The following is a 55,245-nucleotide window of genomic DNA, read 5'->3' on the forward strand; positions in this document are numbered from 1 at the left end:
CGCTGAATCTGGCGGCAGGAGACGGTGGCAAGTGACACGCTGAATCTGGCGGCAGGAGACGGTGGCAAGTGACACGCTGAATCTGGCGGCAGGAGACGGTGGCAAGTGACACGCTGAATCTGGCGACAGGAGACGGTGGCAAGTGACACGCTGAATCTGGCGACAGGAGACGGTGGCAAGTGACACGCTGAATCTGGCGACAGGTGACAGTGGCAAGTGACACGCTGAATCTGGTGGCAGGGGACGGTGGCAAGTGACACGCTGAATCTGGTGGCAGGAGACGGTGGCAAGTGACACGCCGAATCTGGTGGCAGGAGACGGTGGCAAGTGACACGCCGAATCTGGTGGCAGGAGACAGTGGCAAGTGACACGCTGAATCTGGTGACAGGGGACGGTGGCAAGTGACACGCTGAATCTGGTGGCAGGTGAGGTTGGCAAGTGACACGCTGAATCTGGTGACAGGGGACGGTGGCAAGTGACACGCTGAATCTGGTGGCAGGAGACGGTGGCAAGTGACACGCCGAATCTGGTGGCAGGAGACGGTGGCAAGTGACACGCCGAATCTGGTGGCAGGAGACGGTGGCAAGTGACACGCTGAATCTGGTGGCAGGAGACAGTGGCAAGTGACACGCTGAATCTGGTGGCAGGAGACGTGGCAAGTGACACGCTGAATCTGGTGGCAGGAGACGTGGCAAGTGACACGCTGAATCTGGTGGCAGGAGACGTGGCAAGTGACACGCTGAATCTGGTGGCAGGAGACAGTGGCAAGTGACACGCTGAATCTGGTGGCAGGGGAGGGGTGGCAAGTGACACGCTGAATCTGGTGGCAGGAGACAGTGGCAAGTGACACGCTGAATCTGGTGACAGGGGACGGGTGGCAAGTGACACGCTGAATCTGGTGACAGGAGACGGTGGCAAGTGACACGCTGAATCTGGTGGCAGGGGACAGTGGCAAGTGACACGCTGAATCTGGTGGCAGGAGACAGTGGCAAGTGACACGCTGAATCTGGTGGCAGGAGACAGTGGCAAGTGACACGCTGAATCTGGTGGCAGGAGACAGTGGCAAGTGACACCCTGAATCTGGTGATAGGTGACGGTGGCAAGTGACACCCTGAATCTGGTGGCAGGAGACAGTGGCAAGTGACACGCTGAATCTGGTGGCAGGGGACGGTGGCAAGTGACACGCTGAATCTGGTGGCAGGGGACGGTGGCAAGTGACACACTGAATCTGGTGGCAGGGGAGGGGTGGCAAGTGACACGCTGAATCTGGAGACAGGAGACAGTGGCAAGTGACACGCTGAATCTAGTGGCAGGGGACGGTGGCAAGTGACACGCTGAATCTAGTGGCAGGGGACGGTGGCAAGTGACACGCTGAATCTGGTGATAGGTGACAGTGGCAAGTGACACGCTGAATCTGGTGGCAGGGGACGGTGGCAAGTGACACACTGAATCTGGTGGCAGGGGACAGTGGCAAGTGACACGCTGAATCTGGTGGCAGGGGACGGTGGCAAGTGACACGCTGAATCTGGTGGCAGGGGACAGTGGCAAGTGACACGCTGAATCTGGTGGCAGGGGACAGTGGCAAGTGACACGCTGAATATGGTGGCAGGAGACAGTGGCAAGTGACACGCTGAATCTGGTGGCAGGAGACGGTGGCAAGTGACACGCTGAATCTGGTGACAGGGGACGGTGGCAAGTGACACGCTGAATCTGGTGGCAGGGGACGGTGGCAAGTGACACGCTGAATCTGGTGGCAGGGGACAGTGGCAAGTGACACGCTGAATCTGGTGACAGGAGACAGTGGCAAGTGACACCCTGAATCTGGTGGCAGGAGACGGTGGCAAGTGACACGCTGAATCTGGTGGCAGGTGACAGTGGCAAGTGACACGCTGAATCTGGTGGCAGGAGACGGTGGCAAGTGACACGCTGAATCTGGTGACAGGAGACAGTGGCAAGTGACACGCTGAATCTGGTGGCAGGAGACGGTGGCAAGTGACACGCTGAATATGGTGGCAGGTGACGGTGGCAAGTGACACGCTGAATCTGGTGGCAGGAGACGGTGGCAAGTGACACGCTGAATCTGGTGACAGGTGACGGTGGCAAGTGACACGCTGAATCTGGTGGCAGGAGACGGTGACAAGTGACACGCTGAATCTGGTGGCAGGAGACGGTGGCAAGTGACACGCTGAATATGGTGGCAGGTGACGGTGCCAAGTGACACGCTGAATCTGGTGGCAGGAGACGGTGGCAAGTGACACGCTGAATATGGTGGCAGGGGACGGTGGCAAGTGACACGCTGAATCTGGTGGCAGGAGACAGTGGCAAGTGACACGCTGAATCTGGCGACAGGAGACGGTGGCAAGTGACACGCTGAATCTGGCGACAGGTGACAGTGGCAAGTGACACGCTGAATCTGGAGGCAGGAGACGGTGGCAAGTGACACGCTGAATCTGGTGGCAGGTGACGGTGGCAAGTGACACGCTGAATCTGGTGGCAGGAGACAGTGGCAAGTGACACGCTGAATCTGGCGACAGGAGACGGTGGCAAGTGACACGCTGAATCTGGCGACAGGTGACAGTGGCAAGTGACACGCTGAATATGGTGGCAGGAGACAGTGGCAAGTGACACGCTGAATCTGGTGGCAGGGGACGGTGGCAAGTGACACGCTGAATCTGGTGGCAGGTGACGGTGGCAAGTGACACGCTGAATCTGGTGGCAGGTGACGGTGGCAAGTGACACGCTGAATCTGGTGGCAGGAGACGGTGACAAGTGACACGCTGAATCTGGTGGCAGGAGACGGTGGCAAGTGACACGCTGAATCTGGTGGCAGTGGCAAGTGACACGCTGAATCTGGTGACAGGTGACGGTGGCAAGTGACACGCTGAATCTGGTGGCAGGAGACAGTGGCAAGTGACACGCTGAATCTGGTGGCAGGAGACGGTGGCAAGTGACACGCTGAATCTGGTGGCAAGTGACACGCTGAATCTGGTGGCAGGGGACAGTGGCAAGTGACACGCTGAATCTGGTGACAGGAGACGGTGGCAAGTGACACGCTGAATCTGGTGGCAGGAGACAGTGGCAAGTGACACGCTGAATCTGGTGGCAGGAGACAGTGGCAAGTGACACGCTGAATCTGGTGGCAGGGGACGGTGGCAAGTGACACGCTGAATCTGGTGACAGGGGACGGTGGCAAGTGACACGCTGAATCTGGTGGCAGGAGACGGTGACAAGTGACACGCTGAATCTGGTGGTAGGAGACGGTGGCAAGTGACACGCTGAATCTGGTGGCAGGAGACGGTGGCAAGTGACACGCTGAATCTAGTGGCAGGAGACGGTGGCAAGTGACACGCTGAATCTGGTGGCAGGGGACGGTGGCAAGTGACACGCTGAATCTGGTGGCAGGGGACGGTGGCAAGTGACACGCTGAATCTGGTGGCAGGTGGCAAGTGACACGCTGAATCTGGTGACAGAAGACGGTGGCAAGTGACACGCTGAATCTGGTGATAGGTGACGGTGGCAAGTGACACGCTGAATCTGGTGGCAGGAGACGGTGGCAAGTGACACGCTGAATCTGGGGGCAGTGGCAAGTGACACGCTGAATCTGGTGGCAGGTGACGGTGGCAAGTGACACGCTGAATCTGGTGGCAGGTGACGGTGGCAAGTGACACGCTGAATCTGGTGGCAGGAGACGGTGACAAGTGACACGCTGAATCTGGAGTCAGGAGACGGTGGCAAGTGACACGCTGAATCTGGTGGCAAGTGACACGCTGAATCTGGTGACAGGGGACAGTGGCAAGTGACACGCTGAATCTGGTGGCAGGAGACGGTGGCAAGTGACACGCTGAATCTGGTGATAGGTGACAGTGGCAAGTGACACGCTGAATCTGGTGGCAGGGGACGGTGGCAAGTGACACGCTGAATCTGGTGGCAGGTGACAGTGGCAAGTGACACGCTGAATCTGGTGGCAGGGGACGGTGGCAAGTGACACGCTGAATCTGGTGGCAGGGGACGGTGGCAAGTGACACGCTGAATCTGGTGGCAGGACACGGTGGCAAGTGACACGCTGAATCTGGTGGCAGGAGACGGTGGCAAGTGACACGCTGAATCTGGTGGCAGGAGACGGTGGCAAGTGACACGCTGAATCTGGTGGCAGGGGACGGTGGCAAGTGACACGCTGAATCTGGTGGCAGGAGACAGTGGCAAGTGACACGCTGAATCTGGTGGCAGGGGACGGTGGCAAGTGACACGCTGAATCTGGTGGCAGGAGACAGTGGCAAGTGACACGCTGAATCTGGTGGCAGGAGACGGTGGCAAGTGACACGCTGAATCTGGTGGCAGGAGACAGTGGCAAGTGACACGCTGAATCTGGTGGCAGGAGACGGTGGCAAGTGACACGCCGAATCTGGTGGCAGGAGACAGTGGCAAGTGACACGCTGAATCTGGTGGCAGGAGACAGTGGCAAGTGACACGCTGAATCTGGTGGCAGGTGACGGTGGCAAGTGACACGCTGAATCTGGTGACAGGAGACAGTGGCAAGTGACACGCTGAATCTGGTGACACTTTTATTTGCACTAAAATACAATTTTTCAAGACAAGAATTCGGGGTGTGCGCCCATTCTTTAAGGTCCCAGCATTATTACTATTCAAAGTTTTAGCAGAATGTTAAAAAAAAAGACAATCTCTGAGGGAAAGAAAGAAAGTGAAAACAAAGAGCTACAAGAAAATGGAGGACACCCCTCCCCCTTCCTTGAGCTACAACAAAATGGAGGACAAATTCTTCCCTTCCTGAGCTACAAGAAAATGGAGGACAAATTCTTCCCTTCCTGAGCTACAAAAAAAATGGAGGACACCCTCCCCCTTCCTTGAGCTACAACAAAATGGAGGACAAATACTTCCCTTCCTGAGCTACAAGAAAATGGAGGACAAATTCATCCTTTCCTGAACTACAAGACGTGATTGTAGCCGTATTAGTGCAAGTGTGAAAGAGAAAATTTAGTTCTGTTTGTGATATATTTTTTTATTTGCACTAACATACAATTTTTCAGGTCAAGGTTTCGGGGTGTGCGCCCCTTCTTCAGGGTTCATCGGTACTGCCTGGACCTTGAAGAAGGGGGGCACACCCCCCCAAAGCTTGTCCTAAAATATTGTATGTTAGTGCAAATAAAAAAAGTATCACGGACAGAACTCAATTTTCTCTGAACTACAAAAAAATGGAGGACACCCCTCCCCCTTCCTGAGCTACAAGAAAATGGAGGACAAATTCTTCCCTTTTGAGCTACAAGACAATGGAGTACACCCCTCCCCCTGTTTTTCACACATGGAGCTGAAGTCAGAGACAGACAAAAAGCTGAAGGAGAAACTTCCGGAGCGATCGGGTGAGATGGGGGGGCAATATACATTATATACCCCCACACAGCTGCAGATCGTACACTATATACTCGTATCTGTATACTGTCCTGTATAACCCCTCCCTCTTTATGACACTTTTTGTTTACATGTAACAACCCCCAAACATTCCATATATAAAGCAGAGACCCCGGAGAATAAACTGGAAATCTACTTTTTGGGGGGGGATTTTTAAAGCAACAAAATTGTATTTATAAAAGATGATGTCACGCGAAGCGACAAACAACATAAACGTTCCTCTCCATAGGGGGCGCAATAAAACCCTTTACAGGTCACCACATTAGATGTACGGAGGAGGTGATAGGAATGCTGCCCATCGTCTGACGTTTGCAGAGATTCGGGATGAGCACAGGCGTGATCACAACGCCACGCGCCCGCCAGGAAGCTGACACTTCACAGCGCTAATCACAGAACAATTCACAGCGCTAATCACAGACAGGGAGACATTTTGCGATCTGTGCGGCCGGGGATCAGGAAACGTCTCGCTGCCTGTGATTAGCGCTGCGAAGAGTCAGCTTCATGGCGGGTGCGGGGAGTTGTGAACACGCCTGAGCTCAATCTCACGTGTGGGACGATCGCTGTTTGTGTGTGTGAGGGGACCAATGAGTGCGTTCGCCTTTGTGCGCAGCCATTTTACCTTTTTTTATTTCATTTGTAAATCAGTTTTTTATGATCAGTTTTATTGCTGTGAGAAGGAATGCAAACATTTTCATCTGAGGGGTCTCTCTCTCTCTCTCTCTCTGTGGTGTGTGAGGCGTCTCCTCTCTCTCTCTCTCTCTCTGTGGTGTGTGAGGAGTCTCCTCTCTCTCTCTCTGTGGTGTGTGAGGCGTCTCCCCTCTCTCTCTCTCTCTCTGTGGTGTGTGAGGAGTCTCCTCTCTCTCTCTCTGTGGTGTGTGAGGCGTCTCCTCTCTCTCTCTCTCTCTCTGTGGTGTGTGAGGCGTCTCCTCTCTCTCTCTCTCTGTGGTGTGTGAGGCGTCTCCCCTCTCTCTCTCTGTGGTGTGTGAGGCGTCTCCTCTCTCTCTCTCTCTCTGTGGTGTGTGAGGAGTCTCCTCTCTCTCTCTCTGTGGTGTGTGAGGCGTCTCCTCTCTCTCTCTCTCTCTCTGTGGTGTGTGAGGCGTCTCCTCTCTCTCTCTCTCTCTGTGGTGTGTGAGGAGTCTCCTCTCTCTCTCTCTGTGGTGTGTGAGGCGTCTCCTCTCTCTCTCTCTCTCTCTGTGGTGTGTGAGGCGTCTCCTCTCTCTCTCTCTCTGTGGTGTGTGAGGCGTCTCCCCTCTCTCTCTCTGTGGTGTGTGAGGCGTCTCCTCTCTCTCTCTCTCTGTGGTGTGTGAGGCGTCTCCTCTCTCTCTGGTGTGTGAGGCGTCTCCTCTCTCTCTCTCTCTCTCTGTGGTGTGTGAGGCGTCTCCTCTCTCTCTCTCTGTGGTGTGTGAGGCGTCTCCTCTCTCTCTCTCTCTGTGGTGTGTGAGGCGTCTCCTCTCTCTCTCTCTCTCTGTGGTGTGTGAGGCGTCTCCCCTCTCTCTCTGTGGTGTGTGAGGCGTCTCCTCTCTCTGTGGTGTGTGAGGCGTCTCCTCTCTCTCTCTCTCTCTGTGGTGTGTGAGGCGTCTCCTCTCTCTCTCTCTCTCTGTGGTGTGTGAGGCGTCTCCTCTCTCTCTCTCTGTGGTGTGTGAGGCGTCTCCTCTCTCTCTCTCTCTCTGTGGTGTGTGAGGCGTCTCCTCTCTCTCTCTCTGTGGTGTGTGAGGCGTCTCCTCTCTCTCTCTGTGGTGTGTGAGGCGTCTCCTCTCTCTCTCTCTGTGGTGTGTGAGGCGTCTCCTCTCTCTCTCTGTGGTGTGAGGCGTCTCCTCTCTCTCTCTCTCTCTGTGGTGTGTGAGGCGTCTCCTCTCTCTCTCTCTGTGGTGTGTGAGGCGTCTCCTCTCTCTCTCTCTGTGGTGTGTGAGGCGTCTCCTCTCTCTCTCTCTCTCTCTCTCTCTCTGTGGTGTGTGAGGCGTCTCCTCTCTCTCTCTCTGTGGTGTGTGAGGCGTCTCCTCTCTCTCTCTCTCTGTGGTGTGTGAGGCGTCTCCTCTCTCTCTCTCTCTCTGTGGTGTGTGAGGCGTCTCCTCTCTCTCTCTCTGTGGTGTGTGAGGCGTCTCCTCTCTCTCTCTCTGTGGTGTGTGAGGCGTCTCCTCTCTCTCTCTCTGTGGTGTGTGAGGCGTCTCCTCTCTCTCTCTCTCTCTGTGGTGTGTGAGGCGTCTCCTCTCTCTCTCTCTGTGGTGTGTGAGACGTCTCCTCTCTCTCTCTGTGGTGTGTGTGAGGCGTCTCCTCTCTATCTCTCTGTGGTGTGTGAGGCGTCTCCTCTCTCTCTGTGGTGTGTGAGGCGTCTCCTCTCTCTCTCTCTCTGTGGTGTGTGAGGCGTCTCCTCTCTCTCTCTCTGTGGTGTGTGAGGCGTCTCCTCTCTCTCTGTGGTGTGTGAGGCGTCTCCTCTCTCTCTCTGTGGAGTGTGAGGCGTCTCCCCTCTCTCTCTGTGGTGTGTGTGGCGTCTCCTCTCTCTCTCTCTCTGTGGTGTGTGAGGCGTCTCCTCTCTCTCTCTCTCTCTGTGGTGTGTGAGGCGTCTCCTCTCTCTCTCTCTCTCTCTCTCTGTGGTGTGTGAGGCGTCTCCTCTCTCTCTCTGTGGTGTGTGAGGCGTCTCCTCTCTCTCCCTGTGGTGTGTGAGGCGTCTCCTCTCTCTCTCTGTGGTGTGTGAGGCGTCTCCTCTCTCTCTCTCTGTGGTGTGTGAGGCGTCTCCTCTCTCTCTCTGTGGTGTGTGAGTCGTCTCCTCTCTGTCTCTCTCTCTCTCTGTGGTGTGTGAGGCGTCTCCTCTCTGTCTCTCTCTCTCTCTGTGGTGTGTGAGGCGTCTCCTCTCTCTCTCTGTGGTGTGTGAGGCGTCTCTCCTCTCTGTGGTGTGTGAGGCGTCTCCTCTCTCTCTCTCTGTGGTGTGTGAGGCGTCTCCTCTCTCTCTCTGTGGAGTGTGAGGCGTCTCCTCTCTCTCTCTGTGGTGTGTGAGGCGTCTCCTCTCTCTCTCCCTGTGGTGTGTGAGGCGTCTCCTCTCTGTGGTGTGTGTGGCGTCTCCTCTCTCTCTCTCTGTGGAGTGTGAGGCGTCTCCTCTCTCTCTCTCTCTGTGGTGTGTGAGGCGTCTCCTCTCTCTCTCTCTCTGTGGTGTGTGAGGCGTCTCCTCTCTCTCTCTGTGGTGTGTGAGGCGTCTCCTCTCTCTCTCTGTGGTGTGTGAGGCGTCTCCTCTCTCTCTCTCTGTGGTGTGTGAGGCGTCTCCTCTCTCTCTCTGTGGTGTGTGAGGCGTCTCCTCTCTCTCTCTGTGGTGTGTGAGGCGTCTCCTCTCTCTCTGTGGTGTGTGAGGCGTCTCCTCTCTCTCTCTCTGTGGTGTGTGAGGCGTCTCTCCTCTCTCTCTCTGTGGTGTGTGAGGCGTCTCCTCTCTCTCTCTCTGTGGTGTGTGAGGCGTCTCCTCTCTCTCTCTCTGTGGTGTGTGAGGCGTCTCCTCTCTCTCTCTCTCTGTGGTGTGTGAGGCGTCTCCTCTCTCTCTCTGTGGTGTGTGAGGCGTCTCCTCTCTCTCTCTCTCTGTGGTGTGTGAGGCGTCTCCTCTCTCTCTCTCTCTGTGGTGTGTGAGGCGTCTCCTCTCTCTCTCTCTCTGTGGTGTGTGAGGCGTCTCCTCTCTCTCTCTCTCTGTGGTGTGTGAGGCGTCTCCTCTCTCTCTCTCTCTGTGGTGTGTGAGGCGTCTCCTCTCTCTCTCTCTCTCTGTGGTGTGTGAGGCGTCTCCTCTCTCTCTCTCTGTGGAGTGTGAGGTGTCTCCTCTCTCTCTCTCTCTGTGGTGTGTGAGGCGTCTCCTCTCTCTCTCTCTGTGGAGTGTGAGGTGTCTCCTCTCTCTTTCTCTCTCTGTGGTGTGTGAGGCGTCTCCCCTCTCTCTCTGTGGTGTGTGTGGCGTCTCCTCTCTCTCTCTCTCTGTGGAGTGTGAGGTGTCTCCTCTCTCTTTCTCTCTCTGTGGTGTGTGAGGCGTCTCCTCTCTCTCTCTCTCTCTGTGGTGTGTGAGGCGTCTCCTCTCTCTCTCTCTGGTGTGTGAGGCGTCTCCCCTCTCTCTCTGTGGTGTGTGTGGCGTCTCCTCTCTCTCTCTCTGTGGTGTGTGAGGTGTCTCCTCTTTCTCTATCTCTCTGTGGTGTGTGAGGCGTCTCCTCTCTCTCTCTCTCTCTGTGGTGTGTGTGAGGCGTCTCCTCTCTCTCTCTCTCTGTGGTGTGTGAGGCGTCTCCTCTCTCTCTCTCTCTCTGTGGTGTGTGAGGCGTCTCCTCTCTCTCTCTGTGGTGTGTGTGAGGCGTCTCCTCTCTCTCTCTGTGGTGTGTGTGAGGCGTCTCCTCTCTATCTCTCTGTGGTGTGTGAGGCGTCTCCTCTCTCTCTGTGGTGTGTGAGGGGTCTCCTCTCTCTCTGTGGTGTGTGAGGCGTCTCCTTTCTCTCTCTCTCTGTGGTGTGTGAGGCGTCTCCTCTCTCTCTCTCTGTGGTGTGTGAGGCGTCTCCTCTCTCTCTCTCTCTCTGTGGTGTGTGAGGCGTCTCCTCTCTCTCTCTGTGGTGTGTGAGGCGTCTCTCCTCTCTGTGGTGTGTGAGGCGTCTCCTCTCTCTCTCTGTGGAGTGTGAGGCGTCTCCCCTCTCTCTCTGTGGTGTGTGTGGCGTCTCCTCTCTCTCTCTCTCTCTGTGGTGTGTGAGGCGTCTCCTCTCTCTCTCTCTCTCTGTGGTGTGTGAGGCGTCTCCTCTCTCTCTCTCTCTCTGTGGTGTGTGAGGCGTCTCCTCTCTCTCTCTCTCTCTCTCTGTGGTGTGTGAGGCGTCTCCTCTCTCTCCCTGTGGTGTGTGAGGCGTCTCCTCTCTCTCTCTGTGGTGTGTGAGGCGTCTCCTCTCTCTCCCTGTGGTGTGTGAGGCGTCTCCTCTCTCTCTCTCTCTCTCTGTGGTGTGTGAGGCGTCTCCTCTCTCTCCCTGTGGTGTGTGAGGCGTCTCCTCTCTCTCTCTCTCTCTGTGGTGTGTGAGGCGTCTCCTCTCTCTCTCTCTCTCTGTGGTGTGTGAGGCGTCTCCTCTCTCTCTCTCTCTGTGGTGTGTGAGGCGTCTCCTCTCTCTCTCTCTGTGGTGTGTGAGGCGTCTCTCCTCTCTGTGGTGTGTGAGGCGTCTCCTCTCTCTCTCTCTCTCTGTGGTGTGTGAGGCGTCTCCTCTCTCTCTCTGTGGTGTGTGAGGCGTCTCCTCTCTCTCTCTGTGGTGTGTGAGGCGTCTCCTCTCTCTCTCTCTGTGGTGTGTGAGGCGTCTCCTCTCTCTCTGTGGTGTGTGAGGCGTCTCCTCTCTCTCTCTGTGGTGTGTGAGGCGTCTCCTCTCTCTCTCTGTGGTGTGTGAGGCGTCTCTCCTCTCTGTGGTGTGTGAGGCGTCTCCTCTCTCTCTCTGTGGTGTGTGAGGCGTCTCTCTCTCTGTGGTGTGTGAGGCGTCTCCCCTCTCTCTCTGTGGTGTGTGAGGCGTCTCCTCTCTCTCTCTCTGTGGTGTGTGAGGCGTCTCCTCTCTCTCTCTCTGTGGTGTGTGAGGCGTCTCCTCTCTCTCTCTCTGTGGTGTGTGAGGCGTCTCCTCTCTCTCTCTGTGGTGTGTGAGGCGTCTCCTCTCTCTCTCTCTCTGTGGTGTGTGAGGCGTCTCCTCTCTCTCTCTCTGTGGTGTGTGAGGCGTCTCCTCTCTCTCTCTCTGTGGTGTGTGAGGCGTCTCCTCTCTCTCTCTCTCTCTGTGGTGTGTGAGGCGTCTCCTCTCTCTCTCTGTGGTGTGTGAGGCGTCTCCTCTCTCTCTCTCTCTGTGGTGTGTGAGGCGTCTCCTCTCTCTCTCTCTGTGGAGTGTGAGGTGTCTCCTCTCTCTTTCTCTCTCTGTGGTGTGTGAGGCGTCTCCTCTCTCTCTCTCTCTGTGGTGTGTGAGGCGTCTCCTCTCTCTCTCTGTGGTGTGTGAGGCGTCTCCCCTCTCTCTCTGTGGTGTGTGTGGCGTCTCCTCTCTCTCTCTCTGTGGTGTGTGAGGCGTCTCCTCTCTCTCTCTCTCTGTGGTGTGTGAGGCGTCTCCTCTCTCTCTCTCTCTCTCTGTGGTGTGTGTGAGGCGTCTCCTCTCTCTCTCTCTCTCTCTCTGTGGTGTGTGAGGCGTCTCCTCTCTCTCTCTGTGGTGTGTGTGAGGCGTCTCCTCTCTATCTCTCTGTGGTGTGTGAGGCGTCTCCTCTCTCTCTGTGGTGTGTGAGGCGTCTCCTCTCTCTCTCTCTCTCTGTGGTGTGTGAGGCGTCTCCTCTCTCTCTCTCTGTGGTGTGTGAGGCGTCTCCTCTCTCTCTCTCTCTCTCTGTGGTGTGTGAGGCGTCTCCTCTCTCTCTCTGTGGTGTGTGAGGCGTCTCTCCTCTCTGTGGTGTGTGAGGCGTCTCCCCTCTCTCTCTGTGGAGTGTGAGGCGTCTCCCCTCTCTCTCTGTGGTGTGTGTGGCGTCTCCTCTCTCTCTCTCTGTGGTGTGTGAGGCGTCTCCTCTCTCTCTCTCTCTCTCTCTGTGGTGTGTGAGGCGTCTCCTCTCTCTCTCTCTGTGGTGTGTGAGGCGTCTCCTCTCTCTCTCTCTGTGGTGTGTGAGGCGTCTCCTCTCTCTCCCTGTGGTGTGTGAGGCGTCTCCTCTCTCTCTCTCTCTGTGGTGTGTGAGGCGTCTCCTCTCTCTCCCTGTGGTGTGTGAGGCGTCTCCTCTCTCTCTCTCTCTCTCTGTGGTGTGTGAGGCGTCTCCTCTCTCTCCCTGTGGTGTGTGAGACGTCTCCTCTCTCTCTCTCTGTGGTGTGTGAGGCGTCTCCTCTCTGTCTCTCTCTCTCTGTGGTGTGTGAGGCGTCTCCTCTCTCTCTCTCTCTCTCTCTGTGGTGTGTGAGGTGTCTCCTCTCTCTCTCTCTGTGGTGTGTGAGGCGTCTCTCCTCTCTGTGGTGTGTGAGGCGTCTCCTCTCTCTCTCTCTCTCTCTGTGGTGTGTGAGGCGTCTCCTCTCTCTCTCTGTGGAGTGTGAGGCGTCTCCTCTCTCTCTCTGTGGTGTGTGAGGCGTCTCCTCTCTCTCTCTCTGTGGTGTGTGAGGCGTCTCCTCTCTCTCTCTCTGTGGTGTGTGAGGCGTCTCCTCTCTCTCTCTGTGGTGTGTGTGGCGTCTCCTCTCTCTCTCTCTGTGGAGTGTGAGGCGTCTCCTCTCTCTCTCTCTGTGGTGTGTGAGGCGTCTCCTCTCTCTCTCTCTCTGTGGTGTGTGAGGCGTCTCCTCTCTCTCTCTGTGGTGTGTGAGGCGTCTCCTCTCTCTCTCTGTGGTGTGTGAGGCGTCTCCTCTCTCTCTGTGGTGTGTGAGGCGTCTCCTCTCTCTCTCTGTGGTGTGTGAGGCGTCTCCTCTCTCTCTCTCTGTGGTGTGTGAGGCGTCTCTCCTCTCTGTGGTGTGTGAGGCGTCTCCTCTCTCTCCCTGTGGTGTGTGAGGCGTCTCCTCTCTCTCTCTCTGTGGAGTGTGAGGCGTCTCCTCTCTCTCTCTCTGTGGTGTGTGAGGCGTCTCCTCCTCTCTGTGGTGTGTGAGGCGTCTCCTCTCTCTCTCTCTCTCTCTCTGTGGTGTGTGTGAGGCGTCTCCTCTCTCTCTCTCTGTGGTGTGTGAGGCGTCTCCTCTCTCTCTCTGTGGTGTGTGAGGCGTCTCCTCTCTCTCTCTCTCTCTGTGGTGTGTGAGGCGTCTCCTCTCTCTCTCTCTCTGTGGTGTGTGAGGCGTCTCCTCTCTCTCTCTGTGGTGTGTGAGGCGTCTCCTCTCTCTCTCTGTGGTGTGTGAGGCGTCTCCTCTCTCTCTCTCTCTCTCTCTCTGTGGTGTGTGAGGCGTCTCTCTCTCTGTGGTGTGTGAGGCGTCTCCTCTCTCTCTCTGTGGTGTGTGAGGCGTCTCTCTCTCTCTCTCTGTGGTGTGTGAGGCGTCTCCTCTCTCTCTGTGGTGTGTGAGGCGTCTTCTCTCTCTCTCTCTGTGGTGTGTGAGGCGTCTCCTCTCTCTCTCTGTGGTGTGTGAAGCGTCTCCTCTCTCTCTCTCTGTGGTGTGTGAGGCGTCTCCTCTCTCTCTCTGTGGTGTGTGAGGCGTCTCCTCTCTCTCTCTCTCTGTGGTGTGTGAGGCGTCTCCTCTCTCTCTCTCTCTCTGTGGTGTGTGAAGCGTCTCCTCTCTCTCTCTCTCTGTGGTGTGTGAGGCGTCTCCTCTCTCTCTCTCTCTGTGGTGTGTGAGGCGTCTCCTCTCTCTCTCTCTCTGTGGTGTGTGAGGCGTCTCCTCTCTCTCTCTCTGTGGTGTGTGAGGCGTCTCCTCTCTCTCTCTGTGGTGTGTGAGGCGTCTCCTCTCTCTCTCTCTGTGGTGTGTGAGGTGTCTCCTCTCTCTCTCTGTGGTGTGTGAGGCATCTCCTCTCTCTCTCTCTCTCTCTGTGGTGTGTGAGGCGTCTCCTCTCTCTCTCTCTGTGGTGTGTGAGGCGTCTCCTCTCTCTCCCTGTGGTGTGTGAGGCGTCTCCTCTCTCTCTCTCTCTGTGGTGTGTGAGGCGTCTCCCCTCTCTCTCTCTGTGGTGTGTGAGGCGTCTCCTCTCTCTCTCTCTGTGGTGTGTGAGGCGTCTCCTCTCTCTCTCTCTCTGTGGTGTGTGAGGCGTCTCCCCTCTCTCTCTCTCTCTCTGTGGTGTGTGAGGCGTCTCCTCTCTCTCTCTCTCTCTGTGGTGTGTGAGGAGTCTCCCCTCTCTCTCTCTGTGGTGTGTGAGGCGTCTCCTCTCTCTCTCTCTCTCTGTGGTGTGTGAGGCGTCTCCTCTCTCTCTCTCTCTCTCTGTGGTGTGTGAGGCGTCTCCTCTCTCTCTCTCTCTGTGGTGTGTGAGGCGTCTCCCCTCTCTCTCTCTCTGTGGTGTGTGAGGCGTCTCCTCTCTCTCTCTCTGTGGTGTGTGAGGCGTCTCCTCTCTCTCTGTGGTGTGTGAGGCGTCTCCTCTCTCTCTGTGGTGTGTGAGGCGTCTCCTCTCTTTCTGTGGTGTGTGAGGCGTCTCCTCTCTCTCTCTCTGTGGTGTGTGAGGCGTCTCCTCTCTCTCTGTGGTGTGTGAGGCGTCTCCTCTCTCTCTGTGGTGTGTGAGGCGTCTCCTCTCTCTCTCTCTGTGGTGTGTGAGGCGTCTCCTCTCTCTCTCTCTGTGGTGTGTGAGGCGTCTCCTCTCTCTCTGTGGTGTGTGAGGCGTCTCCTCTCTCTCTCTCTGTGGTGTGTGAGGCGTCTCTCCTCTCTGTGGTGTGTGAGGCGTCTCCTCTCTCTCTCTCTGTGGTGTGTGAGGCGTCTCCTCTCTCTCTCTCTCTCTGTGGTGTGTGAGGCGTCTCCTCTCTCTCTCTCTCTCTGTGGTGTGTGAGGCGTCTCCTCTCTCTCTGTGGTGTGTGAGGCGTCTCCTCTCTCTCTGTGGTGTGTGAGGCGTCTCCTCTCTCTCTCTCTCTCTGTGGTGTGTGAGGCATCTCCTCTCTCTCTCTGTGGTGTGTGAGGCGTCTCCTCTCTCTCTCTCTGTGGTGTGTGAGGAGTCTCCTCTCTCTCTCTCTCTCTGTGAGGCGTCTCCTCTCTCTCTCTCTCTCTGTGGTGTGTGAGGCGTCTCCTCTCTCTCTCTCTGTGGTGTGTGAGGCGTCTCCTCTCTCTCTGTGGTGTGTGAGGCGTCTCCTCTCTCTCTCTCTCTCTGTGGTGTGTGAGGCATCTCCTCTCTCTCTCTGTGGTGTGTGAGGCGTCTCCTCTCTCTCTCTCTGTGGTGTGTGAGGCGTCTCCTCTCTCTCTCTCTCTCTGTGAGGCGTCTCTCTTTCAGTACCGCCCCATCCCTGGGGGGGGGGGCAGACTTTTAACCAGTGATGGGTTCAGACTATAAGGCCACCCAACCCCCCTGCCATGCTTTCGGCAGTATGACAGCACTCTGCTCTCTCCCCCCCTCCTTACCTCCCCGTATTTCTCTGTTTCCATAGGCTGAATCTTCTGCTCACCATGAAGAAGACCGGCCTCCTCAGGAAGCACCCGGAGGATTCTTCGCTGATTGCGGGGTTCAGGAAATACCTGGAGGTCTCGTACTCCCACTCCTTCATCAGGCATCAGGTATGTGACCCCAACAATTAGATCCAACCCCCCGGACCCCACCAACCCAATGTCGGCCTCCCCCGGACCCCAACATCCCAATGTCGGCCTCCCCCGGACCCCAACATCCCAATGTCGGCCTCCCCCGGACCCCAACATCCCAATGTCGGCCTCCCCCGGACCCCAACAACCCAATGTCGGCCTCCCCCGGACCCCAACAATTAGATTCAACCCCCCTGGACCCCACCAACCCAATGTCGGCCTCCCCCGGACCCCAACAACCCAATGTCGGCCTCCCCCGGACCCCATCAACCCAATGTCGGCCTCCCCCGGACCCCAACATCCCAATATCGGCCTCCCCCGGACCCCAACATCCCAATGTCGGCCTCCCCCGGACCCCAACATCCCAATATCGGCCTCCCCCGGACCCCAACATCCCAATGTCGGCCTCCCCCGGACCCCAACAACCCAATGTCGGCCTCCCCCGGACCCCAACAATTAGATTCAACCCCCCTGGACCCCACCAACCCAATGTCGGCCTCCCCCGGACCCCAACAACCCAATGTCGGCCTCCCCCGGACCCCATCAACCCAATGTCGGCCTCCCCCGGACCCCACCAACCCAATGTCGGCCTCCCCCGGACCCCACCAACCCAATGTCGGCCTCCCCCGGACCCCAACAACCCAATGTCGGCCTCCCCCGGACCCCAACATCCCAATTTCGGCCTCCCCCGGACCCCAACATCCCAATATTGGCCTCCCCCGGACCCCAACATCCCAATGTCAGCCTCCCCCGGACCCCAACAACCCAATGTCGGCTTCCCCCCGGACCCCAACAACCCAATGTCAGCCTCCCCCGGACCCCAACATCCCAATGTCGGCCTCCCCCGGACCCCAACATCCCAATGTCGGCCTCCCCCGGACCCCAACATCCCAATGTCGGCCTCCCCCGGACCCCAACATCCCAATGTCGGCCTCCCCCGGACCCCAACAACCCAATGTCGGCCTCCCCCGGACCCCAACATCGGCCTCCCCCGGACCCCAACATCCCAATGTCGGCCTCCCCCGGACCCCAACATCCCAATGTCGGCCTCCCCCGGACCCCAACATCCCAATGTCGGCCTCCCCCGGACCCCAACGTCACCCCCTGAGATACAGTCATACTTACTATCCTGAAAGTGCACTGCCTGTGCCTAGGCACTGGTGAGATCGGTGCACTCCCCATGAGGAAGTAAAGCCCCGCCTCTACCAATATGGCCGCCTCCACAGAACAGGGCACAGTCAGTCAGTATTTAGGAAGTTCTTCTACATGGAGACCTCAGGCCACACGGGTGACCAGTCCTCCTCTTCCACAGGACAGGTCCTCTTTACTAAGCGCCTGATTGGACCGTTCTTCTTTCAGGTGCCCAGTGTGGCGCGGTACCTCTACTTCATGGACCCCGGGGAAGTGTCGGTGAAATGTATCCACAACATCCGGAAGACGGTGGAATTCTTCGTCCATCTGAACGCCCTGAACACCAGCAAGCCCACCGCCCGCAATTACCTGGAGAGCATCCGGAGCTTCGCGAGATACGTGGCCTCCGAGGAACGCCTCCTCAAAGAGGACCCGTCTATGCCACAGGCTGTGGAGAAGTTCCTCAATGCAGCAAAATACATTCTGATCGGAATCCGAAGAAGAAGAGTCCCGGCAAAGCCCGGAAAGGAGTAAGTCTGACCTCCCCGATGGTGACCTTCGTTGTCTGCAATGATACAACTCAGTCCGAGGGGCGGGCCCGGCTCCTAGGAGCTTACAGTTCAAAAGGGAGGGGCTAGTGCTACAAAACATAGGAACTGTGTCCACTATATGGATTGGTAGAGAGGGGTGGAGGACACTGAATGGAGATCAGTGTAGGGATTGGTAGAGAGGGGTGGAGGACACTGAATGGAGATCAGTGTAGGGATTGGTAGAGAGGGGTGGAGGACACTGAATGGAGATCAGTGGAGGGATTGGTAGAGAGGGGTGGAGGACACTGAATGGAGGTCAGTGGAGGGATTGGTAGAGAGGGGTGGAGGACACTGAATGGAGGTCAGTGGAGGGATTGGTAGAGAGGGGTGTGGGACACTGAATGGAGGTCAGTGGAGGGATTGGTAGAGAGGGGTGGAGGACACTGAATGGAGGTCAGTAGAGGGATTGGTAGAGAGGGGTGGAGGACACTGAATGGGGGCCAGTGGAGGTATTGGTAGAGAGGGGTGGAGGACACTGAATGGAGACCAGTGGAGGGATTGGTAGAGAGGGGTGGAGGACACTGAATGGAGATCAGTGTAGGGATTGGTAGAGAGGGGTGGAGGACACTGAATGGAGGTCAGTGGAGGGATTGGTAGAGAGGGGTGGAGGACACTGAATGGAGGTCAGTGGAGGGATTGGTAGAGAGGGGTGGAGGACACTGAATGGAGGTCAGTGGAGGGATTGGTAGAGAGGGGTGGAGGACACTGAATGGAGGTCAGTGGAGGGATTGGTAGAGAGGGGTGGAGGACACTGAATGGAGGTCAGTGGAGGGATTGGTAGAGAGGGGTGGAGGACACTGAATGGAGACCAGTGGAGGGATTGGTAGAGAGGGGTGGAGGACACTGAATGGAGGTCAGTGGAGGGATTGGTGGAGAGGAGTGGAGGACACTGAATGGAGACCAGTGGAGGGATTGGTAGAGAGGGGTGGAGGACACTGAATGGAGACCAGTGGAGGGATTGGTAGAGAGGGGTGGAGGACACGGAATCAGTGGAGGGGTTGGTAGAGAGGGGTGGAGGACACTGAATGGAGGTCAGTGGAGGGATTGGCGGAGAGGGGTGGAGGACACTGAATGGAGGTCAGTGAAGGGATCGGTAGAGAGGGGTGGAGGACACTGAATGGAGATCAGTGGAGGGATTGGTAGAGAGGGGTGGAGGACACTGAATGGAGGTCAGTAGAGGGATTGGTAGAGAGGGGTGGAGGACACTGAATGGAGACCAGTGGAGGGATTGGTGGAGAGGGGTGGAGGACACTGAATGGAGGTCAGTGGAGGGATTGGTAGAGAGGGTTGGAGGACACTGAATGGAGGTCAGTGGAGGGATTGGTAGAGAGGGGAGGAGGACACTGAATGGAGACCAGTGGAGGGATTAGCAGAGAGGGGTGGAGGACACTGAATGGAGGTCAGTGGAGGGATTGGTAGGGAGGGGTGGAGGACAGTGAATGGAGGTCAGTGGAGGGATTGTTAGAGAGGGGTGGAGGACACTGAATGGAGGACAGTGGAGGGATTGGTAGAGAGGGGTGGAGGACACTTAATGGAGGTCAGTGGAGGGATTGGTAGAGAGGAGTGGAGGACACTGAATGGAGACCAGTGGAGGGATTGGTAGAGAGGGGTGGAGGACGCTGAATGGAGGTCAGTGGAGGGATTGGTAGAGAGGGGTGGAGGACACTGAATGGAGGTCAGTGGAGGGATTGGTAGAGAGGGGTGGAGGACACTGAATGGAGACCAGTGGAGGGATTGGTAGAGAGGGGTGGAGGACACTGAATGGAGGTCAGTGGAGGGATTGGTAGAGAGGGGTGGAGGACACTGAATGGAGGTCAGTGGAGGGATTGGTAGAGAGGGGTGGAGGACACTGAATGGAGGTCAGTGGAGGGATTGGTAGAGAGGGTTGGAGGACACTGAATGGAGGTCAGTGGAGGGATTGGTAGAGAGGGGAGGAGGACACTGAATGGAGACCAGTGGAGGGATTAGCAGAGAGGGGTGGAGGACACTGAATGGAGGTCAGTGGAGGGATTGGTAGGGAGGGGTGGAGGACAGTGAATGGAGGTCAGTGGAGGGATTGTTAGAGAGGGGTGGAGGACACTGAATGGAGGACAGTGGAGGGATTGGTAGAGAGGGGTGGAGGACACTGAATGGAGGTCAGTGGAGGGATTGGTAGAGAGGAGTGGAGGACACTGAATGGAGACCAGTGGAGGGATTGGTAGGGAGGGGTGGAGGACAGTGAATGGAGGTCAGTGGAGGGATTGTTAGAGAGGGGTGGAGGACACTGAATGGAGGACAGTGGAGGGATTGGTAGAGAGGGGTGGAGGACACTTAATGGAGGTCAGTGGAGGGATTGGTAGAGAGGAGTGGAGGACACTGAATGGAGACCAGTGGAGGGATTGGTAGAGAGGGGTGGAGGACGCTGAATGGAGGTCAGTGGAGGGATTGGTAGAGAGGGGTGGAGGACACTGAATGGAGATCAGTGGAGGGATTGGTAGAGAGGGGTGGAGGACACTGAATGGAGGTCAGTGGAGGGATTGGTAGAGAGGGTTGGAGGACACTGAATGGAGGTCAGTGGAGGGATTGGTAGAGAGGGGAGGAGGACACTGAATGGAGACCAGTGGAGGGATTAGCAGAGAGGGGTGGAGGACACTGAATGGAGGTCAGTGGAGGGATTGGTAGGGAGGGGTGGAGGACACTGAATGGAGGTCAGTGGAGGGACCGGTAGAGAGGGGTGGAGGACACTGAATGGAGGTCAGTGGAGGGATCGGTAGAGAGGGGTGGAGGACACTGAATGGAGGTCAGTGGAGGGATTGGTAGAGAGGGGTGGAGGACACTGAATGGAGGTCAGTGGAAGGATTGGTAGAGAGGGGTGGAGGACACTGAATGGAGACCAGTGGAGGGATTGGTAGAGAGGGGTGGAGGACACTGAATGGAGGTCAGTGTAGGGATTGGTAGAGAGGGGTGGAGGACACTGAATGGAGGTCAGTGGAGGGATTGGTAGAGAGGGGTGGAGGACACTGAATGGAGACCAGTGGAGGGATTGGTAGAGAGGGGTGGAGGACACTGAATGGAGGTCAGTGGAGGGATTGGTAGAGAGGGGTGGAGGACACTGAATGGAGGTCAGTGGAGGGATTGGTAGAGAGGGGTGGAGGACACTGAATGGAGGTCAGTGGAGGGATTGGTAGAGAGGGGTGGAGGACACTGAATGGAGGTCAGTGGAGGGATTGGTAGAGAGGGGTGGAGGACACTGAATGGAGGTCAGTGGAGGGGTGGAGGACACTGAATGGAGGTCAGTGGAGGGATTGGTAGAGAGGGGTGGAGGACACTGAATGGAGGTCAGTGGAGGGATTGGTAGGGAGGGGTGGAGGACAGTGAATGGAGGTCAGTGGAGGGACCGGTAGAGAGGGGTGGAGGACACTGAATGGAGACCAGTGGAGGGATTGGTAGAGAGGGGTGGATGACACTGAATGGAGGCCAGTGGAGGGATTGGTAGAGAGGGGTGGATGACACTGAATGGAGGTCAGTGTAGGGATTGGTAGAGAGGGGTGGAGGACACTGAATGGAGATCAGTGGAGGGATTGGTAGAGAGGGATGGAGGACACTGAATGGAGGCCAGTGGAGGGATTGGTAGAGAGGGGTGGAGGACACTGAATGGAGGCCAGTGGAGGGATTGGTAGAGAGGGGTGGAGGACACTGAATGGAGGTCAGTGGAGGGATTGGTAGAGAGGGGTGGAGGACACTGAATGGAGGTCAGTGGAGGGATTGGTAGAGAGGGGTGGAGGACACTGAATGGAGGTCAGTGGAGGGGTGGAGGACACTGAATGGAGGTCAGTGGAGGGATTGGTAGAGAGGGGTGGAGGACACTGAATGGAGGTCAGTAGAGGAATTGGTAGAGAGGGGTGGAGGACACTGAATGGAGGTCAGTGGAGGGATTGGTAGAGAGGGGTGGAGGACACTGAATGGAGGTCAGTGGAGGGATTGGTAGAGAGGGGTGGAGGACACTGAATGGAGGTCAGTGGAGGGATTGGTAGAGAGGGGTGGAGGACACTGAATGGAGGTCAGTGGAGGGATTGGTAGAGAGGGGTGGAGGACACTGAATGGAGGTCAGTGGAGGGGTGGAGGACACTGAATGGAGGTCAGTGGAGGGATTGGTAGAGAGGGGTGGAGGACACTGAATGGAGGTCAGTGGAGGGATTGGTAGGGAGGGGTGGAGGACAGTGAATGGAGGTCAGTGGAGGGACCGGTAGAGAGGGGTGGAGGACACTGAATGGAGACCAGTGGAGGGATTGGTAGAGAGGGGTGGAGGACACTGAATGGAGACCAGTGGAGGGATTGGTAGAGAGGGGTGGAGGACACTGAATGGAGGCCAGTGGAGGGATTGGTAGAGAGGGGTGGAGGACACTGAATGGAGGTCAGTGGAGGGATTGGTAGAGAGGGGTGGAGGACACTGAATGGAGGTCAGTGGAGGGATTGGTAGAGAGGGGTGGAGGACACTGAATGGAGGTCAGTGGAGGGATTGGTAGAGAGGGGTGGATGACACTGAATGGAGGCCAGTGGAGGGATTGGTAGAGAGGGGTGGATGACACTGAATGGAGGTCAGTGTAGGGATTGGTAGAGAGGGGTGGAGGACACTGAATGGAGATCAGTGGAGGGATTGGTAGAGAGGGATGGAGGACACTGAATGGAGGCCAGTGGAGGGATTGGTAGAGAGGGGTGGAGGACACTGAATGGAGGCCAGTGGAGGGATTGGTAGAGAGGGGTGGAGGACACTGAATGGAGGTCAGTGGAGGGATTGGTAGAGAGGGGTGGAGGACACTGAATGGAGGTCAGTGGAGGGATTGGTAGAGAGGGGTGGAGGACACTGAATGGAGGTCAGTGGAGGGGTGGAGGACACTGAATGGAGGTCAGTGGAGGGATTGGTAGAGAGGGGTGGAGGACACTGAATGGAGGTCAGTAGAGGAATTGGTAGAGAGGGGTGGAGGACACTGAATGGAGGTCAGTGGAGGGATTGGTAGAGAGGGGTGGAGGACACTGAATGGAGGTCAGTGGAGGGATTGGTAGAGAGGGGTGGAGGACACTGAATGGAGGTCAGTGGAGGGATTGGTAGAGAGGGGTGGAGGACACTGAATGGAGGTCAGTGGAGGGGTGGAGGACACTGAATGGAGGTCAGTGGAGGGATTGGTAGAGAGGGGTGGAGGACACTGAATGGAGGTCAGTAGAGGAATTGGTAGAGAGGGGTGGAGGACACTGAGAGGTCGGTCAGGTGGATGAGGTATCAGTACTCATGGTAGAATGATGGAGGTCGGTCTTTCTAGAGGAAGGCTGACCAGGAAGACACCCAGGCGGTGAGGTCTTATCCTGGTGGTTTGGTGGGTTAGGATGAGGAAAGTTTTGAAACGGTTCTGGAGGTTCTTCTCTCTCTTCTGTAGGAATCAGATCTGTACTCCGGAGGGGTGTCAGAGGTTGCTGACCACCGTCAAGCCGTACTTTCTGAGTCTGATTAGTCGGGCGACATCGGGGAGCGAGCTGGAGGACCGGGACTACATTGCGGTGTGTAATTATCTGGTGGCCCTTCTTCTTCTCCAACACCTACAGAGACCCGGTGTGGTTCGGGATATGACGGTGAGTCTTCTACATCGTACTGAGGGATCTGACCCCACCCCCCTTCTATCCTATTCATGTCCCCCCCCCCCCCCCCATAACATTAACTTGGACCTCCGGATCAAGTGTTGTTCCTGATGTTTAGGCGGGGTGGCTAGGAAACGTACCTGCCAGGTATAGTTACCTTGATAGATCAATTCCACCCTAATTCTGGAATGGCGGCACTTCTGTCTTCTGCCACTAGGTGGCCGGGATCTGGTTGCATTAGATAAGACGAGGGTGTTGCACGGACAGATCAGAAATAGATGGGTTGTCTCAGCCAATAGGCAGGGATCTTCTTGGGTCCTTTGGCCTGCTGGGAGAGCCTATATATATTTGGGTGAGGTCAGGTGATCCGGGTTCTGTGCCACCTGAACGGCTGTCTGGGTGGATGTGTGTTGGGCTGCCGCGGGCTGCTAGGCCAGAGCCTGAGGCCTATCCCGGGACATCTGTCTGCTGGGCTGTCTGAGGGTCTATCCAGAAGTCCACCTTCCTTTTTATTCTTCCTTCCTCCGTCCTTCTTTTTCCTTCCTTCTTCCTCCTTCCTTCTTTTTCCTTCATCCTTCCTTCTTCCTCCTTCCTTCTTTTTCCTTCATCCTTCCTTCTTCCTTCTTTTTCATTCCTCCCTGTCTTCTTTTTCCTTTCACCTTCGTTCTTCCAACTTTCTCCTTCCTTCTTTTTCCTTCCTCTTTCCTTCTTCCTCCTTTTTCCTTCCTCCTTTTTCCTTCCTCCTTTTTCCTTCCTCCCTTTTCCTTCCTTCTTTTTCCTTCCTCCTTCCTTCTTTTTCCTTCCTCCTTTCTCCTTCCTCCTTTCTTCTTTTTCCTTCCTTCTTTTTCCTCCTTCCTTCCTTCCTTCCTTCCTTTTTCCTTTCACCTTCCACCTTTCTCCTTCCTTCTTCATCCTTTCTACTTCCTTCTTCATCCTTTCTACTTCCTTTTTCATACTTCCACCTTCCTTCTTCCTCATTCCTCCTGAGGCCTATGCTGGGGACGTCTGGCTGCCAGGCTCTCTGAGGGTCTATCCAGAAGTAAGAGAGCAGCGCATGGTTGGGATTGCGGTTTGCAGTCCAACCAGAAGTGACGGTTCTGCCGGCCGGAGAACCTGTCGTGGTCGGAGGTGGAGGGGAAGCTGTCGCCACTAAGGGACCATCCACCTTATTACCTGGGACCACAGTGAGTAGCTGAAGCGAGTACTGGAGCAGAATTCTCACCAACCGGGGAAGGTAAAGAATCTGGAAACTTTAGCGGGTGTCAAGCCAGGGATCCAACCAGCGGAGGTGACGCTCGCAGAGCAGCCTTGTGTGTCCAGCCAGGGACCGAGCCGGCCAGTGGGGTGACGCTTGAGGAGTATCTGTGAGTGCCACCTAGGGACCCAGCAGGGAAGCAGGGGTAAAACTTGAGGAGCATCTGTAGCACCTAGGGACCCAGCATAAGTATCTGTGGGTGCCAATCTAGGGACCGAGCAGGGAAGCAGGGGTGACGCTTGAGGAGTATCTGTGGGTGCCAAGCTAGGGACCCAGCAGGAACATGGGGGTGACGCAGGAGGAGTATCTCTGAGTGCTACCTAGGGACCCAGCAGGAACGCGGGGGTAAGGCTTGAGAAATATTTGTGAGTGCCAAGCTAGGGACCCACCAGGGAAGCGGTTGTGACGCGTGAGGAGAATCTGTGAGTGCCACCTAGGGACCCAGCAGGAACACAGGAGTAAGGCTTGAGGAGTATCTGTGAGTGCCACCTAGGGATCCAGCAGGAACACGGGTGACGCTTGAGGAGTATCTGTGAGTGCCACCTAGGGACCCAGCAGGGAAGTGGTTGTGACGCTTGAGGAGTATCTGTGAGTGCCACCTAGGGACCCAGCAGGAACACAGGAGTAAGGCTTGAGGAGTATCTGTGAGTGCCACCTAGGGATCCAGCAGGAACACGGGTGACGCTTGAGGAGTATCTGTGAGTGCCACCTAGGGACCCAGCAGGAACACGGGGGTGAGGCTTGAGGAGTATCTGTGAGTGCCACCTAGGGACCCAGCAGGGAAGTAGTTGTGACGCTTGAGGAGTATCTGTGAGTGCCACCTAGGGACCCAGCAGGGAAGTGGTTGTGACGCTTGAGGAGTATCTGTGAGTGCCACCTAGGGACCCAGCAGGGAAGTGGTTGTGACGCTTGAGGAGTATCTGTGAGTGCCACCTAGGGACCCAGCAGGAACACGGGGGTAAGGCTTGAGGAGTATCTGTGAGTGCCACCTAGGGACCCAGCAGGGAAGTGGTTGCGACGCTTGAGGAGTATCTGTGAGTGCCACCTAGGGACCCAGCAGGAACACGGGGGTGAGGCTTGAGGAGTATCTGTGAGTGCCACCTAGGGACCCAGCAGGGAAGTGGTTGTGACGCTTAAGGAGAATCTGTGAGTGCCACCTAGGGACCCAGCAGGAACACGGGGGTAAGGCTTGAGGAGTATCTGTGAGTGCCACCTAGGGACCCAGCAGAAACAGGGGGTGAGGCTTGAGGAGTATCTGTGAGTGCCACCTAGGGACCCAGCAGGAACACGGGTGTAAGGCTTGAGGAGTATCTGTGAGTGCCACCTAGGGACCCAGCAGGGAAGTAGTTGTGACGCTTGAGGAGTATCTGTGAGTGCCACCTAGGGACCCAGCAGGGAAGTGGTTGTGACGCTTGAGGAGTATCTGTGAGTGCCACCTAGGGACCCAGCAGGGAAGTGGTTGTGACGCTTGAGGAGTATCTGTGAGTGCCACCTAGGGACCCAGCAGGGAAGTGGTTGTGACGGTTGTGACGCTTGAGGAGTATCTGTGAGTGCCACCTAGGGACCCAGCAGGAACACGGGAGTAAGGCTTGAGGAGTATAAGGATAAGGCAGGAGGAAATAAGGATAGGTGGGGGAGTAATGAACTGGGGAAGTTGAGAGTGAACGGACCTGGGGGAAAGGATGAAGGTTGTGGAAGGGGTAGGCCCAGATGTCGGGGGATGAGGACAGCGGGATGAAAAAAAGATGGTGGGGGGGGCCAAGAGGGGCAGGCGCCTCCTTCAGGTGAGCACCAAGGAGTGATGTGAGAGATGAAGGGTCTCCATGTCTGAGGGCCTCACCTTCCTCCAAGAACCTTGAACTGATCCAATAGCAGCCTTCCATCTGGTCTCTCCTCAGGTCCACCAGTGGCTGCTGCGGTCCCACCTTACCGTCCAGGTTGACAAGGACACGGTTGAAGTTGCCATCATCAGGGTAGAGTACAGGACGGCGGAGATCACACAGACCGCTATAATCGCCTTAGAAAAAGAGGAGGAGATGTGGTTTGACACGTTCTTCAGAAAGATCCGACCCGTCTTCATGAAGAACATGAACAAAGGAGAACATCACTTCTTCGTATCTTCCAATGGCGGGAAAATGAAGAATCTGACTTACACCCACAAAAGATTCCAGGAAAGGTGAGGAAAGCTTCATGTCTCACCGATCTCACTGATCTATTCCATAATCAGCTAAAAACTTTGGATGAATGGAGTACGCCCTCATGGAAGTGCACCATTTCCCCTTCCTCCTTCCCAGCTGCCACTATGGAGTACATCCTCATGGAAGTACACCATTTCCCCTTCCTCCTTCCCAGCTACCACTATGGAGTACGCCCCCTGGAAGTGCACCATTTCCCCTTCCTCCTTCTCAGCTGCCACTATGGAGTACGCCCCCTGGAAGTGCACTGTACGCCCTCTTCCTCCTTCCCAGCTACCACTATGGAGTACGCCCCCTGGAAGTGCACTGTACGCCCTCTTCCTCCTTCCCAGCTACCACTATGGAGTACGCCCCCTGGAAGTGCACTGTACGCCCTCTTCCTCCTTCCCAGCTACCACTATGGAGTACGCCCCCTGGAAGTGCACTGTACGCCCTCTTCCTCCTTCCCAGCTACCACTATGGAGTACATCCTCATGGAAGTACACTGTACGTCCTCTTCCTCCTTCCCAGCTACCACTATGGAGTACATCCTCATGGAAGTACACTGTACGCCCTCTTCCTCCTTTCCAGCTGCCACTATGGAGTACATCCTCATGGAAGTACACCGTGCTTCTTCCTGCCTCTTTCTTCTTCCCTCCTCCCTTCTTTCCACCTTCCTTCTTATTCTTTATTCATTCTTCCTTCTTATTCTTTCTTCCTCCTTCCTTCTTTCTCCTTCCACCTTTCCCTTTTTCATTTTTCCCTTCCTCTTTTCTCCTCCTTCCTTCTTCCTCCTTCCTCCTTCCTTCTTCCTCCTTCCTCATTCTTCTTTTTTTTTTTTTTTTTTTTCTTTTATACATTGCCATAGATTCAGCTATGGTAGTTTTGGTTGCCACGGCAATGTATGTACCAGCCCTCAAAATTTCCACTCGCCTGCTTGCATTTGGCGAGTGGATTTGAGTTGAGGTCGAGCGTGGAGCAAGGTTGGCAAATGTCCGTTACGGGCGGCTGCTGCCTGTTAAAAATATGGCAGCAGGCAGGCTTAAGGACTGGCCAGGCACAGCTCCGAGGCCAGCCCGGGCTCAAACGGAGGGCGGGCAGCCGGGCGTTTGGATGGTGATGCCACGGCGGCGCCTGTTATGAACTATAGGCTACAGCAGGGGCAGCTGGGCCGGGGAAACAAATGCGGAGGTATAACATGAGTGCTGGCTGTCGCATCTTCCTTCCTTCCTTCCTTCCTTCTTATTCTTCCTTCCTTCCTTCCTTCCTTCCTTCTTATTCTTTCTTTATCTCCTTCTTTCATCTTTCTCCTTTTTCCTCCTTCCTTCCTCCTTTATTTCTTTCTCCCTTCTCTCTCCTTCCTTCTTCCTCTTTCACCTTCTTCCTCCTCCTTTCGCCTTCTTCCACCTTTCACCTTCTTTCTCTTTCACCTTCTTCCTCTTTCACCTTCATCCTCTTTCACCTTCTTCCTCTTTCACCTTCTTCCTCTTTCACCTTCTTCCTCCTCCTTTCGGCTTCTTCCTCCTTTCACCTTCTTTCTCTTTCACCTTCATCCTCTTTCACCTTCTTCCTCTTTCACCTTCTTCCTCCTCCTTTCGGCTTCTTCCTCCTTTCGGCTTCTTCCTCCTTTCGGCTTCTTCCTCCTTTCTCCTTCTTTCTCCTTCTTTCTCCTTCTTTCTCCTTCTTTCACCTTCTTTCACCTTCTTCCTCCTTCTTCCTCTTTCACCTTCTTCCTCCTTCTTCCTCTTTCACCTTCTTCCTCCTTCTTCCCCTTTCACCTTCTTTCTCCTTCCTCCTTCTTTCTCCTTTCACATTCCTCCTCCCTTCTTTCTTTCTCTTTCTTTCTTTCTTCTTTCTTTATCTCCTTGTTCCTCCTTTTTTTTTTTCCTCCTCCTTTCACCTTCCTTTCATCTTTCTTCCTCCTTCTTCCTTATTTCTTCCTCCCTTCTTCATTCTTTCTTCCTCCCTTCTTCCTTCTTTCTTCCTCCTTCATTCCTTCTTTCTTCCTCCTTTATTCCTTCTTTCTTCCTCCTTTATTCCTTCTTTCTTCCTCCTTTATTCCTTCTTTCTTCCTCCTTTATTCCTTCTTTCTTCCTCCTTTATTCCTTCTTTCTTCCTCATTTCTTCTTTCTTCCTCATTTCTTCTTTCTTCCTCATTTCTTCTTTCCTCCTCCTTTCTTCGTTCTTTCTTCCTCCTTTCTTCTTTCTTGCTTTCTTCTTTCTTCTTCCTTCTTTCTTCCTCCTCCTTCTTTCTTTCCTCTTCCCTTGTCCTTCTTCCTCCTTTCTCCTTCTTCCTCCTTTCTTCTTTCTTGCTCCCTTCTTTCTTCTTTCTTCTTCCTTCTTTCTTCCTCCTCCTTCTTTCTTTCCTCTTCCCTTGTCCTTCTTCCTCCTTTCTCCTTCTTCCTCCTTTCACCTTCCTCCTCCCTTCTTTTTCTTTCTTTCTACTTTCTTTATCTCCTTCTTCCTCCTTCTTTTTTCCTTCTCCTATCTCCTTTCACCTTCCTTCTTTCATCTTTCTTCCTCCTTCTTTCGTCCTCCTCCTCCTTCTCCTCCTCCCTTCTTCCTTCCTTCTTTCTTCCTCCCTTCTTCCTTCCTTCTTTCTTCCTCCCTTCTTCCTTCTTTCTTCCTCCCTTCTTCCTTCTTTCTTCCTCCCTTTTTCCTTCTTTCTTCCTCCCTTCTTCCTTCTTTCTTCCTTCCTTCTTTCTTCCTCCCTTCTTCCTTCTTTCTTCCTCCCTTCTTCCTTCTTTCTTCCTCCCTTCTTCCTTCTTTCTTCCTCCCTTCTTCCTTCTTTCTTCCTCCCTTCTTCCTTCTTTCTTTCTCCTTCTTTCTTCCTCTCTTTTTTATACATGGCTGAATCTATGGCAATGTGAGTTTTGGTTGGCACATCATTCTTCCCGCTCTGCACAGTCTCCTGTCCTGGTGGGTAGATGGGCCGTGGCAGAGTCAGTTGGCACATCAATATATAAAGTTGATCTTCAGTCCCGCTCTGCACAGTCTCCTGTCCCTCTGGTGATGGGTAGATGGGCCGTGGCAGAGTCAGTTGGCACATCAATATATAAAGTTGATCTTCAGTCCCGCTCTGCACAGCCTCCTGTCCCTCTGGTGATGGGTAGATGGGCCCGTGGCAGAGTCAGGTGGCACATCTCCCCACAACGAAAGGACCACTTTGTGGACTGTGATGTAAAGGGGAATTTTGGAGTCTGATGTTAAATGTTTTTTTGCAGAATTAAATTAAAAAAAACATTTAAAGGTGTCATTTTCATGAGAGAATTTTCAAGGACGTGTTTAGGGGGCGGACTTAGGGGTGGGGCAGGGCAGAGTGGGACAACTGGTGGCGAGTAACTCTTAAGGCCTGGCTAGTAGCTCAGGACTTGAAATTCTTAGTCCCGGTATAAACCATAACAATCTCCTGAGATCTGGCATTGCGGGTCCTACAAGGAAAGAGAACCTGTCCCCCGATGATGATGGGATGGATATACCAATGGGATTGGGGGAAATCCTGGTGTTGGCGGTTTCTAGGGGGGGAGGGGTGTTGTCTGTTTTATGGAAGGACAACATTTTCACTGTAGCAGAATTGGAGGGATTTCTCCATAGGGGGTCTACCGAAGGGGGAGGGGGGGGGGTTAAGCTGGTCCATTAAGGTGTGATGTCATATCCTCAGACCGGTACAGAAGAAAACAAAACCGGGACGTATTTGATTTTTGTAGGTTCCATCTTCCGGTGGTGAAACTTCAGCAGGCGAGGAAAGTCTTTGGCCAGTGCTGCTTGTCCGGGTGTAACGATGAAGATAAACAGCTGCTGAAAAGATACCTGAGACCCTCCGAACCGGGAGCGGCCGAAAACTCGGAGGCGGATCTGGCGCGGGCGACTGTCATGGTGAGCAGGATGCAGAAACATTGGAGCCCTTCGCCCTCCAGGTGGGTTGCTGGCGGAATAATAACGACTTTTTATATCCCCTTCATTGTTGGGAGTCGTGGGTTCCGTACACCGAGGATGGCCACGGAGCCCCAAACCGCTGTACGGCGTTTAGGATGATTGGCTCAGTAATATTCGGCTGTATTTCCAACACCCCTTCATGACCAGGCCATTTTTTTTACTATTCAGTAGACATGTGCACACCAAAATATTTTGTTTCGGGATTTTGTTTTCGTCCGAAAAATAAATTTTATTTAGTGTAACGGCACCCCGAGTATGAAAGGGGTCAAAGTCGTTTAGGACATTCCATTCCCGAACACAAAGGCAGCTACCGAACACTCCAATCAGCTGAACAAGAAACCCATACGAATAATTCTCCCCCAAATACGAGACGAAGCTCTGTCTTGAGGGTCAAACAGGAATGAATCTTTACTGAAAGCAATACAAGTTTTATACACAGTCAAAGGAGGAGGTGCCTATCTCCTGCTCATATTACTCTGGAAATACACCTGTGACCAGAAACCTAATTTAACATGAGCTCATTAACTAATCTCTTTAGACAGCCTAGATGACTCGGAGACGTGACCTTTAGGCCAGACGTGCCGTCTTGTAGCTCAGAGGACACAATCAACATTGTCACAAATCAACACAGAACTCCTTCACACAATAGCAGAGTTAATTACCACAAACAACGATGGGGATCTAATGACTACCTAATGGTTAAATAACCTATGGGGCCCACACACGATCGGTTTTGACCGATGAAAACGGTCCATCAGACCGTTGTCCTCTGGTTAACCTATCGTGTGACAGTACGAGGCCTAACATTGGACTTCCTGAAATGCCCATATAAGGAGTTCTACTTCCTGGTCATATTAGGAGTTATACTTCCTGGTCATATAAAGAGTTATACTTCCTGGTCATATTAGGAGTTATACTTCCTGGTCATATTAGGAGTTATACTTCCTGGGCAGAGCCCTCACAGTGTACAGGGGATAAAATCTTCATATTTCTTGAGAGATATTGTTAAAGCGGGGGTTCACCCTATAAAAAAAAATTCTAACACTACATCCAGCCCAGTTCTGCAAAAAAAATTACACTGACCGTTTTTTTTTTTTTTTTTTGCCGTAGATAGCGTTTTTCGTTAGAATTCACCGCGGCTTCCATGTAGGGAATCCCGCGGGAGTGGGCGTTCCTATTGACATGCCAATTGATTGACATGCTAAACGACGACACACACAGCGCGTCACGACTTCCCGAAAGAAGCTCGGGTCGGCTCGGCTCTATTCGGCGCCGGTGCGCAGACTTTCACACTGAAGACTGCAGAGCACAATTTTTTCAGGCGGTATAGCAGCGCTATTTTTAGCACTAAACCGCCTGAAAAACGCGTTGGTGTGAAAGGGGCCTAACTGCGGGAAGGTTGACTCGGCTGGGAGAAATCACGTTGTATAAAGTCGCTTCGCCCTGTTGCCACTGGGGGCACGCACGCTCCCCCCTGCTCGCCCCCGGTGCCGATGCGAGTGCCCGGCGGGAGTGATGACTGCCGGCCAAGCCTGTAGCTAGAACATGGTACGGGGTGCTCTGATTGGTCTTCAGCTATAACATGGTACGGAGTGATGTGATTGGCCTGCAGCTACACCATGGTATGGGGTGCTGTGATTTGCCTTCAGTTATAACATGGTACGGTGTGATGTGATTGATTTGCAGCTATAACATGGTACGGGGTGATGTGATTGGCCTGCAGCTACACCATGGTACGGGGTGCTGTGATTTGCCTTCAGTTATAACATGGTACGGTGTGATGTTATTGACTTGCAGCTATAACATGGTATGGGGTGCTGTGATTGGCCTTCAGCTATAACATGGTACGGGGGTGATGTGATTGGCCTGCAGCTATAGCATGGGGTGCTGTGATTGGCCCAGGTACCATGTGATAGCTGTGGGCCAATCAGAGCATAACTATAGGAATTACATTTATTGACATTGTGATCAAGTGATCCCCCAACCACTCAAAGCATCCGGGAGCCACAATCTGCCTCGGGTCTGTACAGAGCGAGGAGAGGGATCTCCGGAACACTGTGCCTAGTCCCTCTGCTGCGGTGGTGATTCCGCCACACACGGCCGTGGTTTGGGTTTTGGGGTGACCACGCCTCTTGTTCTACAATAAATACAACTTTACCATGAAATGACCGCTTTCCATTCCAGGGACGTGGACCTCAAGGGGCCGGGGGGTGAAGGTGAGGACAATAGTGCCGGCGTGGCCCTCATGGAGGAGAAGGAGATGTGTTTTAAGAGGACTGAAGATGTCTATCCTATCAGCATTAACCGTGCTGGCCCAGGTATCAAGGCCTGTAACGTCATATCCAAAGCACACGGCTCGTACTGCTACAAGCGCTGGAGGAGACAGCAGTACAGGATGCGCGTGGAGGACGTCATCGGTGAGGAGAACCTTCTTTTATACCTTCCCGTGTGTGTGTGTGGGAGGGTTGGTCCCGTGTGTGTGGGGGTTGGGCATTCCGATGTGGGGCTCAAGTGTGTCTAATTCCCAGACTGGGGGGGCTGCATGCGTTTTCTTTTTTTCATCCCAGGCCTTCGGGTTTGAGGTTCCCGCCCACAGGGTCTGGTATAGATCTTAATGGTCCTATGGTCAGGACACCTAACGTAAGGGTGGTACCTTTTCCATTGGTACCCCCCCCCCTCATAGAACCTTGTCCCCATGGAGAGGACACAGCATAAGGGTAGTACCTTTCCAGGTGGTCATCCCCCCCCCCCCCCACATAGGTGTCCTGTCCATAGAAACAAGGTTCTAACATAGGGGTGATATCTTTCCAGGAGGTGACACCCCCCCCCCTCACATAGAACCTTGTTCCTATGGCCAGGACACAAAATAGGGGTGGTCCCTTTCCAGGAGGTGAACCCCCCCCTCACATAGAGGTGGTATCTTTCCAGGCAGTGCTTCCCCCCCCCCCAATCACATAGCAGGTGGTGACCCCCCCCCCTCACATAGCAGCTTGTCCCTATGAACAGGGGACAACATAGGGGTGGTATCTTTCCAGGAGGTGACCCCCCCCCCCCCCACAAAGAGGTGGTATCGTTCCAGGCAGTGCTCCCCCCCCCCCACATAGAACCTTGTCCCTATGGACAGGATACCCCCCCCCCCCCCTCATAGGTGTCCTGTCCCTAGGAACAAGTTGCTAACACAGGGGAGGTACCTTTCCAGGTGTTGACCCCCCCCCCCCACATAGAACCTTGTCCCTATGAATAGGACACAATACAGGGGTGGTATCTTTCCAGGAGGGGACCCCCCCCCCCCCACAAAGAGGTGGTATCGTTCCAGGCAGTGCTCCCCCCCCCCACATAGAACCTTGTCCCTATGGACAGGATCCCCCCCCCCCCCCCTTATAGGTGTCCTGTCCCTAGGAACAAGTTGCTAACACGGGGGAGGTACCTTTCCAGGTGGTGACCCCCCCCCACATTGAACCTTGTCCCCATGAATAGGACACAATATAGGGGTGGTATCTTTCCAGGACGTCATCTCCCCCCCCCCCCCCCCCCATAGCGCCTTGTTCCTATGGACAGAACACCTAACACAGGGGAGGTACCTTTCTAGGTGGTGACCCCCCTCACATAGAACCTTGTCTCTATAGTCAGGACGCCTAAAATAAAATAGGGGTGGTACCTTTTCCAGGTGGTAACCCCCCCCCCTCACATAGAACCTTGTCCTTATAGACAGGACACCTAACATAGGGGTGGTAACCCCCCCACCCCCCCACATAGAACCTTGTCCCCATTCTGATGAGCACACGGGCCTCTTCCCCACAACCCTGTCCCAGTGTTTTGGGGGGTATGTGGAGAAGGGGCACTTATTGAAATCTGGAAGCCCCTTTATCGATGGCCATTAATTTAGATCCGCGTCAATCACAATACCGACCGAAAAGAAAAAACCTGATGAGCCCTAAAGCTATGCAGCATAGCTCGAGGTGGCATCAAATATGGAAATGTTTATATTTGCTACATTGTTATTGTTATGTGGCCAGATTTAGGCAATTATGTGACCCCCACCCCCCCCCCCCTATCCCCCCCACTTGGTTGGGTATTTCCGGCCATGTAAGTGAATGGCTGGTTGACGTCCGTGGTTGGTGCAGGCATCTGCTGCTTCCTTTTTACTACCATTGATGGCAGGAAGCTGTCACATTCGCCCATTCTGAATGCCAAATACACTCGGCTCATTCCTCATTTTTATTTTTTGTTTGTATGGAGGGATTTTCGCTGCTGTTTTTGGGTCTCCTGTACCCTTCCTCCCCAAGACAATTGAGCCAATCACTCGCAGGGTTGATTGAAGGAGCTGATATGTCAGTGAGCAGTTGGGTAGCTATGGGGCAGGCAGGGGCGGACTTACCATTCAGGCACTGCCCAATGGCCCCATGCCACTAGGGTGCCCCATGAGTTGTCGGTCCACCTCTGGCGGCAGGTCACCATTAAGAAAGCTAAAACATGGAAATTTGTTGAGGAATGGGAAGTGGGAAATAGTTTTCGATTTTGCTCACACAAAAAGAGTTAAAACCAATCAAGTTCTAAATAATGACCCCCCCCGTGTTTCTACATCTTTTAGGACGTTTCAAAAGGAAGCCACCAACAGAAGACCAGATCCGCTCCTACATGAAGGTGCAAGGCTGGAAGTACAATGCCCCGAGACTCCCGGATATTCTGGAGAGCTGGAAGCCTAGCGTGGATCGAGGGAAGGTGGATCACACCGAAGAAATAGAAAGGCTGGTGGACTCCCAGGACTGGAAAGGACTGGCCATCGTGGAGGACCGAGCCGGAAACACGGGAGAGACGGTCATCACTACTCTACCCTTCCAGAAAGGAGACTTTGTGTGCGACTGCCATGGGCCCGTGGTGAGCCACGAACGTGGGGAGGAGATTATGAACTCCATTGGTCCGGGAGAGATGTGCTACTTGTATTTCTTCAAGGACAATAAAAGCCAGAGGAGGCTTTGCATCGACGCCCAAAACGTCCCGTGCCCCTGCCACCCTGGACTGTCCACCTACGGCAGGAAAATCAACCATTCCAAGAGGAAGCCGAACCTCAAACCCGAAGTGAGATATCTGAAGAACGGCACCTCCCCCGTCATACTGCTGATGGCCAAAGAAGACATCGACGTGGGAACTGAGCTCACCTTCGACTATGGCGTCACCATGTAAGACTTTTTATGAATTTTTATTAAGATGTACGAGGGTTCTTCAAAAAACGTCCACACTTTTTAAATATTTAATAACGTTTAAAAAAGTGCGGAAACTTTTTGAAGAACCCTCGTAGTTTATATGCAATACATTTCTGGACTTCAACTCCGCCAATGGAAGGTTAGACCTGAACTCCAGATATGGATATCTTTGTGTAGTTGCATTGGTCCACGAATTCCATACCTGGCCTATCCCTATGGAAGAAAAAAGTCACTACATTAGCTGCTGCTGCTAGATACCCACAGAGGGTTTACCGCTCTGTACTTTTCTCAATAGATACAAAGTGTTCTCTCGATGAGATGGAGATCATGATGTCACCACCCCCTGCCTCTCCATCATATCCGGTCAGAGTGCTCCTTGTATCCCTTGGAAGAATGGTGCCCCAGCCGAGCGAGCGAAATCCCCCCCCCCCCTTCCCCATTGTCACTATGCAGCAGGGCAGTCAGAAAACGCTGAGGATCACTACTGTAGTAGCGGCAACTCTGGTACAAACTGGTCCAATGCACGGATTTCCATACCTGGAATTCAGCAAAAATATCTGAGGATATGTAATATAACCACCCCGGTGTATTCTTAGGTAATGCAAAAATAACACTTCAGTTACCCGTCAGATCTGAGAGAGAGCCCAATGATACACATGAACAGTTGAGTGTTATCAAAAGGTCTCTAGTTTATTGAACAGAGATTCATGCAGTTTGTAAAGACGATAAAGTGGGGGCTTAGGAGGAAAGTACGTCATCTCTTTAGCAAACATCTGCTACCATCCTGACAATGCAAGTTCCTGTTTTCAATGATATGTGTTACAGTTAGAACAGGAAATGTATTCTGGGCTCTCTTTTAAACCACAAGATAGTCTATGTAGGTGAGAAACAGATGTTGGCTACAGATGGTCATATTATAGTTTTACTTCTTAACAGAAAAGGGAAGTTTCTTCCTGGAAATGGCTCAACCACTAAACCAGAGACGAGTCTTGCTTAAAAACTCCTAGATGCATCTTTAGCAGAGCATAGGGAAATCTAGAACCAGAGAGAATTGTTTTATACATTCTCTTACAATATTGATACCTGGAATGAATTCAGCTTGAATCCCATGACCTGTATAAAGGAATATCTGACCTAGCTAGCCAAGGATGGGCCTGAGCCTAATCACACTTACATCTCAACCCACAACCTTATTCTGTATTCATAGACCAGGTCTGGGCTGTCTGTGAAGGTTCTTGGGTAACCAAGAACCCTGGAGTATTGGAGAGAAGAGGCTAGAATAAAGTGATGTTCCCTGGTATTGGAAGAAGGACCATACCTAACAAAGAACCCTGGAGTATTGGAGAGGAGAGGCTAGAATAAAGAGCTGGGCCCTGGGATTGAAAGAAGGACCATACCTAACAAAGAACCCTGGAGTATTGGAGAGGAGAGGCTAGAATAAAGTGCTGGGCCCTGGGATTGGAAGAAGGACCATACCTAACAAAGAACCCTGGAGTATTGGAGAGAAGAGGAGAGGCTAGAATATAGAGCTGGTCCCTGGGATTGGAAGGACCATACCTAACCAAGAACCCTGGAGTATTGGAGAGAAGAGACTAAAGTAAAGAGGTTTGCCCTGCGAATGGAAGAAGGACCACAGCTAACCAAGATCTCTGGAGTATTGAAGAGGTTAGAATAAAGAGCTGGGCCCTGCGAGTGGAAAATGGACCACACCTAACCAAGATCTCTGGAGTATTCGAGAGAAGAGGTTAGAATAAAGAGCTGTGCCCTGCGAGTGATAGAAGGATCACATCTAACCAAGATCTCTGGAGAATTGGAGAGAAGAGGAGACGCTAGAATAAAGGTTTGCCCTGCGAACGTAAGAAGGACCTTACCTAACCAAGATCTCTGGAGTATAGAAGAGGCTACAATAAAGAGCTGCGCCCTGCTAGTGAAAGAAGGACCATACGTAACCAAGATCTCTGCAGCATTGAAGAATAGAATAAACAGCTGTGCCATGTAAATGGGAGAGGGACCATAACTATTCTAACCTCTGACCATACTGCGGAGATCTTGGTAAACTATGGTCCCTCTTCCATTTGCATGGCACAGCTCTTTATTCTAGCCTCTCCTCTCCAATTCTCCAGAGATCTTGGTTAGGTATGGTCCTTCTTCGACTCGCAGGGTCCAGTACTTTATTCTAGCCTCTCCTCTCCAATTCTCCAGAGATCTCGGTTCGGTATGGTCCTTCTTCCTCTTGCAGGGTCCAGTACTTTATTCTAGCCTCTCCTCTCCAATTCTCCAGAGATCTTGGTTCGGTATGGTCCTTCTTCGACTCGCAGGGTCCAGTACTTTATTCTAGCCTCTCCTCTACAATTCTCCAGAGATCTTGGTTCGGTATGGTCCTTCTTCGACTCGCAGGGTCCAGTACTTTATTCTAGCCTCTCCTCTCCAATTCTCCAGAGATCTCGGTTCGGTAAGGTCCTTCTTCCTCTTGCAGGGTCCAGTACTTTATTCTAGCCTCTCCTCTCCAATTCTCCAGAGACCTCTTTTCGGTATGGTCCTTCTTCCTCTCGCAGGGTCCAGTACTTTATTCTAGCCTCTCCTCTCCAATTCTCCAGAGATCTTGGTTCGGTATGGTCCTTCTTCGACTCGCAGGGTCCAGTACTTTATTCTAGCCTCTCCTCTACAATTCTCCAGAGATCTTGGTTCGGTATGGTCCTTCTTCCTCTCGCAGGGTCCAGTACTTTATTCTAGCCTCTCCTCTCCAATTCTCCAGAGATCTTGGTTAGGTATGGTCCTTCTTCCTCTCGCAGGGTCCAGTACTTTATTCTAGCCTCTCCTCTCCAATTCTCCAGAGACCTCTTTTCGGTATGGTCCTTCTTCCTCTCGCAGGGTCCAGTATTTTATTCTAGCCTCTCCTCTCCAATTCTCCAGAGATCTTGGTTAGGTATGGTCCTTCTTCCTCTCGCAGGGTCCAGTACTTTATTCTAGCCTCTCCTCTACAATTCTCCAGAGATCTTGGTTAGGTATGGTCCTTCTTCGACTCGCAGGGTCCAGTACTTTATTCTAGCCTCTCCTGTCAAACACTGCAGAGATCTTGGTTCGGTATTGTCTTCGTTCCACTCGCAGGGCACAGCTCTTTTATTCTAACCTCTCCAATACTCCAGAGATATTGGCTAAAGAGCTGTGCCCTGCGAATGGAACAAGGACAATACCGAACCGAGATCTCTGAAGTATAGGAGAGGCTACAATAAAGAGCTGTGCAATTTAAATGGGAGAAGGACCATTACTGACCAAGATCTCTGGAGTATTGGAGAGGAGAGGCTAGGATAAAGAGCTGGGCCCTGCGAGTGGACGAAGGACCTGAGCCATGTCCAGGCTCAGAATTGGAGAGAACATTGTTGACTTTTCGGGGCTAAAGGGTTGACGAGCACTTGAAGTTAGTGTAGTCCAGGCATGACCCAAATTTACCCCCAAACTTCCCTGATGCCATCCCCAGACTTGTATAATACAGGGCAGCTGCTGGGAGGTCTAGTGGGAGCCAACATTCCCGTCATTATTTTGTTTAGACCTTTTTTACGACCTTTGCGTAATTTAAGTCCAAATGTTATATTTTCTTTTCTGTTTTTTTTTTGGTATTTCAGGCACATTCAACAGAGACACATGGCACATCAGGAGGTGACACTCAGATCTGGGCATGAGCCATCCCAGTCAATGCCCCTCATCCCCCATGAGCAGGAGATGTCACGTGTCCCACAGGAGATGGAGCAGGTCTTGCATGTCCCACAGGAGCAGGAGATGCGTAAGGTGTCACAAGTCCCCCATGACCAGGAGCTGGAGCCAGTCTCGCATGTCCCTCAGGAGCAGGTGTCACGTGTCCCTCAGGAACAGGAGATACAGCAGACGTCTCATGTCCTCCAGGAGCAGGAGATGAAGCTGGTTTTACAAGTCTCTCAGCAACAGGAGATGGCGCAGGTGTCACATGTCCCTCAGCAACAGGAGATGGCGCAGGTGTCACGTGTCCCTCAGGAACAGGAGATGGCGCAGGTGTCACATGTCCCTCAGGAACAGGAGATGAAGCAGGTGTTGCATGTCCCTCAGGAACAGGAGATGGAGCAGGTGTCATATGTCCCTCAGGAACAGAAAATGGAGCAGGTGTCACATGTTACTCAGGAACAGGAGATGGAGCAGGTGTCGCATGTCCCTCAGGAACAGGAGATGGCGCAGGTGTCACATGTTACTCAGGAACAGGAGATGGAGCAGGTGTCACATGTTACTCAGGAACAGGAGATGGAGCAGGTGTCACATGTCCCTCAGGAACAGGAGATGGAGCAGGTGTCACATGTTACTCAGGAACAGGAGATGGAGCAGGTGTCACATGTCCCTCAGGAACAGAAGATGGAGCAGGTGTCGCATGTCCCTCAGGAACAGGAGATGGAGCAGGTGTCACATGTCCCTCAGGAACAGGAGTTGGAACAGGTGTCACTTGTCCCACAGAAGCAGGAGATGCAGCAGGTGCCATGTGTCCACCAGGAGATGCCGCAAGCCTCAAATGTCCTCCAGGATATGAAGCTGGTGTCACATGTCTCCCAAGAACAGGAGATGAATCGGATGGATGGGTTATCACATGTCCCCCATGACCAGGAGCTGGAGCTGGTGTCTCATGTCCCCAAGAAGCAGGAGATACAGCAGATGTCACATGTCCCCCAGGAGATGCAGCCAGCCTCAAATGATATCCAGTGTGTTACCCAGGAGATGGAGCAGGTGTCGGATGTCCCTCAGGAACAGGAGATGCAGCAGGTGTCGTGTGTCTCCCAGGAGATAGAGCAAGCCTTGCATCTCTCCCAGGTGATGGAACAAGCCTCAGATGTCTCCCAGGAGACGAAGCAAGCCTTGGATGTCTTCCAGGAGACGAGGCAAGCCTCTGATGTCTTCCAGGAGACGAAGCAAGCCTCTGATGTCTTCCAGGAGACGGAGCAAGCCTCGAATGTCTTCCAGGAGACGGAGCAAGCCTCGAATGTCTTCCAGGAGACGGAGCAAGCCTCGAATGTCTTCCAGGAGACGGAGCAAGCCTCGAATGTCTTCCAGGAGACGGAGCAAGCCTTGAATGTCTTCCAGGAGACGGAGCAAGCCTCGAATGTCTCCCAGGAGACTGAGCAAGCCTCAGATGTCTCCCAGGAGACGGAGCAAGCCTCAGATGTCTCTCAGGAGACAAAGCAAGCCTCAAATGTCTTCCAGGAGACGGAGCAAGCCTCAGATGTCTCCCAGGAGATGAAGAAAGCCTCAGATGTCTCCCAGGAGACAAAGCAAGCCTCGGATGTCTTCCAGGAGACGGGGCAAGCCTCGGATGTCTTCCAGGAGACGGGGCAAGCCTCGGATGTCTTCCAGGAGACGGGGCAAGCCTCGGATGTCTTCCAGGAGACGGGGCAAGCCTCGGATTTCTTCCAGGAGACGGGGCAAGCCTCGAATGTTTTCCAGGAGACGGGGCAAGCCTCAAATGTCTTCCAGGAGACGGTGCAAGCCTCGAATGTCTTCAAGGAGATGAATCTGGTGTCGCATGTCTTCCAGGAGATGGAGCAGCTTTTACATGTCCCACAAGAACAGAATATGAAGCTGGTGTCACATGTATCCCATGGTCGGGAGATATTGAAGGTGAAACGTATCCCCCAGGAGCAGGAAAAGGGACCAGTGTCATATGTCCCTCAGGAGTCTCATATCCAAGAACTGCAGCGGACCTTGCATGTCCCCCAGGAACAGAAGGAGCGGATCTCGCATGTCCCCAGAGACCAGGAGCGCGCCTCGAGAGAGGAATCCATCAGTGATCTGCATGAAGATGGCAACGATCTTCCCAGTAAGTATCAAATTGTTTGAGAATGGTGTCTGATTTGTTTTCAATACTATGTCCTTTTGTAAATTGGCATTTTCATTCCAGAACCTTCTACTTTATCTCCGAATGCCACACAGCGAGAGGCAGCAGAGACTTCATCCACAACTTCTGAGGGCATAGGTAGGTTCTTCTTTCCTTCTTCTTTCCTCCTTCTTCCCCTGTCCTGTGTAATGGGTCCTCCCTCTGGCCCCTTCTTTTGTCTTCTGAGTCTTGTAATGATGCAGGGGTTGGGGGTAAAAGCCACAGTGTCCAGTAGGTTACATCAAACACTCCCAGAAGTTTTAAATGGTAAAGCATTGAATGCTCCAAGGTTGCAGCACTAGAACAGGTAGGTAGTAGGCATGGGCCACTGTGGAAAGGTGACTATGACTCTCTTCTTTTGTATGGACGGGCCTTTTATGGTATGGAAACGGGCTTTACATGGTGTGACGGGAGTCACTTTGGGTGGGGGGTTTGTGCAACTCGGCTTACCTTGGGGAGCTCTGGAAACGTTGTGTTTTGGACAGTTCAACCCGTCCTGAATCCAAGGGTGGGGGGAAGTGTCTCGGAGTTGGATATCTGTGTAACATGTGCTTGAATAAGGCGAGTCTGCTGGTTTCTACCCTACACTGAAGTACGGCTGGTGACTGGGGTGGGCTAAAGAGTCTTGGATGGGGCTGGTTCTGGACAGAGGAAGCATTGACTGCGGACATAGTCCTGACAAGGGTTCGTCACACATGGTATGGACGGGCCTTCCATGGTATGGACGGGACTTTTATTTTATGGCCCTCCTTGTAAGCTGAGTTTTTTAACCTTACTGGCTTTAAGTGTAGACTTCTTCTCATTTCTCTTTTTCACTTTCAGTACCTCCAGAGTCGGAGCCCATGGAGGCTGAGGAGGATGATGGAGCCCGTAGTGAGCAGTCAGAGCCATCACGGGTTGAGTTCCAGGTTGGATCGGGAGGATCTGGAAGTAAGTAGAAATCTGGTCATTTTCCCCTTTCTGTGCTTTGCAGAACACCAACTGCCGCTCCTGATTTGGAGTCGTACGTTTCGGCCCACTAGAGGGCCAATGGTGTATTCTGGTGGCTCCAAGTCTCATACCCGGGATAATGATATTCAGTATAGGAATTTCAAACATGGAACCAAGCCACACCATCCACGTTGGTCAATTTTCCACAGGACTTGCTGCATGTTCTTGGAATGTAGACTTTTTCTGATTCCTTTTTTTTACTTTCAGTTTCTGTGGATCCGGAGCCAATGGAGACGGAGGAGGAGGGAGCCGATTCTCAGCTGCCAGGGCCGTCATGGGCTGCACTCCAAGCTGGGTTAGAGGGGTCTAGATGTAAGTAGAAATCTGGTTTCATGTCCCGACTGTAAAGTCACCCCATAACCTCCTATGAAGTTTTAAATTTGCCTTCCCTCCCTTCCTGCTGGTTTGAAATTTGCATAACTCCTCCCAAGAGCCCACCCACTGCTTACATCAGAACTGAGGGCCCACCCACTGCTTACATCAGAACTGAGGGCCCACCCACTGCTTACATCAGAACTGAGGGCCCACCCACTGCTTACATCAGAACTGAGGGCCCACCCACTGCTTACATCAGAACTGAGGACCCTTGAGAAGAGGAGTACTGAAGCCGGGTTCCGTGACGTTTCCTTTTCTCACTGTCGGTTCCTCTGGAGCTGAAGTCTGAGGAGAAGGGCTTTTTTTCAGCTCTGGTTCATGTAGCACACCCCCGAACTCTGCACATAGTGCACCCCTAAACTCTGTACTATGTACCAAGCGCACCCTGGAACTCTGCATATAACGCATTCCCTAAACTCTGTACTATGTACCAAGCACACCCCTAAACTCTGTACTATGTACCAAGAACTCTGCACATAGCGCACCCCTAATATCTGTACTATGTACCAAGCACACCCCAGTACTCTGCACATAGCACACCCCTAATCTCTGTACTATGTACCAAGCACACCCCAGTACTCTGCACATAGCACACCCCTAATCTCTGTACTATGTACCAAGTGCACCCTGGACTCTGCACATAGTGCATCCCTAAACTCTGTACTATGTACCAAGCGCACCCCGGAACTCTGCACATAGCGCACCCCTGGGAGGAGTTTTTTTTGGGGGGGGGTTGGGGTTGAGTCCCTTCACCTATTTTCCGAGAAAAGCCCTGCTGAGGAGGATGATGGAGCTGAGAGTGAGTGACCAGGGCCATTGTGGGCCTCACTCCAAGCTGGACCAAGGCGAAAAGTCTCCATGAAGCCCACCTCATTGGAAGCCTTGGCTTACCATACATTGCATCCCGCAAACACCTCGAAGGTCCAGATGTGATGGAGGTTTTGGTCTTTGTGTGGTCCACATCACAGTTGCAGTGGACACAATCGATATTCCGATTTATACTTGAAATCTTCACTGCTGAGGAACGGGAGGTACAAAGAAATCCTAAGGCTAGATTTAGATGTGTGTCTAAACCCACCACCCCTCTGAAAAGTGATCAGCATTCGGATCTCTTTTCAATCAAGAGGGGATGTGACGCTGTGCTAAATATTAAAACCAACAAGGAATGTCCAAACGGTGTATATATGCAGTTAGCATTTGCTCTCCAAATTTCGGCAAAGTAGGCTTCCTCAGGAGTTTCGAAGCACTACATATTGTACAAGGAATTCCAGGCTGTAATCGATAACAATCCCAGCCAGCCGTTTGGGCCTCTACACCCACCACGCTGGCCCCAAATATATTCGTGAACCATAGGGGGGGGAAATTCAGGGCATTCAAATATTCCACAGCTTGGACTACCTGTTGGGCCACCAGGAGACCGAAAGAAAAAAGGGTGGGGACGCATGCACTGCAACTAAGGACTCCCAGCGTCTCTGAACCCAATTGATTGGTTGAGTGACTGTTGACCGAGGCTTGCCCCCCTTTTTTTATTTTGGTCTGCTTGTGGTCCACCTGGTAGTCCACCCTTTTGGAATGTTTGAATGAGAGCCCTTGCATTGAATTGCTCCCTCTATGGTTCACTAATATCTTTGGGGTGGGCTTGGTGGGTGTAGGGGCCCAATCGACTTGCTGGGATTGTTATCAATTTATAACCTGGAATTCCTTGTGTATATAGTGCTTTGAAGCTCCTGAGGAAGCCTATTTTGGCGAAACATGTCGAAATAAATGTTAACTGCATATATACTCCTTGTTGGTTTTCATATATTAACAGCATTTACATGATAAAGGTGGTATGATCCACCCGGATACGGGAAGTAGTTGCTGTCATAAATGTGGTATGATCCACCCATATACGGGGAGTAGTTGCAGTGATAAAGGTGGTATGATCCACCCGGATACGGGAAGTCGTTGCAGTGATAAAGGTGGTATGATCCAACCAGATACGGGAAGTCGTTGTGGTGATAAAGGTGGTATGATCCACCCGGATACGGGAAGTAGTTGCAGTGATAAATGTGGTATGATCCACCCGGATACGGGAAGTCGTTGTGATAAAGGTGGTATGATCCCCCCGGATACAGGAAGTAGTTGTGGTGATAAAGGTGGTATGATCCACCCAGATACGGGAAGTCGTTGTGGTGATAAAGGTGGTATGATCCCCCCGGATACAGGAAGTAGTTGTGGTGATAAAGGTGGTATGATCCACCCGGATACGGGAAGTAGTTGCAGTGATAAAGGTGGTATGATCCACCCGGATACGGGAAGTCGTTGTGGTGATAAAGGTGGTATGATCCACCCTGATACAGGAAGTAATTGCTGTCATAAATGTGGTATGATCCACCCGTATACGGGAAGTAGTTGCAGTGATAAAGGTGGTCTGATCCACCCGTATACGGGAAGTAGTTGCAGTGATAAAGGTGGTCTGATCCACCCGTATACGGGAAGTAGTTGCAGTGATAAAGGTGGTATGATCCACCCGTATACGGGAAGTAGTTGCAGTGATAAAGGTGGTATGATCCACCCGTATACGGGAAGTAGTTGCAGTGATAAAGGTGGTATGATCCACCCGGATACGGGAAGTAATTGCAGTGATAAAGGTGGTATGATCCACCCGGATACGGGAAGTAGTTGCAGTGATAAAGGTGGTATGATCCACCCGTATACGGGAAGTAGTTGCAGTGATAAAGGTGGTATGATCCACCCGTATACGGGAAGTAGTTGCAGTGATAAAGGTGGTCTGATCCACCCGTATACGGGAAGTAGTTGCAGTGATAAAGGTGGTATGATCCACCCGGATACGGGAAGTAGTTGTGATAAAGGTGGTATGATCCACCCGGATACGGGAAGTCGTTGTAGTGATAAAGGTGGTATGATCCATCCGGATACGGGAAGTCGTTGTAGTGATAAAGGTGGTATGATCCACCCGGATACAGGTAGTCGTTGTGGTGATAAAGGTGGTATGATCCACCCGGATACGGGAAGTAGTTGTGATAAAGGTGGTATGATCCACCCGGATACGGGAAGTCGTTGTAGTGATAAAGGTGGTATGATCCATCCGGATACGGGAAGTCGTTGTAGTGATAAAGGTGGTATGATCCACCCGGATACAGGTAGTCGTTGTGGTGATAAAGGTGGTATGATCCACCCGGATACGGGAAGTAGTTGTGATAAAGGTGGTATGATCCACCCGAATATGGGAAGTAGTTGCGGTTATAAGGGTGGTATGATCCAGCCGGATTTGGGAAGTAGTTGCGGTTATAAGGGTGGTATGATCCACCCGGATACGGGAAGTCGTTGTGGTGATAAAGGGGGTATTAACAACCCGGATACAGGAAGTCGTTGTGATAAAGGGGGTATGATCCACCCGGATACGGGAAGTCGTTGTAGTGATAAAGGTGGTATGATCCACCCGGATACGGGAAGTAGTTGCGGTTATAAGGGTGGTATGATCCACCCGGATACGGGAAGTCATTGTGGTGATAAAGGTGGTATGATCCACCCAGATACGGGAAGTCGTTGTGGTGATAAAGCTGGTATAATCCACCCGGATACGGGAAGGATATGGACAGATTTACTAACACAGGGCAAAGTTGTAAAATTGGGTTTAAATATTCAAGTTCTGTTTTTGACGTCGGTCATGAAGGGGTTAAGTTGTCTTTGTCTTTCCTAGGCCAGACCTTCGCCCCGACCTTCCTCCTGAAACCAGATTCGGAAAGTGAGGATGAGACGTCATTGGAGGAAGAGCCATTGGACCTTTCCAGCACTGCACCCCTCCCCCACAGTCCCCAGGATGGGTCAGGAGAGTCTAAAGGTAAGTAGAAATCTGGGGCCTTGTCTGGGATCTACACCACCCTGTCACCTCTGTGCAGTTCCGAATCTCCTTCCATGGGCTCACCTCTTGGGGAGTTTGGGGCCAATGAAAATTGTTTCAGGGTAGAGAGCCTGGGGGAGGGGGGGGGTGGATGTGTTGGAGACTCCTTTATTTTAGGACAGAAGTTCACATCGGAATGTTGGTCATATCATTAATTTGAGTTTTCTTTCCTGAAGGCCCGACCTTCACCCTACAACTGGAGTCTGAGAGCGAGGATGAGGCTTCATCAATGGAAGAGCCGTTGGACCTTTCCTGCTCTGCCCCCCTCCCCCACAGTCCCCGGACGTCATATCCTTTGTTCCGCTCCCCACCCTCATACATGGATGTGCCCACACCAACCACTGGAGCATATTCCCCAGGACCGGTCATGGAGGACTGCCCCCCATCTGCCCCCGGCAGCCCCCCTCCTCCTCCACCGCTGAACAGTGACTCGCAGCTGTGGCTGCTCTTCGAGGTGCAAAGGCAGCAGCTGCTTCTGCAGAGGAGGTCACAACGGACTCATGACCTGCAGGTGCAGCAACAGAGGCGGCACTTCCTGGCCATGCAGAGAGGACAACAGTGCATTGAGCGCCACTTGCTCACCATAAGCCGAAAGCTGGAGGATATCCATCGGGGGCTCCGCCCGGCCACGAGGGCGGAGCCCACACAAAGAGCCCGGACAGCACGGGGTAGGAGAAGTCGTCCACACGAAGAAAAGGAAGGGGGCTCCTTGTAAGGGGCCCCTCCAGTGTATATTTGTAAAAAGTATATTTTATTGTTCGTAAAAGATGTTACATCTACGCTCCTGATGAAGGCGTTTGGATTAAAATTGCGTAGGGTGGGACTAAGCACATGACTCCCTGCTCACAAGCCTGGAGTTCTTGATCTGCCAAGCAGAGATATTCGGGTTTAAAGTGATACGAGACGTGGAGCTTGTGCCTCAAGACCGCCTTTCTGACGGGGGGGTGATGGAGATTCACAGAATGGACCAATCGTGGTGCTACGGGTGAAGATTGATGGAAAAAGGTCCATATTTATTTCACTCGACTCCATTTATGGTGGAGATTTCTTCTCGGGACTCTGAACATTCGGAGAACATTCCTTTACATTTTCTAGTGGTACAGCTTGCACTTTTGTTTGATTTACGTATTCATTTTGTACATAATATTTATTCGGTTGTATAGAGCACTGCTTTTATAGGATATTCATCTGAAGATTGGCAAAAGAAAAAATCCTCTATAGCTTTAATGAACCAACGTCCCCGGAGAAATCACTTCTGAGATGCCCCGTCCTCTTCCTGAATCTCAACTTCTGAATCCTGGAGAAATCACTGCAGGGACGCCCTGTCCTCTTCCTTAATCTAAACATCTAAATCCTGGAGAGATCACTGCAGGGAGGCCCTGTCCTATTCCTGAATCTAAACGTTTGAATCTCACTGCAGGGATACCCCATTCACTTCCTGACTATGAACTTCGGAATCCTGGAGCGATCACTGCAGGGAGGCCCTGTCCTCTTCCTGACTCTGATCTTCCAAATTCTGGCGAGATCACTGCAGGGATGTCCTGTCCTCTTCCTGAATCTGAACTTCTGAATCCTGGAGAGATCACTGCAGGGACGCCCTGTCCTCTTCCTGAATCTGAACTTCTGAATCCTGGAGAGATCACTGCAGGGATGCCCTGTCCTCTTCCTGAATATAAACTTCTGAATCCTGGAGAGATCACTTCTGAGATGCCCTGTCCTCTTCCTGAATCTGAATCCTGGAGAGATCACTTCTGGTATGCCCTGTCCTCTTCCTGAATCTGAATCCTGGAGAGATCACTTCTGAGATGCCCTGTCCTCTTCCTGAATCTGAATCCTGGAGAGATCACTACAGGGATGCCCTGTCCTCTCCCTGAATCTAAACATTTGACTCTCACTGTATACGGGATGACCCATCCTCTTCCTGACTCCACAATACTAACTCCACTGCAGGGCTGCCCCATCCTTCTTCTCTTTTTTCTGACCTTTCAACACTTCAGGTCTTCTGTGAAGCTGCTGTGAAAATGTTTCTGCTGAGCACTCGCCACTCCTCCCCCTTACCCCCCGCCCCACCCCCTCTCCTTTATTGAGGAATGTGCATTGGTTACACTGCCTGTAACACAATCCCAGAAAATCCAAAGCTGTTAACCTCCGCAGCATCAGAAGTTTAGAGACAGGAAGAGGAGGGGGCATCCCTACACAGAAGACTTCTTCAGGGTCCAGCTGCCTGTCTAACGTGGGACATCTTTCTCAGATCACTAAAGCTATAGAGAATGTATGCAGGATTTTTTCATACGCCTGAACTGTACAATGTAATATATTGTAATGTTTTATATACTCCATATTCTTAATATATTGTCATTTTTTTACATTTTTATGTTAAAAAAAACTTTTGCCTTAAGGAGAGAAGGCTTCTTCCAAGATTTGGATTCAGTAAAATTTTTAATTCCTAATTGAATGTCTGTTTTCTTTCTTTATATGTTTATGGATTTGAATGAACTCTCTAGAACAGTGGTGGTCCCCTTGCTTGATGGAAGGGGCCCTGAAGAGGGGCCCCTGACTTCACTAAATGTCCCTTTAATAGTTGTCAGAGCCTGGGGACATGATCTAGGATATGTTGGAGACTGGTGACGTGATATAGGAGATGTTGGAGACTGGGAACATGATCTAGGAGTTGTTGGAGACTGGGGGCATGATCTAGGAGATGTTGGAGACTGGGGACATGATCTAGGAGATGTTGGAGACTGGGGACATGATCTAGGAGATTTTGGAGACTGGGGACATGATCTAGGAGTTGTTGGAGACTGGGGACATGATCTAGGAGTTGTTGGAGACTGGGGACATGATCTAGGAGTTGTTGGAGACTGGGGACATGATCTAGGAGATGTTGGAGACTGGGGACATGATCTAGGAGATGTTGGAGACTGGGGACATGATCTAGGAGTTGTTGGAGACTGGAGACATGATCTAGGAGTTGTCAGAGCCTGGGGACATGATCTAGGAGATGTTGGGGACTGGGGACATGATCTCGGAGATGTTGGAGACTGGAGACATGATCTAGGAGTTGTTGGAGACTGGGGACATGATCTAGGAGATGTTGGAGACTGGGGACATGATCTAGGAGATGTTGGTGACTGGGGACATGATCTAGGAGTTGTTGGAGACTGGAGACATGATCTAGGAGATGTTGGAGACTGGGGACATGATCTTTGGAGTTGTCGGCGACTGGGGACATGATCTAGGAGTTGTTGGAGACTGGAGACATGATCTAGGAGTTGTTGGAGACTGGGGACATGATCTAGGATATGTTGGAGACTGGGGACATGATCTAGGAGTTGTTGGAGACTGGAGACATGATCTAGGAGTTGTTGGAGACTGGGGACATGATCTAGGAGTTGTTGGTGACTGGGGACATGATCTAGGAGATGTTGGTGACTGGGGACATGATCTAGGAGATGTTGGAGACTGGGGACATGATCTATGAGATGTTGGTGACTGGGGACATGATCTAGGAGTTGTTAAAAACTGGGGACATGATCTAGGAGATGTTGGAGACTGGGGACATGATTTATGAGATGTTGGTGACTGGGGACATGATCTATGAGATGTTGGAGACTGGGGACATGATCTAGGAGATGTTGGAGACTGGGGACATGATCTAGGATATGTTGGAGACTGGGGACATGATCTAGGATATGTTGGAGACTGGGGACATGATCTAGGAGATGTTGGAGACTGGGGACATGATCTAGGAGATGTTGGAGACTGGGGACATGATCTAGGAGATGTTGGAGACTGGGGACATGATCTAGGAGATGTTGGAGACTGGGGACATGATCTAGGAGTTGTTGGAGACTGGGGACATGATCTAGGATATGTTGGAGACTGGGGACATGATCTAGGATATGTTGGAGACTGGGGACATGATCTAGGATATGTTGGAGACTGGGGACATGATCTAGGAGTTGTTGGAGACTGGAGACATGATCTAGGAGTTGTTGGAGACTGGGGACATGATCTATGAGATGTTGGTGACTGGGGACATGATCTAGGAGATGTTGGAGACTGGGGACATGATCTAGGAGATGTTGGAGACTGGGGACAGATCTAGGAGATGTTGGAGACTGGGGACATGATCTAGGAGATGTTGGAGACTGGGGACATGATCTAGGAGTTGTTGGAGACTGGGGACATGATCTAGGAGTTGATGGAGACTGGGGACATGATCTAGGAGATGTTGGAGACTGGGGACATGATCTAGGAGATGTTGGAGACTGGGGACATGATCTAGGAGTTGTTGGAGACTGGGGACATGATCTATGAGATGTTGGTGACTGGGGACATGATCTATGAGATGTTGGAGACTGGAGACATGATCTAGGAGTTGTTGGAGACTGGAGACATGATCTAGGAGTTGTTGGAGACTGGGGACATGATCTATGAGATGTTGGTGACTGGAGACATGATCTAGGAGTTGTTGGAGACTGGGGACATGATCTATGAGATGTTGGTGACTGGGGACATGATCTATGAGATGTTGGAGACTGGAGACATGATCTAGGAGTTGTTGGAGACTGGAGACATGATCTAGGAGTTGTTGGAGACTGGGGACATGATCTATGAGATGTTGGTGACTGGGGACATGATCTAGGAGTTGTTGGAGACTGGAGACATGATCTAGGAGTTGTTGGAGACTGGGGACATGATCTAGGAGATGTTGGAGACTGGGGACATGATCTAGGATATGTTGGAGACTGGGGACATGATCTAGGATATGTTGGAGACTGGGGACATGATCTAGGAGTTGTTGGAGACTGGGGACATGATCTAGGAGTTGTTGGAGACTGGGGACATGGGCCCGGATTCAGATACGCTACGCCCGCCGATAGATACGATAATGTATCTCAGATACATTATGCCGCCGTAACTTAGGGCGCAAGTTCCGTATTCAGAAAGAACTTGCGCCCTTAGTTATGGCGGCGTAGTGTAAATGTGTCGGTGTAAGCTAGCCTAATTCAAATGTGGATGATGTCGGCGTGTTTTATATAAATTACTTGTGACCCCACGTATTTGACGTTTCTTACGAACGGCGCATGCGCCGTCCGTGAACGTTTCCAAGTGCGCATGCTCCAAATTACGACGTGAATGTAACTTATGTACAGCCCTATTCGCGAACGACTTGCGCAAACAACATAAAAAATGAGACGCTGTTCGTGTGTTTCCGACGTCCATAGCTAACATGACTTACTCCTGCTTTATGAGGGGTAACTTTACGCTGGAAAAAGTCTTACGTAAACGACGTAAAAAAATGCGCCGGGCGGACGTACGTTTCTGAATCGGCGTATCTACCTAATGTGCATATTCGACGCGGAAGTCTAGGGAAGCGCCCCTAACGGCACCGTAAATATTGCACCCTAAGATACAACGGCGTAGGAGACTTACGCCGCCCGTATCTAGGCAACATTGAGGCGTATCTGATTCTATGAATCAGACGCCGAGATGCGACGGCCCGCACTCAGAGTACGCCATCGTAACTGCTTTCTGAATCCGGGCCATGATCTTTGGAGATCAATAAGGAATGGAGAAGTTTCTGTACAGAGGGGCCAACACAGAGCGCAGGAAGATCGAGTGAAAGGAATTAATTATTTACCTACCAGACACCAATCTAAATAATTTCCTTCAATGACCTGCATGAGACCAAAACACAGACTACTGCCTGCCGGGACCCTTAGGGCCACATAATAGAAAGGCCCCATACAGCTCTAGAATGAGTCGGGTTTAGGACATAAAACACACGGAACGTAAATAACACAATCATCAAATTTTAATCAAAATTCTAAACATTGAAGATGGGAATACAGGGAGTGCAGAATTATTAGGAAAGTTGTATTTTTGAGGATTCATTTTATTATTGAACAACAACCATGTTCTCAATGAACCCAAAAAAATCATTAATATCAAAGCTGAATATTTTTGGAAGTAGTTTTTAGTTTGTTTTTAGTTTTAGCTATTTTAGGGGGATATCTGTGTGTGCAGGTGACTATTACTGTGCATAATTATTAGGCAACTTAACAAAAAAAATATATATACCCATTTCAATTATTTATTTTTACCAGTGAAACCAATATAACATCTCAACATTCACAAATATACATTTCTGACATTCAAAAACAAAACAAAAACAAATCAGTGACCAATATAGCCACCTTTCTTTGCAAGGACACTCAAAAGCCTGCCATCCATGGATTCTGTCAGTGTTTTGATCTGTTCACCATCAACATTGCAATGTGCAGCAGCAACCACAGCCTCCCAGACACTGTTCAGAGAGGTGTACTGTTTTCCCTCCTTGTAAATCTCACATTTGATGATGGACCACAGGTTCTCAATGGGGTTCAGATCAGGTGAACAAGGAGGCCATGTCATTAGTTTTTCTTCTTTTATACCCTTTCTTGCCAGCCACGCTGTGGAGCACTTGGACGTGTGTGATGGAGCATTGTCCTGCATGAAAATCATGTTTTTCTTGAAGGATGCAGACTTCTTCCTGTACCACTGCTTGAAGAAGGTGTCTTCCAGAAACTGGCAGTAGGACTGGGAGTTGAGCTTGACTCCATCCTCAACCCGAAAAGGCCCCACAAGCTCATCTTTGATGATACCAGCCCAAACCAGTACTCCACCTCCACCTTGCTGGCGTCTGAGTCGGACTGGAGCTCTCTGCCCTTTACCAATCCAGCCACGGGCCCATCCATCTGGCCCATCAAGACTCACTCTCATTTCATCAGTCCATAAAACCTTAGAAAAATCTGTCTTGAGATATTTCTTGGCCAAGTCTTGACGTTTCAGCTTGTGTGTCTTGTTCAGTGGTGGTCGTCTTTCAGCCTTTCTTACCTTGGCCATGTCTCTGAGTATTGCACACCTTGTGCTTTTGGGCACTCCAGTGATGTTGCAGCTCTGAAATATGGCCAAACTGGTGGCAAGTGGCATCTTGGCAGCTGCACGCTTGACTTTTCTCAGTTCATGGGCAGTTATTTTGCGCCTTGGTTTTTCCACACGCTTCTTGAGACCCTGTTGACTATTTTGAATGAAACGCTTGATTGTTCAATGATCACGCTTCAGAAGCTTTGCAATTTTAAGAGTGCTGCATCCCTCTGCAAGATATCTCACTATTTTTGACTTTTCTGAGCCTGTCAAGTCCTTCTTTTGACCCATTTTGCCAAAGGAAAGGAAGTTGACTAATAATTATGCACACCTGATATAGGGTGTTGATGTCATTAGACCACACACCTTCTCATTACAGAGATGCACATCACCTAATATGCTTAATTGGTAGTAGGCTTTCGAGCCTATACAGCTTGGAGTAAGACAACATGCATAAAGAGGATGATGTGGTCAAAATACTAATTTGCCTAATAATTCTGCACTCCCTGTATGTATTTAGCCTCTGTGAATCTTCACCAAACCCTCCATGTCCTTCATAAGGTCAGTTCAAAACCGGCACCAATTTCCAGGCATGATGTTGGATGAAGAACACGAAGTGTAATCCTCCTATGGACAAGTGGAGCCTGCAGGTGGTAATGGCTGGACACCGACTCCACCACCCTCTGACATTCATGGATCATGGCTGGGCACTAGCTCCACCACCCTCTGACATTCATGGACCATGGCTGGGCACTGGCTCCACCACCCTCTGACATTCATGGACCATGGCTGGGCACTGGCTCCACCACCCTCTGACATTCATGGACCATGGCTGGGCATCAGCTCTTTCACCTTCTTCGACATTCATGGACCATGGCTGGATGCTATTTCTACCAACCTCTTGGACATTCATGGCCTTCTGCTTGACATGGGCTAGTTCACCCTCTTTGACATGTATGGGCTATGACTGGATACTGTCTCTACAACCCTCTTTGATATTCATGGACTGTGGCTGAATACCGTCTCCACAACCTGCAATGACATTCATGGACCGTGGCTTGACATGAGCTCATTCACCCTTTGTCATTTGTGGGCCATGACTGCATGCTGGCTCATTCACCTGCTATGACATTTTTGGACCATGGCTGGACACCAACTCTTGCACCCTCTTTGACATTCATGGACCATGACCAGATGCTGTCTTTACCACCCTCTTGGACATTTCCAAACCATGACTAAATATTGCTCCACCACCCTCTTTGACATTCATGGACAATGGCTGAACACTGGCTCGTTCCCCCTCTTGGATGTTTAAGGACCATGGCTGGATGCTATTTCTACCAACCTCTTTGGACATTCATGGCCTTCTGCTTGACATGGGCTAGTTCACCCTCTTGGCTCATTCACCTCCTTTGAAATTTATGGGCCATGACTGGATACCCTCTCTACCACCCCTATGACATTCATGGACCATGGCAGGACATCAGCTCTTTCACCCTCTTTGACATTCATGGACCATGACCAGATGCTGTCTCTCCCACCCTTTTTGTTATTCCTGGATATTGGCTCCACCACCCTCTTGGACATGCATGAACCATGGATAAATATGGCTCCACCACCTTCTTGGACATGCATGAACCATGGCTAAATATGGCTCCACCACCCTCTTTGACATTCATGGATCATACCCTCTCTACCACCCCCATGATATTCATGGACCATGGCAGGACATCGGCTCTTTCACCCTCTTTGACATTATCGGACTGTGACGATATCG

The 55,245-nt window shown here is 52.2% G+C and overlaps 1 protein-coding gene across 1 annotated transcript; it reads left to right on the forward strand.

The window, feature by feature from the left end:
* Positions 1–5,200: 5,200 nt before the first annotated feature.
* Positions 5,201–49,003, forward strand: LOC120928445 (titin-like). Its single transcript, XM_040339545.1, has 14 exons — positions 5,201–5,375; positions 15,350–15,476; positions 16,857–17,158; positions 22,630–22,822; positions 25,982–26,259; positions 29,965–30,174; positions 32,378–32,610; positions 34,785–35,373; positions 39,021–41,227; positions 41,309–41,383; positions 42,107–42,214; positions 42,482–42,586; positions 46,356–46,496; positions 46,733–49,003. Exons 2-14 carry the CDS (start codon positions 15,369–15,371, stop codon positions 47,269–47,271), a joined length of 5,088 nt encoding a protein of 1,695 aa, XP_040195479.1. The 5' UTR covers positions 5,201–5,375; positions 15,350–15,368; the 3' UTR covers positions 47,272–49,003.
* Positions 49,004–55,245: the final 6,242 nt, after the last annotated feature.

The sequence above is a fragment of the Rana temporaria genome, chromosome 2 (assembly GCF_905171775.1).
Source record: "Rana temporaria chromosome 2, aRanTem1.1, whole genome shotgun sequence".
Classification (NCBI taxonomy): domain Eukaryota; kingdom Metazoa; phylum Chordata; class Amphibia; order Anura; family Ranidae; genus Rana; species Rana temporaria.

Bases quoted from the DNA above. Each gene is read 5' to 3' on its own strand.
- LOC120928445 (XM_040339545.1), top strand. From the start codon at position 15,369: ATGAAGAAGACCGGCCTCCTCAGGAAGCACCCGGAGGATTCTTCGCTG. The intron at 30,175-32,377 runs GTGGGTTGCTGG...TTTCCATTCCAG, and splicing joins TGGAGCCCTTCGCCCTCCAG to GGACGTGGACCTCAAGGGGC. The intron at 32,611-34,784 runs GTGAGGAGAACC...TACATCTTTTAG, and splicing joins GCGCGTGGAGGACGTCATCG to GACGTTTCAAAAGGAAGCCA.